The following is a 71,898-nucleotide window of genomic DNA, read 5'->3' as shown; positions in this document are numbered from 1 at the left end:
GTCAGGCCTCGGCGCGGGCCTATCCTGGTTACCGCCGGTAACCCGAGGCCTGCGGGCCTTCATACGTGGCCAACAGCAGCATCTGGACAACAGCCCTCACGGGGGGGGGGGGGGGGCAACCCATGCAGGTAACCAAACACCCCCCCACACACACACACACACACCGCGTACCACCTCCTCCCTCAACAGATGCCATGGCTTCTGTAAGGATCAGGAGGTCTTTGCAGGAGGAGCGTCGAAAAAACCCCAAGAAGTCTAGCCTGCAGGACCAGTGTAGCTTAGAGATACAGTGACTAGGAGTGGCATCACACTCCACCTTGGGCAGAATTACCTCCATATACATTGGCATTAGTTAGAGGAAAATATATACTGCTTCAGAGAGAGATAAACAGAAGCATGGCATGGAGGCTTTTGACCGTGGCTATTCATTTACAAGACAGGGACGGGACGCAATGAGTTCAAGGCCGTTTCAACAAGCATTGGTGTCACAGCAGTAAAAACGCGGGACTCCTGGTTGGCGGTTAGTTGTACAGATTTCGTATCTCTGGGGCTCGGATCCTCTGTCGAGATGCACGGCTTCCCCTGCGCTGCGCTGCAGCACTGTTTCGGTAGCCACGGCGACATCACGGCGGAGCCCACGCCGTCGGCGACCGGGGAGCCGCCCGGGGCTTGCGTGGACTCTCTGGACGCGGGAACTGTTACGGTGCAGCCTGGAGTGAGGGAGCAGCCGGGACTTGGAGAGCCGCATGCGCCCATCAGCGTTTTCCCGGACCAGGGAAAAGCTCTGAACCGAACCAACTCCAATTCCAACGGACACAGGGGAGCGCGTGCTGAAGGGGACCATGCCCCGCCCTCCTTCGTCTGCCGCCGCTTCTCCAGGTACCCCGAAAACGACTCTCAGGAGGCGAGCCCCGGCGCGGGACGAGTGTTGCCCTACATACCCCGGCCGTCCATCATCATCAGGCCGCCCAAGGTAGGCGAGACGGGAGAGAGCTCCTATCGGTCACATAATGCCACACTGCAGCACTCCAGATGGGCTGCTTTGATGAGCCAGTCTCTTGAATAATCACTGTACGGAAAGTTGATTCATGTCTCTGCCTGTTTGAACCTCAGGTATTAATGATGACGGTCATTCTGATGCCCATGAGAAATATGCACACGTATATGACCTGAAACACGTGTGATGTATCTTGTATATCCATGACTGTGAACGCAGGAGTAGTGAGTAGTAGTGGCCCAAACCGAAGAGTTTACGTATCTGTTCATTTATATCGGATTTTTTGTCCAGTGGAAATTAAATAGTAAACTTGTTTTAGGTGAACCATTCATTCATGTATTTACTCAAGCTGTTCAAGTTAAATACCTTTCGCCATGGCTCGAATGTCTTGTCCTGCTCTGTGATATTGCTCTCCACTACCACCTGTTGGGCAGACCTGGTACTACACCACAGCAGGCGTGTGCAGGGCTCTTGGACCACGTTGTGTCAGAGATTTCGGATGAAATGTAAATTTGTTCCTCTTGACGCGGCTCATTTGTTTTGTGGGGAGATATACATCAGCTAATTCCTCCCCTACGATTCATCTGAGCAAAGTTTCGCCACATAAGTCAGTGCCAGCTTTCCCCAATGCTGGCTTATATATTTCTGCTCAATGAGATCATTTGTAACCCTAAAATTAGTGTGTCATCATTCATAATTTATTTCCCCTAGAGGACTGGTTTTTGCTTTGCCAAACTCGTAAAGCTACTGGGATGTTTTAAAAGTGAATTCCCACAAGCAATTAGGTTCGAGATGTTTTCAGACTACTGGACCCTACACAAAGCTCAGGAGTATGAGGCTGAATTTGACCTGCTCCTTGTCATGCAAGTTATTGCATCCTGCAGTGTGAACACCTCCATACAGCAGAACTCTGCCCACGAAAGGAGCACCTTAGTGCATGTGAGTTTTCAAGTTAACGAGCAGAGACTGATCAAAGGCAGGTACAAGAAAGTAAGCAGACTCTGTAGATGAGCTTGGAGAAGCTGTGCTTCAGCCAATCCTTGGGATCCAGAGAAAGACGGTCTATGCCCCCAAAAAACAGGTGCTTGTCCTCTTATACTGAAGCCAGGCTGCAAATAACCAGACAGTCGAGGACACACCCACGACAGAGGGCCACAGATCGGACTTCATGTTCTAAACAGACTTCGTTCTATTTTTGTTTTCTATTTTTCCACTTCCTCCTCAACTTTCCAAAGTACTATTAGTTGTGCTCTGGTATTATTCCCCTAGCTGGGCTATTATTATTATTTTCCAGAAAACCAAGCATTATTGAAATTTGGAGTCACACCAAAGAGTACATCTGTACAAAATCCGGCACTGGGGAGTCTGCCAGAACCATGGCTAGCTGATAGTCTCAGATAACACCACATACTAACCACTCAGGAAGCCTGTTACGTGATATAATTTTGGTAGTTACCACATCATTTTAAATCCAGCATCACTGTATGTGGATAAGCATGTGGGAACAAGCAAGGCTTGGGATAAAATATTAACCCAGTCAAATTACCTTTAAAGGTCATTTTGAGGAAGCATAAACACAACCTGACCTATTACTGAAAAAAAGGAGCCACAGCATTGAAACGTCTCTAAATTAGCTGCATGTGACATCTATACTGAGGCCCTGATCTTGGTCCATATGACCCTTATTGACCAGATGAGTGTCTGGTCAATATACATCCCTTATACTGGATGTATATCCTGCCTTATAGGGGCGCTGGGTGGTTTTCATGGCCGCGGGCTGTCTGCCTCAGATAACTCTCCTAATGGTCTCCTTGGTTTAAAGCATGCTATGTTCGTCTGATCCTGTAAAGGTCTGGATAGGGGCATCGTGCTAATTAAGCCCCTGCCCAGACTTTTACAGGAGCAGACAAATGAGGTCATGGCGGGAGACTGAACCATTGAAGTGCCGCAGCAGACAGGGCTGTGTGTTTGTGTGTGAGTGTGTGTGTGTGTGTGTGTGTGTGTATACAGACCTGCCTTTCAGGAATTAAGAGGCCCTTTCTCCTTTACCAATATCCCTCTTATCAGTGTACATTCCCGTGGAGGCCTGGAATCTGTATTCACCAGTTTTCACTTCCACGCTGTGATGTCACAGTGGTCATCCCTTTAATTTAGTTATTTAATGAGATGGCTACTGTGGCCATACTGCTTGGTAGACATGCATAGACACTCTCTGGGTCTGATATCTCCAAATCTGAGCTGAATCAGCACGGGACATGTGTATAACACAGAAGCCATCTGTAACCAATGCTGTGGGAAGTATTAAGCCGCTGCTGCAGTGGATTTGAGCGTCGGCTAAATCCTGCTGAATGGCCATTATTGGCTAAAAATCGTGAGCGAGATAAGGCCACGGCACTGCTGATACTCTGCAAAGCACCCAGTCAATGCTGCCCGGGCCTAGCCAATTCATATTCTGCAGCCTAAAGCTCTGTGCCAAAGAGAAACTTGCTAGTCGACCAATACCAGTAAATGCTGCAGTGATGCCGGATGGCAGGAACTGGTGTGGTCCTGTCCCAAGAAGGACCACTGGAGAGTTAGTGTCCAGGCAAACTGTAGTTTGAGGGCCCACATGGTACAAACTCACAGAGACAGAAGAGGGCTCATGGCCTCTTGCGCCTTGACCACGCCCACAGAATTAACTAATTCAACCTCTGGCAACAATGCGCTAAGCACATCGTTCCTCTTTGGCACCACCAGACACAGAGCAAAAAAAAAAAATCATCCGAATTCTTAAGAAGGCTCTCTGGGATTCAGCCAGCCACACTATGAGGAGCTGATGAGGTTCACAGCTCACAGACTTTCAAAGCCTGTTTGTGAAGCCTGATTGGATGACACACAATGCGCGTCTAAAATTCCATGGTAAATATTTGATGACCTTGAAATCAATAGAAATATTGCATGGATTTAATGGAATCGGCACGGTGCTTTACACAAAGGAGGCAAAGATGTTCATTAAGATCAAATATCAATCATTACCTCTCTTAAAACCATTGTTTGATTGTAGCAGAAACAGCAGTAGCTGTAGCAATAGCAGTGGAAGCTCAGAATAAAATCATCTAAAATTATTCCCCGTTGAATGAAGATGTAGCAACAGAATAGCACCTGGCTACCATGGGATGTAGGAACAGGCCTGTATTGTGGAGGAGGAGAATAGCAGGGCTCTCTGCAGGTGAGCGAGATGAATCACTGCGCGTAGCTCTGCTCTGTCAGGCCTTTAGCAGCTGCTCAGCGCTGCGCTGTTGATAGAGCCAGGAGGAGCGCGGGACCATAGGCATAAATAAGACCGGGGGAATGGCAGCGGAGAGGTGGGAGGGCGGGTAATTCATTATCTTTATAAGGAGAGAGCTGGGGCAGATTTACTGCAGCAGAGTCGGAGTGCTGAGCTGGGGTAAATGAACGGAGCAGAGCGTTCATGAGGTCAGGGCTTTATGTGTCTCAGGCTCGGGCAGCGCTGCAGAGGCTTTGGGCCTGGAGAGAGGCCTCACTGAACTTAAGCACGGACGGATGTACGCGAGGGTCCCACACGGACAAGGACACGGGCCGCACACGGGCGCCAGTGTAGCCACACGCAGACGCCAGAGCAGCCCCACACAACACAGGGACACAGCCACAGATACAGACATTCACGCAGTCCACACACGCAATCCACAGATACAGTCCACAGGTGCGAACAGTAACGCACAGAGACAGACACGTTGCGCTGGAATAGTCCACAGGCACAAACACACTCAAATAAAATCCACGGTCTGCAAGTGCATCATATCTCTCACATAGCCCAAAGACATAGTCCACGGCATCTGAGTGCATTAGATTCTATAACAAACAGTAACTCATTTGGAGCTATCCTTGGAAGTCTATTCACAAGGCTGAAACATAAAAAGTCCAGTGCACAAAACAGCAACCGTAAATGACACATTATATTAGCGCTTGTGAATAAGAGATGAAAAATAACCCATCATGTTTTAAATTATAAATAAGAAATTCCTCACAGTCTATATTTATTCTCTGAAAAAACAACGTATCCGCATGTCGGCTCACGTTAACGGCAGGCCATATAGGTCTAGGCATGACCCAGTGATACAGAGAAGCCAGCGAAGCTGCTAACAGATGAGGCTGAGTAAACGCACCCAGCGAAAGCGACCTGTCACCCGAGGGCGAACTCGCCCTGAGTGGAATTGAATCTCTTGTGTCACGTAAGGGCCAAGCGTTTAGAGAGGGATCAGATGAGACGACAGATAACAAAGCTCAGAGAGCAAGGCAGACCTTTCAAAGATGCGTTTTATGCCGGGTGGAAACCTGACCCAGAGCCCCCTTTTACACCCGCCTCCGCGGGTGATACGGCTGATATTCAGGCTCACCATACTGCAGTTTGAGATTTATTTTGAGTAAAACATTCCGGCAGGCATTTCATTTCTCGCTCATTTGTTGCACTTTTGTTGTGATTTCAGGCACTCCCGAAATAAAGACGATGAGAAAGTATTTAAAAAAAAAAAGAAAAGAAAAGAAATGCGATAACTCATTGTAAATAACAGAACCTCTGTGCGGTTAGAGACGGGTGAGCAATCTGTCAGTTGCGCTTTCCATTTATTGTGCCTTAATTTGTCAGCAAACATATTTGGCACAGAACTCTGATACAGCAAGCATTGTATGGAGCTATGTGCTCGATCGTGCATGCAGTACTGTACCGCTCGAGTGCTTCCTTCCTGGTAGTAGTGACCGTCTATGTGCATCTTTGTCGCTGTATTGCGATGCTCTCGACACGCAAATTCTGGTTTGAAATACAATGCCGCAGAACATCAAGTTCGATAATGTCACCTGTTACCTTGAGGAGGCTTTAGAAAAAAAAACACTGCGAGGGGTGTTGATACTGATTAATCATAACGCAAAACTTAAAATGGGACAAGGGGACGTTCGACATGCTATCTGTGCTTAATGTGGTTAAAAGAAACCGCCATCTTAACGCTCAGGCCCAGACTTGTATCTTCTGCAAAAAGGTCAATCTTTGGTGTAACGATGGGCCAATTCTTGCACGGAGTTGCAAGAATTGGCCCAAAAATTGGAACTCTGCAACTGATATGAATTTAATTTAACAGTGATTATGCCACTGTATGTGTAGAGTGGTTTGTGATGTAGGTGTGAATAGTAGGTATAACGTCTTAATTTAAGAGTAGGTTTTTTGGGGTAGCATACAGTAACTTATCTGCTTCAGGAAACAGGAAAACCACAATGTCACAGCTGAACTGCAGACTGGCCTGACACATTTACAAGAACGTACTATCTGCTCGTAAGGCCATGGGTGTGGTTTATAGTGCACATTCAAAAACATGTCTTAACAGACATCGAAAAACAGTCTAAACTGTCCATGGTAGGACCTGCAGTTAAAAATCCATTAACTGAGTCAATAAAGTTGATGGACCTGAAGAACAATTTTCAGTATGTCACAGTTTCGTAGTGCACAATGGTGTGATCACATGACATGGTGTTCTGTCATTATACTGCATGAAATTGTAATATGTATGTTATATTATGCTACATTGATGCATTTAATCCCGCCTAAGTCATCTATGAAAACTTTAGACTGCATGCAATAAGGAGTGAATATTACAGTACTCTAATTTCGGTTTATGAATTAGCCAGAACCTTACACCGTGAACACGTTAGGTAACGTTCACTTTAGCACTACTTTCTGAGAAAGAGGAAGTCAGCACTGATCAGAGGACAGATTTGAGGGGGGTCTCACAGCACACTCCAGCATCCTGGTGACAACTCCACTTTAACTCTCTTTTGAGTGAAGCAACACGATGGTGAGTTTATTTGACATAACGACTACTTATTGATGATAAGTCACAACTAATGACTGATTGATGATATGATTTCGGTACAGTCTTGATTGTTTCCTGTTCTGGATTTCACAGCGGTTAGTAGGCTGATGTCTCTTCCAATCAAAAGTAACCCTCATCGTTTTAAGATACCAGCCATTGCAAAGCAGTGATGAATGAGGACACACTGAAATCTATAAACATATTTCCCAACCCTGTTAGTTCTGTTCTTTCTGGTTCCTTCATGTAAGATATTACCGAATTAATTTTTGATGCTCAAAGATGTACTTTGTATTAAGTAACGGTGATGAACACAGACTGTGATAATAATTAATCATATCATATACACTTTGTCAAAGGCATTCCAAGCATTTTTGAGAACAATAGCAATTTTGTACCAGGTAGATTAGCAGAAGTTATGGAATGAAACATGTCATAAAACTCCCACCTGCCATAAAAAGCACAGTATCTCTCCATGCTGACAATAAAGAGACAATATTCAAACAACCCAGCTGTTTTCACCCGGCTCTCATTGTGCAGTGTTTATGGAATGTGTATGTGCGATTCCCATTCCAGTTAAGGGAACGCTCATCACTGAATAGAACGTTGCCACAGCTGCAAAAGAACATTGTCCTCTTATCTCCTCAGAGAAGCTAACCCACAGTACCTCCTCTGAGATGATATCACAGTTCACATGAAGGCAATGAGTAGATTGAGTGCGTTTAACTCCGATGGAAAATGTGTGCGCTGGAATAACAGTGGGTCTGCCTTATGTCCTCCCCTCTTTGGTTGTAAGGATTCCCCAAACCAGGAAGGACTGTCTGAGGAGACTGACCGCAGGGAGACTGGAGATGGAGCGTTATCAGGTATGGAATTTGTCCAAGCTTTCTTTTTCTCTTGTCACTCCTCTCTTTTTTCGAGAGGGAAGTTTGTGGTTTGGGGGAGGAGTATTTTTGACACGGGAAGGCATCGTGGAAAACAAGGGTGTTGTGTTGAGGCTGCAAAAAAAACACAATGGCTTTCATGCAAGTCCACCAGGTATCAGTGCATTGGCTGTCTTTACATAATGATACAGTCATTTTGCATTTACACTACACCTGTCTGAGTTGTGTGAATCAGATTACAGAATGAACACGTTTCTGAGAAATACTACTAGTGATGGTCTGTAGCCTGCTCTTTGTGATTTCTTTTGTTTTGCGTCCCATCTGGGGTTTTTAAACTGACATATAAATGGCCTGTTATGATCCAGACTTTTTTCATTGCTAGAACGAGATGAGCAGCAAACCCTTTGCCAGCTGCCATATCAGATAAATCTCTGCTCCTGCCAAAATACTCAGCGAAACGCCGCAAATCAGTGTGTTGTCCATAATTCTGGAGACAGGCCTGCATAACTTAAAAAACAGCAGCGCTGCTGTTTCATGCTGTCTTTTAAATTGACCCAGCGCTTGGGCGACAAAATGAATGATGCGTGGTTGGTCACACGTGTCGGCAGGAGGACCAAAATGAGCTTCCGCGTGAGACTTACGCAGCTGTTCGTCAAACGCCCGGTGGGGGTGGCGGGGACGATAAAGACGCGTCAGGAGCGGATCCTTCTTGCTGCCTTTGTTTTAAGGTTGCGTGCGGACGAATAACGGCAGAATTAGCGTGCGGGAGCTGCGTGCTGAATTAGTCGGGGCGATATTACCCCATGCTGGCATGAGCACGCGGACCGCATTAAGCTTTCATCAACGCCAGTGCGCTGCACCTGGGGCGCGGGGTCCTGCCAATCGGAGACAGGCAGCCCTGCGATGGGCCTAACGGCCCTGCTCTGTTCAGTACGGAGAGGATAGCCTCCGGAGGACAGTAAATCCATCCCCAAAGGCTGACTGCTGAGAGATTGTGCTTCTAAAGACCCATAGGGCTGTCCTCTGAAAAAAATGATCAGCTGTTTATCTTACAATTACAACTTAATTCATTTGCCTGATTTGACCATAAAATGGATTCACAAGGGAAAAGATCAACAGGAAAAAAAATAACCGCAGGGAAAGTGTTAAGTTGGACATAACAGGCACACAGCAAATGATTTCCCCTTATTAACGGATGCTTTGTATATCCAACACTTATGGCATGGTTTTATTTTGTGAAATAGTTTATTGTAGTTCCTCTGCATTCAGTATTGTGGTGGTTATTCCAGCACCGTGTGACAGACTTGCACAATCTCAGATGGGCCGTTTTGTTTATTTGGCCTCATTGCATGCAACGTTCTACCTTCGTTTGGTAAGTTTCTTACCAAGTGTCTGTCAAGTGACTTAGATGTGAAAAGGGGAAAGGTGATCACTATCTTAAAATGAGGAAGGTGCTGAGACAACAACAGAGGCCCGGCGGAACCTGAAAGAGACCCCAGTCACTCTGCACACAGTTACATGCTAACTGAAAATGTGGAGTTAGCCCTTAAAGGAGGCATTTGCTTTCCAGCAGGGAAGTCAGGGAACAGTGACCTCCGACGTGAGCTATTCCATCTAGAGTGGATCAAGCTTTCCCTTTTAATGCACAGCCATGCACTTGTCTTTACTGCCACTGAATGTTCTTGGTTTTATTACTGCTCTTAACAGCATGTAGATCATAGCTCCATCTGTCAGTTACGCAAGGATGTTAATGCCATGCAGCATCCTATATTTTTATGTAGGATTAATTCATGTTTGAAAGAAGTTAGAGTACTGGTAGGGGAAAAACATGCTCTGAAATGTTCCGCTGTTGGTTGCCTTTTTTGTTGATCCCTTATCTACAGGGTGTGATCTCACCACATGCAGTTATCTCTTTCAAACTTTGTCCTTATCGCCTTCTACCAGATATCTGGGTTCAATATGCAAAATGTTCTGCAGTACTGAAGCTCAGGTTGGTAACTGTATCTGTGAATAGGCCCCGAATTCTGTCCCCTGATCATATCAGTGACGCTCTTTTACCGGCAGTGACAATGTTCTGAAACATTACATGATTAGGGTGATCTGAATTCAGTTAGCATTTACTGAGCAACCACAGAAAGAATAATGTAATATAGTGGATAATGCAATGATGCAGATTTCACTATGGAAAGAATTATGTAAGCGCAGTATCGTTGGCACTGTCAGAAACAGAATTAATAATTCAGATAACAAGTCAAATTATTTGCCAACATCTCTGCAGTAATATCAGATCTTGATCCAGGGTTTCCACCCTTCATTTCGACTCAGACGTCAACAACTTAACTGGAGCCATTGATTGGACAGGAACCTGAGTCTCCCATTGCTCCTGGTATCAACTGCCTGCTCTAAGAGAGATTACCATGGGGGAGACCTGTGTCCCCTCGCAAATACCAAAAAAACCTGTGAACATGACTTATTTAGTTTACTACATGTTATATCAACAGGTGATAAACTCCACAGTGTGGCATGAATGAACAGGTTTGGCATGAGAGTGAAAGCATAATAACTTTCCCTTGGCACAGAGGGGCGTGTGACTTTAAGAAATGGGTGATCCACAAATAAGCCTGGTTAGTCTTGCGTGGTGTTTATTTATAGGTGAATCTCACAGCGACCACAGACTGTCCATTGTGCCTTGTTTCCTGTAAATAAGTCGCCTGTATGTTTTTTTTTTTTATTTTTAAGAGCTTGTTTTCCCACTCCTGAAAGGCAATGGCATAAGACAGTGCTCACATGACCTTCATTTCACATATCTGGCTTCCTTCCAGCGTGGTCCTTGTTTTTGGAAGGCCCCTCTCTGTGTGCACCTTCCTGTTCTACAGTGGAAGTCCTGCGCGCTCAGCAGATTTCTTAGCGTCCGAGCCCATTGTTCCTGCTGTCTCAACAGAGCCTGTCCAGTCACGTTACATTGGAAATCGTCAAACCCGCTCACTGTAATGTCTTTGTTTTGTTGTGTCAATAGGAAAGTGCTGTGGATATCACTGCCCCAACATTTCAGTTTGGGTCAGAATACAGCACATAATAATAATAATAATAATAATAATAATTTAAAAAAAAAAAACCAAAGCCACTGAAATACGTATGAGTACATACAGTGGTGAAGACATAAAGAGATAAGAACTTCAATCTAGTCTGTCCCCCTCAGGAACCAAATGCGTTACAGTACAGGATTATTGATCCTCATTACAAATGGGAAATGACGCAATCGGGAATGGAGCATGAAGTGGATTATGCCTCTCCACCCACGCAATTAGATTGTCGTTTTTTTTTTTTTGCGCAATGACACTGCAGTTAATGGGTGTGTGTATGTAGGGTTGTGATTTCAGAATTAATCTCAGTTTATTTCCATTGATCGGTTTGAAAGGACTGAAAAGAACTGCCACTGCATCATCCTCGTTCTCCGCTTGGCCAGAGCTGGGCTTTGATGTCCGGGCTCTATGCTGAATATCACTACCAGTTTAATTATGTCGATAGGCGGTCGATTGCTCCCTTACAGTATGATAAATGTCAGATTCAGTAAGCATCTCTGCAGAAGCCCATCCCGCAGAAATGGGGCGTGATAGACGAGCGAGCTGTTGCTGGAGCGGACGGGGCGATCAGTCCTCCCGCTCATAGATCTAACTGAACACGAGAGACGCTAACGCTAAGTAACTTTCACCCAAATTGCCCTCTTTTAACAGGGGGCATAAATTACCCCCGTGTGGGTGACGTGAATCCACCCAACCCCTGAGAAAACCGCTAGTGATGCAAACACAAGCACTCAGCCCCAAGGACACGGTTCTTTCCCACAATGCCCCGCTCTCCCTCCTCACGTTTATGAATGACAGAATGCAGGCGGTGATAAATACGAGCCGGAGCTCTGGGACGTCCCGTGCTTTGTGTCCCTGTATGCCGATGTGACTTTGTCTGCGTAGGCTGAAGTCACTTCCAGTCACGGCTGCATCGTTTTAGCCTCTTTGACTTTATCGGATTAAAAAGCGCTTCCCCTGTTTGTAAGAGAAACCCAACTCTCCTGCGAGCTAGAGATAATGGCAGTGTGGAAGTCCTATATTTTTATTAGCTTTATTCTATCAATGCAATCATTTCTATTTCCAGACAGGTTTTACCGAAAGGGCACCAAGGGTTATCTGAGAAAGGAAATCCCGGGGAAAATGTTTCACTATTTATACCAAGATGGGGAAATCAGAATTGCGAAAGCCTGCTGTTTGGTGCATGCTCAGAATGATCAACTGAACACTTTTGCTTTAAATTTATTGAGCTGTGTTTTATTAATTTTATATTTTTGAACAGCCACATAGGTGCACATTGAGGCCAAAATATCCAAACAGTTTGTATTTTATAATATTAGTATCATGCTCTGTTTTACAGCTTGGCTGGAGCCTGAAAAGATGGGACCAATTTGCCTGGTGTTTTGCAGGGATACATTTGATAATGCTTAAATATGCCATCACATTTCTTTTATTCCTCTGTATGTAGCTCAGTATGGTGATGTCACAACTTTTGGGTGGTAAAACTAATGACAAATCCCACGTCCCTGCTGATCACGCAATTACAGCGCTGGAATAATTAGGCATTTGACTCTAAACCCACCCTCAGAGCACAGCGTGGTTAAATGCTTATGTGTTTAGCTACTGAGCAAAGTTTTGATTCGGAGAGATGAGAATTCAATCACAGCACCTTCTGGTTACGTAATGGGGGCGTTTTGAGCTCAGAAGTGCTTTCAGCTTCTACAAAGCCCGGCTCTGGGATTAATTGGAACCAGGGCCTTCCTCTTATGGAGACGAAGGAGTGCTTCCAGTGAGGTTGCCGGGGACAACTCTGAGATGATGTCATTTTTGGGCGCGGCAGAGCGGGGCCCTGTCATTGCGTTTTGGGAGAGCTGGCAGCGGCTGGGGAGGAGGCTCGGGGGGGTGTTTGTACAGGGTACGGGGACAGAAGAGGGGAATACTGAGGGGGGGGACCGCCCCGTCTGGAGCCGGGTGAGAACATTGCGGCAGGGACAGGAGGGGAAAGCGAAAGAGAACGATCCCCCATTTTACCTCTCTCTCCATCCGTTTGTCTCTCTATTTCTCTTGTGTCCTGTCTTAATGCTAGCTTTGCCTTGGAGTTGAAGTGTACCTTCATGTTGTTGTGATCTGTATTTACGCTGCACAAAAGCATTATTTCCTTCTTTGAGAGAAACAAAATGAGACAGACCGGAAGTAGCAGAAAGCTACATTAGTTTCCACTCATTCTTCATCCACAAATGAAGACATTTTTTCTACTACACACACTGAGAACAAAGAAGTAAAATTACCAGCTGTATAACTGGATCACATGTAATAAATGTAAGATTTGTAAGTCACTCTGGATGAGAACATCTGCTAACTAAATGTGATGTAATGTAATGTGATATAATCATTGGTTTTATATTAGATTGTCTACATTATTTTTTGTGTCAGGGGGTGGGGGTTGGAACCTTGCCAGGTAGGTAGTGTGTGGGTAAAAATTCTGATATGTTGTGGCTAGCGGTCTGGTTCTCAGTGCAAGTCACCTGCAAATCTTTACTTTTTAACTACAGTTGCTAGTGCTACTCTGCACATTTTTTCAGCAGCCATATCATTAATAGTTAAATTGCAGTTAGGCATCTTAAAGCCTTTCAGAAGCTGAAATGCAGGGTTCATCTGAAGTGAACTCTTTAGGATATGCAGTTATTTGCTTGGTGCGCTCCACGCAGTTAACTCTTTCCCAGAAATGGAGCGTTTTCTTTGGAGAGCCTTTCTTTGTGATCTTCCTCCTCTGCCTCATGAGATATGTCACTATCAGTGGGCCTTTGAGGTTACCATTCTCACAGGAAGACAGCGGCATTGCCGTCTGGCCGCTTCCTGTAGAGGCCGGCCGGGGGCCTGGGAGCCTCGTTTTGTCTGTGGGAACGCCGCTCGAGTGGTGATGGAACCAGCTGACTGTCCCCATGACAGACAGTCTATCACTACCACGTCACGTGGACTGTGGGTGGAAAAAACGTTGTCCTTAAAGGTCACCCTGGACCGTTCACTGAAAAACTGCTGTCCATCATAGTACCATTGTTTCATATTGTGTCATATTTATCATCTCTGACCTTGAAATTCAACAAAAGCCAGTAAATATCTGAAAATGATCCCAGGGAAAGTAGTTAGTTGGACATACCACGCCCACACCCCAAGTCAATGGCCTGGCCCTTACGAGACTCATTTCTTAATGCCTCTTGCATCCATCCTTGTACTTTCCTTTCAGCTTTATTTCCTCACAGTACAACCTGAGCTACATTTTAGCAAAGAACAGGAAGTATTTATGCTGCTTTCTTAAGTGTCAACCTGACTGAGGTCTTTTACTATGGAACATTATCAGTTACTGTCGTTCCCCATGTCTCATCAGGGTGTCATCGGTGTGCTTGGGCTTTCACACTGAGAAGCTCAAATTTCCTTAAAAAGTTTGAGCCTTTACTGAAACAGAAAACACAGAGAGATGTGCAATAACGCCAACGATGTTTATTTCCGATGTGTAACCACATTGCTGTGGCAACCAACGGATGGTACATTTCACCGCATGATGAAACCATAATGAAGCAAGTTCACTTTCCTGCATGTCTAAGATCTATAGTGTACAGTGTGTGTATATACACACATAATGCCTGATCAAAGTTACTTCCAAGATGCAGTTAACCTGGAACAGTATCAGTCTAATAACAGCACATTACATTACAAAGAAGAAGTTTGTCTAAAGTTTATAGCAGTTTTTCTTTATGGTGACAGCAATGAAACTGAGGTACAATATCCGTTGGTAGTCTTTCCCATGCTCCTTTAGGGAGTGATCTTTCCCTTACAGGGGAAGCTGATGTGTTCTTTGACAAAAATAAACCAAAGGAAAATGCTTGGTTGGATGCACCAAGCACTTATTATCAACATATTATCAAGACCATCTACTTTGGGTTGGTAAACCCAACCAAAGTTCGGTTTTTGTGTGCTTTTTTTACAGGTAGATAATCATAAATGTTAATATTAAAAGTTTGGACACGCCTGATTAAGATAATGGGGAGCATGCATTCAAAGACATTTTCACTTAAATGCTTGAAATTTGTTTCTTAGTCAAACATAAATAGTGAAGTTGGTGACTCGGTTTGAATCTTTTTCCAAAACAAATTTTTAAAAATATTTTTGGCTATTTCGAAAAATCTAAAATAAGTTTTGATTTGTTTAAGACTTTTTTGGTCACTGCACCATTCCATTTGTGTTATTTCATAGTTTTGATGTCTTCACTATTAGACTAAAATGTGGAAAACAGTAAAAATAAAGAAAAAAAAAGCTGTGTCCAAACTTTTTACTGGTACAGTATGTAAAATGATCGGTTTAATGTTAAAAACGTTTAACGTTCACTAGATCATTTTTTCTGTAAGTTTACTTATGTTAGCTTCTCTGGAAATGCTGATGTCACAATATGAGAATTTCAAAATACAGGAAAAGGCTTTCCTCAATACTTAGGCCAGTTTGCCCCAGAGTGCTGGTGTAATGTACAAATATAATGTCCCAGGGATTAATGAAAAGAAATGGACCATGCTGGTGAGGATCAACAGAGCTGATCTTTGAAAGGGACACTGGAGTGACAGGCTTTAGTGAAGCAGTGTTTTCCTGCAGTAAGGAAACTCAGGAAAAGAAACGGGTTTCCCTCTCAGACAAAGCTTCCTCGCTGTTGCTACCGAATCCCGGTTAGACGCTGATCAGCACGTATGATGTGCGGATGATGTCATGGCGATCGAAGGTGTTGCAAGTCTGTTGCCAAATCTATGCAGCTCCGAGACCCCCCCAACCAGACATACACACCCCACCCTGCACCTGTTTCCTCTACAGCGGGGGACAGGGGGGACAGGCTGACTAATTTCACTCCCGATGGGAGTGGATTGCTTCTCTTTGTGGGGATCTGAGGTTAACCGCCCCTCCCTCTGGTGCATGGAACAGTCATTTCCCCGCCGAATGAGTCAGTCTGGGGAGGATGGGGGGGGGGGGGAGTTACAGGGGTCCGTCACGCACACCCGCTCCAGACCCACCGAGGGGGTGTCCCGTGACACTTGTTCGGGGCTGATCGCTTCCTGTGACACGGGACGTGAATCCGTCGGCGCCGGGAGCGGTTGCGCAATCCGGCCTAATGCAAAACACATTGCATGGAAAAACGAGCAGGGACCCAGTAAAGCGTGACGGCGTCGTTCAGAGCACTGTGAACGCGGGCAGGCGCGTTCCCAACTTCAGTGCTGCCTTGAATACAAACGCGCCATAGGGCATCTCGCGAGGATTGCGGCCCCTTTTCCCTGCACTAAAGGGACGCACTGCTTTGCATGAGAATGGCCGCGGCTCCAATGGAGCGGAGTGCATTAGAATTCATGAGGCAGTCGGCGGGGAGGGGGATGCTTTTGGAGATGGGCTTGGGAATCCTGTGTCTCTCTTATGGGACGGGCCCGGCCCGGCCCCCCCCTCGCCCCGGCCCGCGATGTATGCCTGGCCGTTGTGGAGCTGGGCCCTTTGCCGGACCAGAAGGAGGGCAACAGTATCATTCAGAGGCCTTTACAAAGGGCCCAGTGTTTTCAGCACTGCCCTGGTTTCTATAGAAGGCAGCCCTCACTCCGATCAGCTGATCTGCAGTGCGCCTCCTCCAAGTATGACAGAACTGGACTGTCTTTCAGGTGAATTACCCATCATTCACTAATACCCTGATGCTCTCTGTCAGGATTGGAGCATGGCTAATGCATATATCTGCAAACAGTGATGTACAGTAGGACTCCGCCTAGCCTAGCCAAATATACAGGAACTGTGATAACACTGCTACATGGTTATATTGGGGCAATTACATAAACAGTTGGGCCAATTACATACATGTCAGCAATTGCTGATTACAAATTGCGGGGCCATTGTTTTAGCTTTGGTCCAATTTTAAAAAGCCAGCAGGCTGGGTAACACAAAATGTAGCCCCTTAGCCGCGGGCAGGAGTGAGAACCAACAGTGTTCCTGCAATCTGTCCTCAGGCTGCAGAGGAGGGCTGCAGGCCCCATGGGGTGCCCCTCGCCTCGCCTGACAGCTGTGTGTCAGGCCTGCCCCATTCAGCCAACCCGATACGTGTCTGGCGATGGCTGTGCACTTCAGTGAGATAAATATGCGCAGACCCCCTCTAACCGCAGAGCGGAGCACTGCTTGCCACTCCCACACCCCTTTTTTACCCAGCCAATCACGACCCCCGGTCAAATCAATCTTGGATTTTAATTGGACACGCCTGCTGCACCCTGATCAACTGCTGCTTCTGACTGATCAGACTTTGCGACTATCCAGACTATCCTGGTTCAGAGCAGAGTTGTCACAAGATGTGTTGCCACTAATAAGGATATGGCTGCTCCTAATTGCCTGACAGGGGTTGGCAAGAGAGTGCATTTGCCCCAGAACTGTGGTTGTGGCTACACCTATCTATAAATCCTGGGTGTAATGTTTCCAAACTAAATAAAATGCAATAAGAGAAAACACATGCTTAATAGGATGATCTAGTCAGTTGAAATACAAGGGAGCTTTTGGTGAATTTTGAGCGAGTATAGTCATCCGAGCTGGAAATATTTCATGTGTTGTGTATCAGAACGAATGTGCTGAAATGTGAGGGCCGCAGCACATGTAGACACAGTACCAGTGCTAACAGAGCAGAGTCAAAGAAAACCCAGCTTCAGCGCTTTTGTCCTGTAGTTGAGACCAGCATCATTAGGATCTAGATTGAGTGTGACAAACGACACATGGCGCACAAAACATTTCCATTGCACGGCCGCCGCACCTGATAACACGACAAGGCTCAATTTCTGGCAAAACCATGCGGTGCAATGTTTTATACGCTGAAACAAAACCCGATGGGCTGGATTCCTGGGGCGGTCGCCAGGCGTTTGTGCCTGTTGAATAGATGCGGCGCAGCGTCGCTCGTGCTCTAGCGCTCGCGACGCTTCTGAACTGACAGTATGGAGAAATCATTGTAGCGGGTTTACGCAGGGACACGGGTCTCTGCTCAGTCTGGTAGTGTTTAAACACAAGGTCTCAGAGGCACAGAGAAGGACTGCCCCTGCTTCTTTTTTTACATATACTCCCTCACGAACCCCTGCCTGTTCCCACGTACTTTCATTTCATTTGCTCTTCTGACCGAACGCAAACCAGACCTATCTTGTCTTTTGCTTATTTTCGCAATGGGTCTCTTCAAAGAGGCACACAGACTGTAAGCATCCAGGTAACGCAAAGGGATATATCTCTGTGTTACTGCAATGAAATTTTAACTGTTGTTCAGATTCCCTCAGAAATTGCCTGTGCATTTAATAAATGCTGTTCAGGTTATCAATCCTTTCATACTAGTATGTTATAATCATAACAGATTGTCGCTGTGTTTGCATTTTATTGTGTTAGTTTAATGAATACAAATTTTTCTTAATTCAAATGGTAATTTTCTTTATTCATATCTTAATTGCACCATCTTAATGAGCTTATGATAATTATAATAGCACCCATTAGATACAACCGTCCCAGGGCTTATTTGGCCAAATAATCCGGTTTTAAAATATCTACGAGCCCAGGTGGCCCTAATTATCATCGTTTAATTGGGTGCTTAATTAACAGTGTAATGGAACCGCACTGCCAGCTGTTTTTTTAACATAGATTTAATAATTCATCTAAACCTATATGTTAATATATTTAGCCGATTTCTTGTGGAAAAGGCCACAGGGTGACGTTACTGCAAAAATAACATTACTATCATACTGTGTGTGGGGGGATCGTAATTGTCCTACTTTAAAATGAACTAAGACCACAAAACCGGCGGAACAGCCATTATTTGGCTCGAGAGGGTTCTTCCCTTCAGGTCTAACAGAGTTTTATATTTCTTATCTATCACAGCATGCATTTAATTGACCTGCGTTAATGTTGTTAAAAAATGCAGTATTAGTTGTAGCTAACCATTCTTCATGAAACAACATCCATAACTGCAGAAGACCGGCATGAGGTCACTTTTGCTTGTTTACGGTACACGCCGCACAATTACAATATAGAGTTATTTAACAGCCGATGCAAAATCAATATAATATGCTTTTGAATCATGGCGTGTTTTAAATCTAGATGCTCTTTCGGGCTGTTGGGTATTCACACTCGCAGTCTCCTCCTATTCTTCTCGGCTCCGCCACGCCCAGAGGACCCGCACAAGGTCTCTGCCGAAACCCTCCCCCGGTAATGAATAAAAACCCTGTTAGAGGGGGAGGGCCCTGCTACGTGACTCAGGCTGTGGGTCATAGTGGCTATCCTTCCCCAGCCAGTTAATTTACATTTCGCGCTGGTCACATCAGCGACTGAACTCCGTCCCAAAGAGAGAAAATAAGCGCATTTGCGGACACACCTCGGCTAAGAAGTAGCCGGAGCTTGAACTAAATGGTGCGGAAGCCGCTCTTAGGCTCCGTTTTGTGAAACAGGCGATTGAGAGAAGCAACAGCGGCGAGGCGAGTTTAAGGTACGGATTTCTTTCCATTTCCCTTGTTTTGTGGACTCAGCTGAGATCAGGAGTCTGTTGTGTTTAGTACCGTATGTAGTTGTAATAATGACAGAAACAATGTACCGGATTACAGAGAGAAAATGATAAGTAGGAGTGACGGGTAAAAGAGAAACTTTGAGTACACTTTCCACGTAAATGGTTACCTCATGAGGGAGATGCTTCAAAGAGGTATTCTGAGGCAATCGGCGTCGCGCATAATCGGTGGTACGCCTGTCCGACGCATCTCTAACACGTATCGATTATTGGCGACTTTTCACTCATTTTGTCAATCATGACTTTTCCGAAGTTGCAGAAATTGGCATTAGTTTTTAATGATAAGCTGTTTCTGCTGATGCAGTGTGAGCAAGGCTCGTATAATCACCGGGTTTTTGTTCTCATGTTTAATAAATATGGGAATGAAAGTGTTTCTTAAACGCTTTAAACACATATTAAGTTGTCTTGGTGTTACTTGTGTTGTGGTTTTGGAGTTTTGTAGGCTAATGTGGAGTTTAAGGCTTGGAGGACGCTTCTCGTGGGCTTTCCCTGGTCAGTGACTAAAAGCCACATGGAGCTCCGCAACTCTGTCATGAGGGGATTCAGTCAGGTCACAGAGGTGACACACCCCCTGTCATAGTCCAACCTGTGCTTGTGTGTCACTTTTATTTGTCAAGTGCGCTTGTTTCTGGATGTTTCCCCAAAAATCAAAGTTATTGTTTTATTTTCATTTAAAGTTGTGTCAGAATATCATCTCTTCAAGTTGCTTGAATATGACCAAGTATGGAGTTTACACAACACAAATGAATATTTACTGATGTATTTCCGGGAGATGATCTAGAGTGGGTTGTGAAAAACGGTACTAAGAGACACTAGGCCAAATGATGGAATAAAAGCAAACAGCCCTCTCATAATCGAGCTCAGACTGTTCTACAGTTGAGTACATATACAAACCTTAAATACCCCACCATTGCTTTGTTGTATCAATGGTTTATAAATCACCTTTCTGTCTTTGCAGCCACACAGAATAAGAGCAGCACTCAGGTCAATGTGACTCCAGTCTGATAGCATCTCCTAATGGCTACAATCAGTGTGAGAAATCCTGGCTGGCTGGGGGGTCGGGTGGGTTACCCTCTTGGGAAGTTGGGGGTGGGGGGCCATGGAAAGAGGGGGGGGGGGGGGTCAGGACAAGACACATGTGTTTGCAATTTGGTGTATGTTCTTGTACATCTGTTCCTTGATCTTTGAACCAATGGCGTGGACGCGCTCTCCTCTCCCTGTCCGTGAGTGGTCTCAGGCCGGTGGGTTTGGCGGGCGGACAGCCAATTGCTGGGCTCTCTGGGGCGTTCTCCTTGCCAGGGCTTTCCCCTCTCGTGCTCCCGGTGTCACGTACTTACGCAGACCGCTCTCCGTGGGGGCGGATGCTTGCCGCTCGACCCCCAAACCTCACCGAGGAAGAGGGGGTGACCGTCAACGGTTTTCCACAGTCGGCCTAAAGCTGAGTCGAGTGAACTTGATTGGCGCACCAGTGCTGCACGGCTAAAAAAACAACATTACTTACCTTGCATGATTTCCGAGTATTAAATTATAGCGAGTGATAGACATCGGAATTGCTACAGAAGTGCTACTCTTTTTGTGGCTTACACTTTCTGTTGTAATCTTTTCTGTTGCCAAACTCAGCATTGCAACAGCAAGCAACAAAAAAGGGAAGGTGTGTTTAGGCTGAAGGACAATCTAAGTTAGAGGATTGAAATGCCCCTTCAAGTGTAGTTGATCTAATCAAAGGAAAATGTGTTTAGGCAAACTAACCCTGTCCTTAAGGTAAATCAGCGCAGACCTTTCAGAGTAGCTCCAGGCGTCCGGTCTTCTGCCTTTCTGTTAAGTCTGTCATGTGATTGATTTTAGTTCCAGTCCGTAATAAGGACGAATGTGAATGCGCTTTGTGTGTTTGTTAACTTTCCTTTATCAAACAGCGCAGTTGGGCCTGTTTTGTCACTATCATGTTTTTTTTTTTAACTGTGACCAGCTACTGCATTTGACGGGGACAGAAGGCCAGCTAACGGGACATGTAGACTAATTTCACGGATCATTGAGTCCTCTCAGACCGGGCCAGGGGTAACACAAAGCTGCTGGTAGCACAATGCAGGAGGATTAAAACGATGAGACCGAACCAAAAAGGACATGTGGCACCAGAACCGTACAGCAGGCGGAAGGGGAGGCCGACCCGCTCCAGGCGCGGTTGAAGGACGTGCGTGCCGGGCTGATAGTGAACCGCAGTGTGCTCAGAGAGAAAGCTTTCTCTCAGCGGGCTGCCGGCCAGCACTGCAGTTTCATTAGGCGTTGCACTGGAGCCTGTACCTCAAGAGTCCTGCTTACATTTACATTTACATTTACATTTACCCTTTTGGCAGATGCTTTTTATCCAAGGCAACTTACAAGTGAGGCAGAGTTCAACACAAGCAAAAAGCCATATAAGGAGTCAACGATATTAGAAGCACAGTATTAGTAGTTTGTTTAAAAGCTGAAGCGGCCAAAGCGCGTTTCTCAAAGGCAGATGGGATACAGGAAGTGATGCAAGGCGGGGTCCCCCCCCAGGGAGCCGGGACAGGCACCCAGCCGGCATTCCCTTTTGAGGGTCGGCGGGGAGGAAAACCGTGCACAGTCGCATTGGTAACCGTATTGATCCGATTCTACACGCTGTCCCGCCAGCAAAGAGGAGTCTCTGTGCCCTCAGTGGCTGTGTTCCATCCCTGTTTGTCTCAGTCAGATGCTAAAAAACTCATTCCCTGGGTTCCCTCGCTGAGGGGGGGGGGGGGGGGGGCTCTCACAGTCCCTCAGAGCGTTTCTCTCTCTCCCTTTCTCTTTCTCTCTGACCAGCCCCGCCTCCTGTGCTAGCTCACACTCACAGCTCTATTGTGTTAGTTCTAATACCGGCTCCCGTGCTTTGATAGTCATCCCAGACCTGCCTCAGTTTCCTGCCTCTTGCTCTTGCCAGGTCCATGTTCCAAGAGACACATATTCAAAGATCTTTTTCATGCTGTCATCACTTAATCTACACATTAGTGAGCCCTTGATGTAAAACACATTTTCTAACATTTCAAAGGAAGCACTTTGATTTTGTAATGAGTCACTGATGCGATTTTGAAAGGGGGTGACTACTACACGTGGTATTTTATTTTATTACTGAAAGCTTTGGACAAACTAAGGAGAAACATTCACATACTTTAATTTTAGCCTTCAGGGCTCTTCACACTGATGTCAGTAGCCAGATAATGAATTCTCACGTGCAGTTGCATGGAGTTGCGTCACCTCCAAACAAACATGTTTAGAATACTATAGTGGTCATTGTAGACGTGACTCCAAGATGTCTCTGGTTACATCACCATAACCTTTATGAACACAAATGGGTTGCAGTAGATCCGTACGGTATGTCATGTGATTTGACATTAACTGCCTCTTTTTTTCCAATGGCGCAGTGGCAGAGCAGATTAAATTGTGCATTTGCTCACTCAGGATCACATTGTCCCAGGTGGCCGGGATTCTAATGCATGCACGGAGCATTATGGTTTATCCTGCCAATAAACAGACCTAAAACCTCCTCACTCGCATAAATCTTCCTTGTATTGGCCCTACAGAGCTGCTGACAATGGACACATGTACGTTCAGTTAGTACTATAGACCTGAGAAATGAAACGTTTCCTTCAGGATAATGCAGAGTGGGTAACTAGCATTTTCGGGCTAACACCGAAAACCATTTGAAGAGAAAAAAAAATTCCCCTAAAAATACAGCTGGAGGACCTCCAAGGCCTCAGCTAAGTCTAACTGAAATCCTTTTCTGATTAATTTGCCCAAGAATTTAATCAACTGTTACAATTTTTTGGTTTCTTGCGCAATAGCTTTTCTTCATTTTATCCTCCCTTGAGCTGGTAGTGTTGTGTAAGAGCAATCAAAAAGTACCCCTTGGTTAAATTCTTAACTTAATTAAGGGTGTGCCATGTTGTGGTTAGGTTGACTAGAGGCTCAGTCTGCTCGACTGAGAGCTCTAATCTGCTGTACCTGGAGAACAGAGGGCACTGTGACCTTTGTCCTTCATTTCTGACCCCTCCCCTCATGCTGTCGGGGTGACACGTGGTGACAGGAGCACCAGTGTGCGGACGTAGGGGTGGGAGAGTCCTCCTCTTAAGCAGTGGAGAGATAGGGCCATCTTAGTAACAACACACAGGGGTCTTAAAGACTAGCCCCAAGGCTCAGTGGTAGTTTGTCTCTTATCTTGTTGCTGGATTTTCCCAGCAGCAGACTGCATCTCTGTGCCTCCATTGATTTTCTTTACCTGGTCAACAGCTTAGATTTGAAAAACCCATTACCTGGACACCCCCCCCCAAGCTGAAAGTCTAAGTGCATTGTATCCCCCCCCCTCCCCTTCTCTCCACTTAAAGAAGGCTTAGAAGATGGACCCTAATGTGATAAGAGTCTTGGCCCGATAACGTGGACGCGATTATGATTGAAGCTGAGATATTTGATGCTTTTCATTATCTGAAAGCAGCAGCCACCCGTCAGAGGAGAGTTTCGTTTTTAGGTCGAATGAAAATGCGGCTGTTGTTGAATGAGGAGCAGAGTGGATTCCTTTTAGCTCCCTCTTTTGTCATAGAAGACCAACATTGTTACACCGTGTATTACTGCGGACTTGCTGGTGCTGTGAACAGTCTTCCACATCTTGTTACTTTCAGATGTCTAAAGTCTGATTCACCCATGATTTGTCAGTTTGGCAGCTCAAAGTGAAATAATGACCAAACTTTTGTCCTCTGAATCTCTTCAAATTCTAGACAGGGCAGACCACATCATTGTGAGATTGCCTCAATACCTTGTGTTTGGGGTTGCTTTCTGCGTCACCTCGTTCTCTCCGTGACCCTGTGACCGGGGTAGGTTTGCTGCCCCAGGGGTCACTCGTCCCCCTGTGCCGCCACCTGGCTTTGGACAGCCGGTCATTGGGGCAGCATCAGGTCAGTCCGTGTTTCTCCCATGTCAGCGGTGATGAAAAATACAGCAGCAGCAGTCGGGTTTTTTAACAGCTCGTCAGCAAAGGGGAGTCTTAGTAATCCCTCTTAATAGGCCAGGGGGCCAGTGGGAGATTTAACTCCAGGGGGCTTCAAGCCTGTCACCTGTTGCTGTGTCTCAGCTGGGAAGAAAAAATGTGTAACAACCTTAATGATCTTAATAATATGAAAATGCAGTATATGTAGCAAGAATGCACAAACACATTGTCATCATGTCAGTGTTGACAATACAGAGCATTGAAGGTTTGATCTTGACCACTTTATTACTTCATATTAAAAGCTGAGTAGATCTGATTAGTTGTTTGTATGCCGTATTAGTAGCTGAGTACTTATCCTCTTTAAACAAATTAGGACATCATAGAGACTTTCTTAACCAGCCGTCAGTGTGTAGGCATTGTTGGTGTTCGGTAGTAATGTCTTGTGATTGACAAGCTCTGCCAACTGGAAAGGTCCTTGACAGTCAGAGTTGTCCAGAGTTTTCAGTTTCGTGTCAGTTGGCGCCTGATTCACACCTGGCATACCGGGTGACCTCATGTGTAGGCCTATGACTTCAGTTAAGGGCTGAGGGGATTGTGAATAGCAGAAGCCTGTCAGAGCTTGCAGTGGCTAGCCCAGGTCTACGAGTGCTTACCCCTTGCATGATCGAGTCAAACACATTCCTTCACCACACCACTTCCATGCAGTAGGCCCGGCTGCGAGGACCCAAAGCTGCCCAGACACTGCCTGCATTGTTTCAGGGCGCGGGTGTGTAGGTGGACAGCTGCGGACCTCCAGCCCCCCTGCTCTTGACAGGTGCCCGCCAATTTTGAAAGGGGCACAGGTCGAGAGGAAGGCAACCATCTGACCTCAGTCCAGGCTCACCCGTGGCCAGCCCTTGTTCGGAACAGCTCTGGTTGGGCGACGTTTTCCAAGTTGCCCTGGTGATTCTCTCTGATGGCCGCTCTCAAGGCCTTCCAGCTGGGCCTGCTTTGAATGGAACCACAGAGAGCCCGGCTCTCCTTCGTTAGTGGAATTAAAGGCTTTATCAGAGATGCTGAGGCCACTCAAGTGTGTTATGTTGGATGGCTTCCATTCACCCCTTTTGCAAGCCATAAATACATGCACAGTGTTAGTCATAAATACACGGACAGTATATGCCAGTGCGTTTTGGGCCTGGTCAATCTCTGAAGAGTCTTCATTATGAAACCACCTGCAAGACCTGCCGTCACCAAAGCTTGAGTTGATTAAAGGGTGTGACAAAATTGTTCTCAGTTGTTTGTTCTGAAGCTTCTTCCTAGGTGTGTCCGTTATAATTTAACCGTGCCCGACCTGTAACCTTTCTCACTGTGCGAAACCTTCCTGTCATATGTGTTTGCTGAAGTACTGCTGTTTTTGTAGTTTTGCATATGGGCGGAGGCAGCCGTAGATTGGTGTTGCTGTGGAAAAAGCTAAGATAAGCTTTCTAACATAATCTAAGATAAGCTTTCACATGACGTTCTGTGAAACGAAGTGATATGATAGGGCGCGTTGTCGAGGGAACGTTGTTTGAGCGTTCTGCGCTTGGGAGACGTGTATATTTGCGCTGCTGTTTGAAGGCGGATGTGAAATGGTTTGCATTTCAAAGTTGCCGTTATCATTAGCATTTGATAGAGTGAGCGATAATAACACTGTTTTTTTTTTTCTTGTTCAAAGTTTGAATTCACAAAACAGGAATTGTAATTTAACAGCTGTGGTCTGAGGCGGGGGAGTGACACCGCTGTGTGCGCCATTGAGAGTGTTATCCTGGTGCGTAGTCTCTCTCTCTCTCTATCTCTGCAGATGGTGCATGTTCTCGGGGCGTGACACAGGCCACCGTGGCCTGACTCCCCTTTCAATGGGCTCCATTCAGCATATAATCGGTGTGGCTCAAACCTGTGACAGCCACGCTCCCCCCCCCCTTAAGAGATAACCGCATCCCACTGACAGAGCGCAGGGCAGGAACACAGCAGTACAGAGCCAGGAGGCCAGATGTGCTTTCTGAACTACCTCGTTGCTTTTTTTTTTATCATGCAAAACTCATTTCCTTGAAATTGTAAGTGGTACATCTCAGAGTCAAAAGCAGACCTCTAAAAATAGCATGAACTACGTCTTGGTCGCAGAATATGTTAATTTTAGAATTTTTTATTGCTTTTTTGTTTGAAAAGTAACATTTGGAAAAGCTGTGTCTGTTAAGTTCGATCTGTGGTACGAACCGTTATGAAAGCCGCAGGAAAGGTACAGTTATGATTTTGTAACGGATTGCACTCCAGGAAACACACTGAAAGTCAGAATGAAGAAAGTGCTCTGGACTGATAACGCAGACCTACAGCTCAACCTGTGGGCTGACCCAGATGAGCCAATGGCTGAAGATGTGCAGGAGTCAGAGGGTAGGACATTCTGCTGGGGGATACCACCCTGTTTGTTTGTCTGTTGTCTTTTTGTGGTGCAGTCTTGCACTGTGGAAGAGACCTTTGTTTGCAGCGGTGCTTTACACCACATTTCAGATTTTCACATTTGTGTCATTTTCTTGTATACTTAAAACCCGATACATACACCTGTTCTATCTGATAAAAAAAAACCCAGGGAAATCATTTGTTTGGACCCACTTTTCCTTTCCAAATCAGCCACCTAAAGGATGATTTGCTTGTGTGTGCGCTCTGACATCTCCAATTGAACGATCTCCCTGGTGTCCACTTTCAATCAATGCCACTAGACCTCCGATTTAAAGCTCTTATTATATATACTTGTTCAATGACTATGGTGGATGACTGTTACTTTTCAAAGAACGGCCTTCGGTGCCCAGTAATTGAGGTGCATTTAAAATAGCAGGAAGGACAGAAACGTGTGGTCTGTGCCAGCCCTAGTCTCACAACAAATACCTATTCCAGATGTAACGGCTGAGTGCACTTTACTGCAGCCTTAATGACAGCATGTCAGGGCTGGAGCCAGCGATATTATGCAATGTCCTGGTGTGAGACACTCCTCAGGCCCAGACTGGTCACAGACAGGCCTGCTCAGTCATTTCCTACAAAGCAGGAAAGCAGGGCTCTTAATGTCAGGCTAAAGCTGAAGTGATGTAGGTAGGAATTAGATTCAGTACCCCTCTCCCGGAAAGGCAGACTGCTTTACAGTGCTACTGTAACCCGAGCCCTTTTCAGCAGTGAATTGTGGGACCTGGCGAAGGTTGTTCTTGGCTAGTTCTTCTCCTGAGATGAAGGTCGGTAAGCTGCGCACTGCCCGTTTTGACAGCCTTGCTGAAGTCTTCCGGCTGAGCTGGTTTCCTGTGAACATGTGGCGGTCTTGCTGCTGGAAGGAATCCTCTCGCAAACTAAGGCTTGCAAAATGGTCAGTTTTATTTCTCTTTTGCTGAGCTTTCGGGTCCCCCACGACCCTTATCAGAACCTGACAGACCGTGAGTATTGTGCAAGCCTCAATGCGTGAGACTATTCTTACTCAAGTTCATAGTATTGTTGTACTCTCAGGTACCTGAGTTTAGACTCCTCTGTCTTTCTCACAGTTACACTGGCACAACGTGTTTGTAACATAGAGAGAATGTTATGTGTTAACCGCTGGGCCAGTTTTCAGTCCCGGAGCCCCTCGTGGACGGTCTGTGCGAAATCCAACGCCCCCATGAACCCCCCGCGGAGTCCCGAGGGAGCTTCAGAAAACAAACGGTGACCCGTACGGTGACTCCTCGTTTATTTTGTAGACTCGTTTAGTAACCGCCCCGCTCGGAGGGAAGACCCAGATTCTAGGGGTCCTGCCCACTCCCAGGGGGCGGTGAGCGCTGTTCGGGCCCCCGGCTCCAGGGTATCCCCCGCCCTGTCCTGGCGACGGAGGGATGATTGCTTCCCGCTACGTCAGTCCCCAGGGTGGCCATCCGCTGGGTCACATGACCCTCTGACCTCGCAGGGCGAGCCCGTTCACACAGCAACCGTGCAGCATGAAAACAAACACAACATTCTATGTATGTCAGAAAAAGAACAAAGTATGCTTATATTTATATTTTATACTGTATACTATATACTTTATACTTATATTTATATAAATATAAATCTCACTCTACTTATTATTAACCCCAAATTCCCAACCAAATTCAATACAAATGTGTCTCTCTTAGTCTGTCTGACTGATCTTGCAGTTACATTTATATGTAGTCATTTAGCAGACACTTTTATCCAGGACAACTTACAAAAGCACATTGAGTGGGGTTAGGCAATTAGCTGCCCAGATACAGAAACATTAATGCTATCATTTAAATGCGGTGCCATTGTGGGGAAACATTGCCTCAATGGGATTAAGTACTTTCAAAGGGTGTACAGACTTAAACTATTACTCTACAATCTCTCAAAGAGAGTACAACCTTAAAACTATTACTCTGCAACCTCACAGTTAAACTCTACACCTGAGTGCCACAGGTTTGAATCTTCATAGCGCGTTTACAGCTGAGCTTAAGCCACTGCGAAAGCTTAAGGTGCCTCCAGGCTTTTATCTTAAATCTTCCACTGTAGTTTATTACCAGTGTATCCTGTTATATCCTGTGCCTGCAATGACCTCCTAAGTCACCCATAGCAAAGGTGAGTGAACGACCTGGCCTGGATGCATAAGAGTAAGCCAATACCTCAGCCTTTACTGTGGCATTGTGCTGCCTGCCTCCCTCCATTCAGCCGGGTAATTAACTCCGTGTCGTTGACCTAGTTGGACAGTGGAACGTGTAAAGCAGACCTGCGCTGGACCGTAAGGAGCGCCCAGGAGATAACCTGCGTGCAGTCGTTTAACACGCCACCTTCAGGCAGCTGGAATGGCTGTTTGATTACAGTGGGGAGGGGAAAACTCCGTGCCTGAAAGCCTGCAGGTCGCAGGTCTTAACCGGAGTTGAGCTGGGAGAGGCTTAGGTCGCTCAAAGCTGGACCTTCTCAGCAAAGAGCTCCTGTAATCACTGGGACCCTGCTTTGCGAGTATCCCACTCTTCCTCTACTCTTTTTAATCCCTGTTGTTTTAGGATGGGACACTCGCTCCCTGGCATGTTTTGTGCTTGTAATTACAGAACCAACACCTGCGTATATAAACATTACTCTGTGTGAAGGAAACGGCGGTTTATGGATGCTTTATGATGCTGGGCTGCAACATTCAGCCGGGTTTGCTTGTTTGAAGTTCCTCCAAATTTGACTAGATGATAAACCCCATAGTCCTTTGCATGTCTGGAATCTGAAATTCCAGCACTGTTTTCTTCCCCGTGAACAGTTTGCATTTTTACGACCTCACACCTACGTTTATTTTGGGACGGGTGGTGGCATCTTTATAGCCGATATTTCCTCACAACATCCTTCCTCTTTTAAATAATATGTCGATGTCACCGAACCTGGGGTCTCTGTGGAGCTGGGTTCACAGGAATGCCACGCAACACCGAATGGTAGCTTTCATGTATAATGCAGAGCGATTCAGGGCTCCGCGGATTCGGCATCCCGGGTAACTGGGAACCCCCGAGCAGATGAAGAGCCTCCGTTTCTGTGTGGTGTTTCGGCACAGTGTAGAGGGATCTGGCACGCTGTGAGCAAAGCCATTCAGCGCTTTCATTTTTAATTAGGCTCCCCTGCTGGCTTTCAGTGCTGGATGAATCCTTCATGAACAGGCCTTTTCTTATGGAGCTGGTAAAGGGGGAGTATATACTTGTGTGTGTGTGTGTGTGTGTGTGTGTGTGTCGCACTTCTGTGTGTGTGTGTGTCTGTCTGTGTGTGTGTGGATGAGGGGTGTGTCTGTGTCTGTGTGCATATGTGTGTGCGTGTGTGTGTGGGTGAGGGGTGTGCGTGCGTGTGTGTGTGCGCGTGTGTGTGTGTGTGTGTTCGTGTGTGTGTGTCTGTGTATATATTGGGGGTGGGGAAGATGCTCTCCCAGATTGCCTCACTCCCCTGTGCATAAACTGTTTACAATGAGAATGGCAGGAGGTCGGGAGGGGGGCTCTGATTGGCTGCCAGCTGCTCTCCTCTGTCTCTGTCTGTGCCTAATGAGATGGGCACCTAACTGCAGGAGCAGAGGGGCAGACGCTCCCCTCTGCTCTGCCCCTCGCCCCCTCGGAGTCGCCCCGCTCCAGGCCCCGGCCCTCCCAGCGCTCCACGCTGGCCCCCGCTGGTCTAAGGTAGTCGTTAAAGTACTCTCAGCCATTTTGGCTACATCGTGCAGCCGCAGTGTGATTTTGAGGTTTTTATCCCGACTGTTTTGTTTCTTTTGGGAAGGGGAAAAAGTGTTTCTGTGTGCAATTTGCCGCCCGCCGATTTTCCTCCTTCCCGCCAAACAGGAAGCCCTAATTTTCGGGGAATGAATCCACGTCCCTTCGGGAGGGGTCTTGGGTAATCAGCGGTCCCGCCGGTATTGGCGCACGCCGATTACACCCCTACACTGTTTCCATGCTTGTTGTTTTCAGGCGGTTACTGAAAGTGGAGCGGCTTGTTCGAATGTTGCCAGTCACCTTTGCTCTGTCCTTTGGGTCCCTGTTTTCCACACAGCTCCTGTTGACACCTTTCAAAAGAACGCTGGGGATGGCCATGGTTGGAGGAAGTTCTGAAACTGCACAGTTCCCCATTGGGGGCCCGGTCGCCTCCAGCGCCAAAATGGGCCATAACCGGCCTGCAGAACCCGAGGTCACGTGACACAAAGACGTCCAGCGGCCTGCCCTGTCGTGATTTTAACGATCGCTCCTTTCTCGTACAGTCCATCGCCGCGCCGAACATCCTCTGCTCGAAAGGCTGGCCGCCGATCAAAACGTGAATGCTCCCCTTTGTGATGAAGTGCTGTGCCAGCACTGCCCGCCGCGGCCAATCGCGAGGCCTCTCGGAGGGCGGCCTTTTGTGCCGGCAGCTCTCTGGCTCGGCCAGGCCTAATGGAGCGTGCGGGGTTACAGCGGACTCGGACAGCCCGTCTCCGCGGCACGCTGGCCGCCGACGAAGCGGCTTTGTTTTGATTAAAACCTGACTGCAGGGAGGAAACAATCAGATGTGGGGGCTGGCCGAGTCGGCCATGACAGGGAGTTTTTAACCTCACGGTTCTTCTGTGGTTTACTTGAACAAAAGCAGACCTCCGCAAACAAGAGTAAGCAGACATTTTTAGGCCTCGTTGAAATTGGTTTGTGACTCCTGCCTGCCGGCGGCTTGTTTTTAAAGGGGTCAGCGTTCTGAAACCGATACTTTTTAATACTGATTTAACCTTGGGGTCAGCCAGAAGCCTCAGGGTGTGTTTATGTGTGTTTGTGTGAGTATGTGTGTGTGTGTGTGTGTGAGAATATGTTTGTGGCAGGGGTCGCTATGGTCACTCACCGCAGACCAGGCCATGGCTGTGTACAGCTCTCCCACTGTGGCGTCCCACCACAGGCCTGAGCTCCTTTCTCCCCTGTCCTGCGGGGTGCTAATGGGCAAACCCAAAACAAACAGGCTGGCGGGACGATTTCCTCTGAGGGAAGAGCGGGTTACCCCCGTTGTGGTTTCCTTCTGGGGGCGTTTGTTTTCGGAGCTGTCTCCCGCCCGGGTGAGCGGGGTTGTGGGATGGTACCTCGCGCCTCTTTGGCCGGTCGGGGGGGGGGGGGCGGGAGGGGGGCGGGGAGGGGTGAGGGAAAGGCTGCTTCCCCTGAGACAGGGTCTCATCCCAACTCCCAACCCAAAAAACGCACCTCAGGAAGCTGCTGGTTGATGTATAGACAGTCTCATCTCTAATCTTGTGTATCTTCAACACTTTAGTTTGGACAGAGGCCCTCACCCATAGTGAGAGATGGTCATTATAAGGGAAGCGGGTCTCTTCCATTCATGCTGGGGAAATTCCATATTTCCATATACAGACAGACATATGCAGAGTAGACTGACTTGCATTATACGCACTTGTCCATTTAAACAGCTGGATGCTTCCGCAAGCAGGTTAACATCCTTGCTCCGCAGCGGTGTCCTAATTAGGATTTGAACCTGCAGACATCTGTTTTCGGGCCGTGTGCCCACACCACGCTGCTTTTGTCTTGCCTCTTGTTTAGATCTGTTCATGATTTACACAGAGCACAGTGCCAGCGCACAGTCATTTAGCTGGGATCAAAGAAATGTAACTGTTTACAGGCACCATTGAACTCACTAGTAATCTGATGTAAAAGAGTTGGTGAGACTTTCTAAAGGCCATAAACCTTAGCCTTTAAGGGTTTTTTAATGGCGGCTTGGAGATGACGAGGGAATATAATCCTGGAAAGGTGTTTATGTTGTTCTAGGGGCTCTGCACGGAGGAATTTTATTGGTCGGGGTGCTGATATTTGTGGGGGCGTATGGGAAGTATCCAGCCGGAACACCGACCCCGGGGTGTCCTAGAACCCCTCTTAAACCAGACATCTCATCCTAATGAGCAGGACCTTTTACCTTCCCGTAAACCCTCAGACAACAGAGCAGGATGGAGAAGTCTGGCTACACATCTGTGCATTCATTAAAAGAATATTGCAAAAAAATCTCTTGGCTCGTGAGAGGCGCATATCAGGAAGCAACACTGTTACTTGGAATCGCCACTTCCAAGTCAGCTGAGGCAGAAGAGTATTGTTAATCATCGCAGTGGAAATGTGTGGTATTCGCAAAGTACACATGTGCTTTTAGAACAACATGTGAAGCAAAACAAAGCTTTTGCGTGTGCACGTACCAGAGAGCAGGCTTTTCTGGGCCGAGAGCTGTAAATCATTAAAAGGACCCTCCCTGCTCAGAACCCCTGGTCCTCTGTGTTCTCAGACAGCAGTGTCTGATCAGACTGTCTGGCTGGTACACAGTGAGCCAGGCCTAATTAGACAGGAGGGCAGAGGCGTGCACCTAACACCAAGGGGTATCTTCCTCCCCCCTGCTCACGGGTCGTCCCATTCCCAGAGGGGGGGTTGGTCTGTGAGGCTGGACCACTTTGAACCCCTCTGGGACACTTCCTGTTCTCCTGTGTACTAGAGAACTAGTGCTGGCCGTCGCACACTCTTTCACACTCTCTCTGTCTTCATGCTGTGAGAGGGCTTAGGGGAAGAGCAGCGCATGCTCCATGTTGTGGAGCTCCTCCTTGTGGTACATTCCGGGACTGGACCCCTCCTTTCACCTTCTGTTGAGGCCCGAGGCCTGATGAGTGATATAGACCTCACCCGCGGTCGAAGTGTGAAGTTTTCTAAGTTGGGAGTGGCACTCTCATTTAAGCTTTGTGTGTGTGTGTGTGTGTGTGTGTGTGTGTGTGTGTGTGTGTGTACGCACGTGCACGTGTGTGGTGTCCTGTAAAGACTCGTGTTAGCTGTGTGTGTGATTTCCCTGGGCATTCTACTGTCTACAATAATAACCTCACTTCAACAGGCAACAACTGCAACTTCCAAGTGTTTTTCCCGATTTTGATGAATAAGCCTCAGAAAAGTCATACAGGGGCGGATTTTGTAATGTGGATTAATGTGATTCAGCCCTAACATTCCGGTGATCTCAGACTCAGTCATCCTGATTTCAGAACCCGCTGCTGTCCTGGCTTATCATGAGCTCATGTGGTTTTGAGCGTGGTGGATTACAGAGCTCAAAGGAATTTGCTCAGGTGCAGACAGAAGTGCACTGAAGTACCTGACGATGTGTTAAACATTTGACACAATTGCTTGGAATTGTCTTGGTGATACGGCACCCAGGCAGCATAAAATAGTTCAGATGGAAAAGAAGGCCACAGACCCTTCTCTTGACAGAACTGGAGAACCGCATTTTTAACATAGACTTCACAGCACTGTTTAGGAATATTGAGGGCAGTCGCGCACAGTTACATAGTTACGTAGGAGTGCTTTGGGTCCTGAACTGTATGTTTGGAAGGTCGCAGATTTCCCACCTGGGAAACAGGGTGGTGTTCTGCCAAATTACACAGGGAAAATGAGCTGCGATTGGTGGGCTCTGGTTTAATTATCAGCCTCCTTCCTGTATCTGAGCTCTTGGCAGTACTGCGTAGGTGCAAAAATGTTCTGACAGTTTGATGTGTGATCATGGTGGAGACCAATGCCTGGCTTTTGCAGCCTGGCCTGTCTCAATTTCCTGACATCTTGGCTATACCAGGCAACTACTAAGTTGAAATGACTATATATTCCTGCAGTACATTGTGTTATGCAATATCATCTTTTTACTTTCTACTGTGTTTTCTGTTGCTTTTCCTACATGAGGCAGGTCCAGAGGCAGCGAAAGCTTAACTCTTTCACGATAGTTCACAGTGCAGTCGGAGGTTTGTTTGATAAGCATTTCTGTCTTTTGTATCACTGAATGTCTGGAACGTCGGATTTCACAGCGGCTGGAGTTTCAGAAAGAGTGTATAGCCCCCTCTAGTGGCGCAGGCAAGACGGCAATGATTTGTTTTGGCGTTCTAGTTGTTTTTGTCTGTTGACGCTGCAGTCAGTCATACAATGAAATGGAATTGAGGAGGGCTTGATATGGCTTAATGTTTTCCTTATAAATGATTTATGTTTTTCAATATAAATAGTCAATCAATACAACGATCCCGTTTTCTCTGGAAAGATATGTTGATGTTGTTGGTTTCGCAGAAGACCTGTGTCATTTACCATGTATATTGCAGCTGTAGAGGAAGTGTATTGTTAATAAATCCACCTTCTAGGGAACCCAATTTGCGCACAGTTTCCCTGCCAAATCAAATATAATTATTTCTTGCGTATACGAAACTGATACTGTTATCATTTAATGCTGAATACTAAATTGAAAACGGATGTGTTCTTCACTTGTACGTTTGGCAGGAGCTTAGAGACATTACCTGAGAGTCATCCACGTGCTTTGCGTTCATAGGAGGGTCAGTCATATCCGCATTCAAATATGTGTATTTGAATGTAAATCAGTTTATTAACATCTTTTTTGATGCTAAGCTTTCTTTGTAAAACGTTTTTTTTTCTCACCACTACCTGTTTGGGTCAAACGTCAGAATGTGGCATGCCTTGTTTTATCCTTGGTTATCTGCCTGGATATTGACCGTGTTCTAGTTTCATACCAGACTGTAGTAGAATAGAATGTAGTCCCTAACATCTGTTTTTGGGGCTTGCAAACGAGCCAATTTGCACTCCTGTTAAAGTAGCACACGCTCAAGCCGTCTAATGTCCATGCTTATGCTATTTGTTTTCGGAATTAGCCCCGTTTATATGGACATGACGAACGTGTGCTGTTACCCCAGGAATATTTATTGCGCATCGCCTATTTTCCCGTTGAACTTTGCGAAAGTTTCAGACACGTATCCATTTAAGGAAAGGTGGCACGCATTATCCAGATGTTTAAACATTAGCCAGAGTACAGTACGTAGGCGCCCGAGGGGAGTGGGGTTGTTAGGTAATAAAGCGTATTTCCAAGGACAGCGTGTACGGCGAAGCTTTAGTTCTGCCTGACGCTCCAAGCGCATCGGGTCGCGACGGAGCTGCTCTGTCGTACACGCTTTTTGCGCGCATCACGACCGATTTTTTCCCGTTTACTCTTCTCTGAACCAGCAGTAAAGATGGCAACGATGCTGCGGTACCGCGTTTTTCCCTTAATGCAAGGTAAGCAAGAGAGCATTTCTTAGAGATTCTTGGTGATGAGAAAAAATAAACAAGGAGCGTGAATGTCCGTCAGCTATTGCGCACCGGAGGCTGCAACTAACGCGTGATTTACTGTGTAAGATCATGAGAAATGTGGTATTATATTGAAATAGCACACTAGAAAACTTCGTCACTTACACAGTTGTTCGGGAAAAAATGTTCTTTTCAGAGCGTAACTCTGCAAAGCATTTAAGTCAAGCGCAACATCTGCACGAGTGTATTTATCAGGGAGAGTTTTAATCATCTTTTCATATGATGACAAATGGAAGTTTTTACTGGAACTCAGGAATGCTGGGATCACGGGTGTTCCCCTGTAAGTCAGAGCCGTAGTTCAATACCACGTAACTTGCAGGGGGGTTTTGTTGTGCAGAATTCACCCGAAGCGTTGGCAGCGCAGAGCGACACATTGTTCAATGACTTCCGTGAATGGGATTCACGTGTACGAGTTTTATTACAGCTTTGTTGTAGCACTTTAAAAACAATGTAAACAGAAATCTCTGGCTGTGCACAAGTTAACGTCTCTGTTTTTACTGCCTCTTTTATTTAGTTTCGATATAGATTTGAACTGAAATAAATATACAGAGGAAATGTATAGTGTTTCAACATTGGTTTTCAAATCCTATGCATTCAGTGAAGTTGCTGCTGTGCAGTTATGTTAAATGAATGCAGGTGATTCAGTCTGAAAAGTGCAATGCTGTGGTGCCTAAAGCCTGCCTAAATTCCGCATGGTAATTGATCCAGTTTTGCGATTGAGAGCTCAGATGGAACCGAAATCTGAGACGTATACAGCAGTTCAGTACCAGGCTTGGCTCCCACTGATCCAGGTAGCCCTCTTACTGATTTCATCTTGCAGCTTCCATTCACTATCAGTTGTCCTGTTGTCAGTGTGATTTTAGAAATGATTTTTCAGCAGCACTGACCTCCCAACTTCCCACTTCAGCAAGGGCGATGTCATTATATTGTTAGGATAGGACAGCTCTCATTTTACACATGGTCCGTAGCTACAACTGAATGCCTACTGGAGTAATTCAAATGACGTATCCTGTTATGGGTGCTGTGGTAGTGCTACTGTGTGGGAATCAAACCTGCAACCCATCACGAGCCCAGCTCCTTAAAGCCACAGTTCCCTCCCCCAGCTGAAGCAGCACTCTCTCTCTCTCCTCAGGTCCGTACGGGGACAGGGACGAAGCGGAGCCAGGCGAGGGGCTGTCAGGCCACCGCAGCATCATGGCGGAGCCGGACTACATCGACGAGCACTGCGACGAGCTCATCAAGCCCAAGAAGCTCGTCAACCCCGTGAAGTCGTCCCGCAACCACCAGGACCTGCACCGCGAGCTGCTGATGAACCAAAAATGGTACACCGCCACGCCCTCGTGCTCCCTCTACTGCCGCTCGTTAGCATGTGACAGCATGTGACTGAAAATAACAATACCAGTGCCAGCTTTAAAGTGCACTTCCTCAACCATTAATGACGGTTTATAATGTCATAACTGTGCAGAGGACGAGCCAATTCTTGCTTGAAGTGATTTGTTTTGATTGAAAGCCTTAGTGACCCTCACAGTGACCTACATAAACAGCTAACAGCAAATGGCTAACAACAAACTTCCTGTGTTGCAAGTGCTCCATGCAACTGTGTTTGTGAGCTTTAGAAGTGGACTGGCACACAGTTGCTGTCGGGACAGGGCTAGGTTGCTGTGTGTGGCTTGGGGTTTTTGGAATGAGTTTACTGCAAGTGATGAATGGAGCAACTGAAGAACTAATCTATAGAAAGAAATCTTTCAGGGAAGGTAGCCAGAGTCAATCCTACCTGAGGTGTTGAGGTCAGCCGGTCTACTGGGGAACCACTTAAATCACTGGAGAAACAAGAGGGGTCAACACGATTGGTTGGAGGCCATCATTCTTCCCACCAATTGGTTGGGCTCTTTCAGTGTTGCCGTGGGTAGAACTGGGAATCCCTGGCAAGTGTAGCGGAATGATTACATAATGCATGTGTTATTTATTCAGACCCCCCCTCTACATCCCCTGACTCTCTGACCAGGAAAAGGTATGTCTTTGATCTCAACCTGAACACAGCTGCTGCCCCTTATGTAACAATCTCAGGGACATCGCATGACTGGCTCACAGATGTGCATACCTGCGCATATAATGCTGTCCTTTAGGAGACACTGTGCATTTGTCTCTGAAATGGTATGGTGTATGATATAAAGATACAGTATGGAGACTGTTGTCATTCATATATATCAAGTGACTACAGGTTTTGTCCCATGACACAGATTTATAGCTTTGGAGTGATGTCATGCCATTTACTCAGCAATTTTATTTTATAGGTATTTATAGTGTCAATATCGATCATATGTGAAAGTGTTGCCCTTATTGTAAGCTGTGCTTCTGTTCATAGAGCCCCTGCTGTTATTGAACTGTGATTATTAAATATTCTCCTGGATTATCTCCATGCAAAAGTCAGCTCATAGTGTACATACATCATACAGTAATACAGTGAAAAAATCCCTGAAAGAGACAAACACAAGGATTATCTCTATGACATTAAACATAGTAATGATTTAATATTCACGGGTGCCAGCGTGTGGTGTTTATGGTTACAAAACAGCAGGTACTGATTTGATTAATGGTTTATGATTGGTGCTGTTGCAGCACTCCTGAGCTCGGTTGCTAAGGAGAATAGCAGAGTACCCAGGCCTACAGAGAGATGTCATGCCACCCCGGACAAAGGAATCTGCAAAGTGAATAGATTACACAGAACAATTGAAAACGATGGCCGAGGGATGAAACGTTGCGTAAGAGAGCTTATATCGCTTCTCTGAATCTCGCCCTCTGCCTCCGCAGTGCCCTGTATAATCTTCACGCACATGAAAAACGAAATCGCTTATGAAATTACAGATGGCTGGGGGGCATAGGGGATGGGGAAGGGGGGGGGGGGGGGGGGGTGATTAATACAGGGAGCCTCTTATGTAATGGTGTGTGTGTGTTTACTCTCTTTAGCGTGCGGTGCGTGTGACTCCCTGAAGTAGTGTCGTTTGCGGTTGCTGTTCAGTTATTTGTGGTGATCGCGGGACACGAGGTGTGGGGCACGTCTGCAGGGATCTCTCAGCCTTTCCCTGTACTGTGAACCAGGGCAGGGTACAGTTTTCACAGGACCCTGTGTGATATGTTGTGTGGGCTGCCTGCAGCTCTTCTACACACACACACACACACACACACACAGGCCAGCCGCGGGCACCACGCAATTATATCCACACACATACACTAGATAAACATACAGAAGATCACTTTTATTGTTTAGAAAACATAATAAATGAAATGTGAAACTGAACAAATTATTGCACTCCGTGAACTGTAAACAATATTAGTTCTCCAGTACCGATTTCTTTTTAGTGCCAGAAGGATATTTTCCTTTCGATGCCATGATTCATCGTCTCGCTCTCTGGAATTGTTTGCGTACTTCATGTCGCCGTGTCCCATAATTCCTCCCTGTCTTTATAATAGTGTACCTTACTTTGGCTGGCTAGCTTGCGTAACAATGTCATTCACTGCTGTTATGTTCATGTAGGCTATACTAATGTGTGGTGTCAGGGGATCTATTTTGAAGTGAAACAAAAATGTGCCACTTTATACATGTGAAATATGAACAACATACATCATGACTGTGTCGGGGGACTCAGGGGAGATTCAATAACTTTTAGCCCATAACTGGCCCAGGGGTGTTTTGTACATAGCTGGTGATTAATCATAGTTATGACTGGGAGAGTTGATCCTAGGTCAGATGTTAACAGCAGAAAGTAAGAGCATGTTGGTACCTTAGGAGAGGCCCCTTGTTTTTTTATTTGCTTTTGTAGGAATTTCCCTGCTGCAAAAAGTAAATGAAATACAATTCCATGTAAGTTTTGTAATTGATTAAAACAGTTGTTAAGAGCACCCCCTAGTGGCTGCATGGCCTTCTGCAGCCACTTACATACACACACTGGGAACTGGCCCTGCTGTGAGCGGAGGATGTTTTCTTTATGCAGCCAGCAGTGATTTGGGTTTCTGTTTCAGAAGAGATTGAACTGCTCTGTGGCTTGCCAATGAGTGCTGAAATGACCCTCTAACTGGCTTTAAACTCTGAATGAAATGAGCAAGCGTCTTAGTCCTTCACAGCAGGGGTGTCAGACGCAATTTTTGGCAACCCGTTGGTTCACGCTGGTTCTCGTTCCAACCAGTCATAATCATCCTGGTTCAGTTTGTGCAACTGGATCATGATTAAAAGCCTCGCAATAGAATGGCTCTGTCGTCATACACTCAAAACATGATCAAATGTTCACTGCATTTTGAGTACGGTGCCGGTCTGAATAGCGTAGCAAACTCTGCTGTACTGGGGTCAGCGGCGCACACGCCATTACAGTTACAGCTATTTGTTTCTCCCACATCCTTTCAGATGTCCACTGACCTCAGAAAAGCTGGAGGAATGTTATCACACATGACCCCCAATGAGGGAACAGGGGTTGCGCAATCCCTACCGGAGCAAAGTCACCGCACACAAAGGCTGATTGTTCATTCAGTTATCTAACGCTGTGACCTTTCCCATACCTCTGCCCTGTGGTAGCAGCGATGTAATGTAGTGTGTGACATATGCACAAGTTCCCATGACACTCGTGAATATTGCCTCGGGTGGTTGGTTCAACACATAACTCAGATGCCAGGGAAAAGAGATTTCCGTTGAACCGGTGCCTAACTGCCGCATTGCGTAACGCTGTACAAACGGCAATGTCTGACTCAGTCTTGGCGTGAAATGAATATTGGAGAAAGCTGCTCACTCTTAAAGCTTTATCAGAGGGACACAGAGTTTGTCAGAATGTTCCCAGTTGGGATGCTGGAAACTCTCTTCTTATAAATTGGCCTCGAGTCTGTAACCACAGCGGCCGTCTTTGACAGTGCTGATGAAGAGCAAGCATTCGTAATGAGTCACTGTTTTGTACTGGGGGGGGGGGGGGGGGGGGGGGCAGGAGATTGGTTTTTGGCGTGACTCCACCGTCTTGACAGGGTTGACCTTTCATAGTGATTCAGAGCAGCGCAGCAGAGGAGAGGCCAGACCCCTGTTGACCCTCCCACCCTCGCAGAGGGGTCGCCACGGGAGATGGGCCGAACATCTTGGCCCGGGGGCCTCGTCCGGGGAATGTGTGAAGCGAACAGACCGTGAACGGACAGGGGCCTGAAAAGTTCACGTTATGTAACCTGCTGCTGAGACGGATGAAGGCAGACTGGGAGTATATCTTTGCATGATTTGATGAGTGTAGGTCAAATTGATGCTCTCCTTTAATCGTTTGGCTCCTTGACGCTGGCAGCGGAGGCAGTGTCTTGGCAGGATTGGCAAAGGAGAAAGCTGCCTTTTTACCCAGACTCCCTTGCGCACTGGTCTGGGCACAGCTCAGCACAAGGCATCTGGTACGTGCTGCTGAAAGGTGCTCCAGAGTTACAGCCCCCCCCTGGCATTTGCCCACCTGATACCATTTTTAAAAAGCAGACTCTACTCTCCCAACAGCATTAGCCCAATGCTACAGACAATCAGACAGAGAAACATTCAGCAAACCCAAGATCTGCTCCTTTTTACTGTGTGTTTGAGCACATGCTTGTGACTAAATTGCTGTGGTGACACCAGCTGATTATTTATAGGTTCACTGTTTTTATCATTTGCTTGGTTGTACGATGGGAGGAAAATTATGAATGACCTTGCAGAACAGTCAACATACTCAGTTCTTCAGACAATCAGACTTTGGACTCTGGGTAGCAGGGTTGACTGATGAGCTGAAATAAAAGAGGAATAAAGCTTATGATTAATGATAATAAAGCCTAATGCAAGATACCCTGCGTTGTCAATTAAAAGATTTTTTTGAAATTCACTATTTGTGTGCTGTATATCTAAGTGGAGCTTGAAACTAATTTCAGTTTCTGTACGAAGTTGATAAATATTTGATAAGGAACCCCAGGGAAAGTGTTTATTTGGACGCCCTGAGAACACTCCAGTGGCCCTTACGAGGCTAATTTGTACATGCATAGGAAGGCCAACCAGACACGTTCCCTGGGGTTATCTCCCTTAGGAGAACCTTTGGTGTCCTGTAAGCACCTGAATGACGCTGACCGGTACATTCTGCCGTCTCTCCTCAGCGGCCTGTCACCCCAGAACAAGCCGGAGCTGCAGAAGGTGATGGAGAAGAGGAAGAGGGACCAGGTGCTGAAGCAGCAGAAGGAGGAGCAGGAGGCCCACAAGAAGAGGTCGGACCTGGAGATCGAGCTTATGAAGAGGCAGCAGAAGCTGGAGCAGGTAAGGACTGAACCGAGATGCCAGCGTTGCTGTTCCCACTGGGGAAGTAGCAGGTCACACCAACAGATATCTTGATTAAGGGAGATCCCACATCAGAGAAGCCTTGTATTTCCATAGGGCAACTACTGCAACATTGAAGCAAGTGCTGTAGGTGGTATCATGGCAGTCTCTCCATAAATGGAGTCACCCAAACACAACTGCTGACCTTGGTTACGTAGCTGTCTTCTTAAGCTTTTGTGTTGTCAGTTCATAGCAATTTCATTAGTATGAAAGATTTTACTTCATAGTGTCAATCATTTGACCCTGTGCAGAGAAACAGGGTCGGTCAAAGAAAACGTTGAAAAAAAGTTATTGTAGTTTTGTTAATTGATGTTTAACTGTTTGATTTAACTTGTTTGATTGATTTGTGTGTGTGTGTGTCTGTGTGTGTGTGTGTGTGTGTGTGTGCGTGCGTGCGTGCGTGTGTGTGTGTCTGTGTGTTTTCTCTCCAGCTTGAACTGGAACAGCAGAAGTGTTTGGAGGAGCAGGAGAACACGCCGGAGTTCGTCAAAATGAAGGGCAACCTTAGGAGGACGAAGCAAGAGGCGGAGCCACAGGGGCACGCCCCTTAGAGAAGGGGCGGGCGGGGTCCACGGCACATGTCACCGTGACGACCGCAGTCATGGGGAAGGGGGGGTGTGTTCCTGGTGGTCCCAGTCCTCTGTCCTTTGAAGCAGCGCAATGACTGACTGTAGACCCACCCCAGCCATTCAGATGCTTACCAGTATACACCATTGTGCACTGGTGTTGAGCTGTATACATCAGTGCGCACCAGTATTGACCAGTATACACCAGTATGCATCACCCTCAAGGGAAAGCTTGCCATTGGTCCAGGGGAGACAGACTTCAGACACAGTCCTTCGCCTTGATGAAAGTTGCTGAAATTTTTTTTGTGGAACCACAGAAGGCTACTTACACTTCCCATGTTACGAATTACGGATGGAAACTCGGACACTGGATGAACTCTTTGAAGCCGCACCGAAAAACTTCTGCAAGCCAAAACTAGCGTTTACTTTGTGCATTTCTTTTTTTTTCTGTTTCTTACCTCTTTTTTTTTTTTTGCATATGCAGCAGCGGTGTTTGGGCTGTTAAGGTTCTCTGCTGTTGTGGCGTTATGTAAGCTGGTACCCTGCACGGCCTCCGTCTGTAACACACAGAAGAGGAAGCGTTTGGCAGGCTGATTCGCTCTGCTTGCTCTTTGTTTGGTATACATTTCTGCCTCAGCGATACCTGATTCAAACAATACTAGACCTTTTAGGTGTGAGCGTGTACTTTCCTTTATATATATTTTGTGTTGTTTTTTGATAAAAAAAGATGAATAAATATATGTAGGGTTCTCCTTGCCAGTATTTTTCTTTTCTCTGTTTTGTTTAATCTTCCTTCATCTCCGCTTGAAGAGATGATGTAAGGATTTGAAGAGGTGATTTTTGGAGAATAACTGTGGGTGTGGTACTCACTGATTCATAGGGAATCCGGCCACAAACCAGACACACTCTGTCCTGTTCTACACAAACGCAAAACAGGAAAACACCAGGTTCCCTTAAATAAAGAGGATTTTACAGTGTTGTCTGTTGTACCATCTTCTGCACTGCTGTTTTTTTTAAACAAAGTCGTGGTATCCAATCAAATGTTAGAGACACTGTCATTAGACTTTAAATTGTCATACCTGACAAGATACCCCTTCAACAGGATGTGTGTATAGGATTGAAAGATCTATTTGTACATGATCCTCTAGGAGACTTAAATAACAACCGATGCCAACTGTATGAGCGTATTTAAAAAACGCAGAAGCGTTTCAGCTGTTTGACACTATTAGACATACGCGTCATTAAGGGTTTTCTCACCAAGGAGCAGTGAGCAACACCTTGTGACCCATTTCTCAGTCCTGACACCAGCTTTGAAAACCCCCATGCCCTACACTGGTGTTGCTGCTGCGGGGGCTCCTATGTGCGCTGCAAAAACGCCGGTGGAAAGTCTGGGTTGCGTGTGGGCACAGAGGGCATGGCCTTCGACTGACACAGGAAGTACGCGAACGGCACGGTATGAACATATGATCCGCCAAACATGCTGAGTCGACCTTTGAGGTAAATGAACGTGTTTCCTGTAGGCATTTGCGTCATAGCCTACGGATGGTTTCTCATGAATCTGGCTGTCACAGTTAAGGACTCCATACGTCCCTTGAGGATTTGTTTTGAGATGGCTGCACATCAAGGGTGCAAGAAAACAGTCTATACCTGGCTGGTTGAAGTCACTGTTCCTAAAGGCAGAGATTGAGAATATCGCTTGTGTCCAAATCACGCCTTAAACGGACTCATATTTAGAGTTTATTTCTCTATGCAATAAAATTCTCCGCACCAGCACTTGCTTTTTTAAATTTCCCAATACCAGTAAATTGGCTGCTGGGTTCATTGCATATTATATATATAGCTAGACTTTAATGTCTTTCAGATAGTTATGAGTCTGACTGCACTCATTGTGCCAGCATTGATGTGTCTGCTCTGTTTATATTTGATGATGGAACTCACAGGAATATTCGCAAAACTAGACGTTCACCGCAGATTCATAATTGCCTTCAAGCGATACTCAGGAACAATTTCCTGTTTGGGTTTACACACCTGTGTTATGATAATCTGGAACAGGGGTAAAGGTCGGAGAAATGGAGATCAATGCTAACGCTGTTTGCTGAGCAGCACCTGAGGAAAGGCTTTCATACCGAATGAGCTGCGTGCGTTTTTCCACCGTACAAGTGGTGGCTGTGGAGTCACCCAGCATTAGATAGCCTGCAGAATGGTGCTCCATACCTCCCTGGGTCCCCATCTCCAACATTTACAGATAATGTTCTAGTGAACGATTTTTTGACTCCAAGAGTTCTTCCGAAAAACCACTTTTCAGTTTTCAACCTTAGGACTTAAGTAGCGCTTTTTTAAAATTTATAAATGAATGAATGAATGTACTGCCTTAGTTTATTTCACACATCACAGCCATAGTCTCGTAAAACACAGGGCAGAATATTACAAAGGCATGCAACCAACAGGTTAAACCTGCACACACAGCCATATGAGCAGAAGTTACAGTTACACTTGAAACGTTGACTGACACAAAGAGCATATTTGTACACCTTATACCTAAAAAATATAAAGTGAGGTGGCTGCTAGGTTTAAGAATCTGAGATTGAGATTCATAAAAGAAAAGATATGTTGTGGCTAGCCCTAGTTTTTGTAGTGTATAATCGCCCCACCATTGTTAAATTAACTTGAAATCTCTTCTACGTAAATGATATATATTTCAGTTTGATTTTTTTTTTCGATGTTTTTAAATATTTAATATGGACATTATACCACTAGATGGCGCAATTTGTTAGCAAAAGACCGCGACTGCAGGAAAGAAAACTTGCAGCTCGGGTAAATGGGTGGTTTCAAGCACTCAGGTCAGTGGCTCAGTTTGAGGAAAGTGCTGATCGTTAAGGGGAAGAGCAGAGAGCGGAGGCTGGCTCCGTGCTCCCGAACTTTACGTTTATACATAAACTAACTGCAAAGCATGCATTCAAAACATTTACTTTGTAATTTCCCACGTATTTTACATCACATAATTTAGCAGACGCTCTTTCCCAGAGCGACTTACAAATAAGTGCATCAATACGCTAAGGGTAGTTATCGTAAGGTATTACAAGGGGTCAGTAAGATACAAAATTAAGTGCTAGGCTAGTGTGCAGTTTTTTAAAATGAAAATAGCAAACAATAAGATAGATTGGGAGGGAGAGACACAGATAGGGAGGAATTTCAGCACATAATTTGTATTATTATTATTATTATTATTATTATTATTGTTGTTGTTGTTGTTGTTGTCGTCGTCGTCCCCCCCCCCCCCCAGATTTTGCTAAGTGAACAAACCGCCAAAAGAGAAACCAAATTAACCTATAAGTTCACTTCTTAAAGCAGGGGTTTCATTTCAGTTTCCAGTTCCCCAAATCGCCTTCAACCCTGAATCCAAAGGATATTGACCCATGGTACTTACATTACAGTTGCATTGTCTGTCAGCTGAGGGAAAACAATTGATTGGCAGTGAATAGCATGGCAGATTAAGACATGACACACAACTTTCTGTATAAATTACTTATTAGCTTTATTCCTTTTTCATACTTCTGTGGAGATAACATAAAAGTATTATTGTCTACTTGAATTATTAACAGCATAATAAACACATGAATACAATGAAAAATATAATAGTAAATAAATCATTATAGAAGTAATGAAGGACAGTTCTGTTATGGAGTACACAACCATGAGCACCATAAGAAAGAATTGCATGATATCTACATGCCATAAAGGTATATAAGCCACAAGGAACAAAAGGAAATGCCAGCAAACATAGATAACAACACTTTTTATACACTTACAATATCCTTAATGTATAGTTATTGCACAGAATGTGAAAATATAGTAGGCTGTACAAATTTAATGCACAGAAAACTGAATAGCATATATACAGAACGATATACACATCATGATATAGATCATACATAAATGTGAACAATGTGTATATCAAATATGAATATGTCGGCCAGATTAGTGCCATATATTGTATAATGCAAGGCAGGTTTTGTTTACACTTCTTATGCTATGGTCAAAACTGAAATAAATGCCACATTTGAAATAAAAATCGGACTTCACAAATAAACAATAAATGTGTATACAATACATATATAAGTGTGTGTGTGCATATATATATATATATATATATATATATATATATATATATATATAGAGAGAGAGAGAGAGAGAGAGAGAGAGAGTGTGAGTAAATATAATGTTATAATATAATGTTGCGTATGACAATAATAAATTTAAAACTTGAACTGACATTGATATGTTAACAGAAACGTTTTTCCTAGTTCTAATTAAAATCAAAATAGTTCCCACGTGAAACACACTGAAAGACATTTCTCCTTTTCTGTATTTTGTTTTGATCTCCACTTTTGTTAATTTGTGTCTCTTAATTAGTTTCAGCTGGTTTTAGACATTTTAGAAGCGCTATTCGGTTGACTGAACACTCAGCGTTTCGTTTTCGGTTACTGGTTATTAGCAGGTTGTACCCATGCTGCACATGATGGTGCCAGGGGGAAGTCCGGTCCCGGCCACGCTAAAGGCGTCGAGCAGGGGTGCTGACCTGGCGTGGGTGTGGGAAAACTGTGACCCGTGTGATGGTTCCTCACATTCTCTCAGCCCACTCAGCGGGCGGCACGATCTTGATCGACTCTCCCGTTTTCTTTAGTTGTGTGGAGGGTCCTGTCATTTGGAAAGTGTCGCACGGCGGTTCAGCCACCATTTTTTTTTCATGTTCGTAAGCGATTACATTTTGTTACGCTTAATGGTTTGCCATTCCCACGGCTACCTCCTTTGAGTTTCCTTTGCTTTAGATTACCCCTGTAAAACATAACGTTTTAAACAAACCCCCCGTTTGTCATTAATTTGCTAAAAAGTGGTCTAATAAGATGTTAGATTTATTTTCTGTAAGTTCATTTTCAGTGGCATTGTGTAAGTGACCATCTTTTCGAAGCATTTAAATGTACTCTCCTGTCTTTAGGCTCGTTTTGCCTAAATAAAGCAGATATTCATGTGACGTCAATGACCCAGTTATCCGCTTTAATTAATTAAGAGTTGAATGACTAAAAACAGCAGTCATCAATCTCTTTTTCTCTGATTCTAGAGGAAGAAAGATTTCCGAAAACGAACCTGCCTTGAAATTAGACCATTGGCTTTTTACTAAGTACATTAATTCCACTTTAGACTGGAAACACATCGAATGTGTTATTGAATGAAAAAAAAAATCGGACTTTATTCCACAATTATGAGTAAACTATCCTGATTTATGAATACTTACATACTCACTGTAGATACTGTATATTTTATGCCAAGAACTGAATCTTGGATTTGAATAAAAAAAGTTACACCTTCTTAGCATAATAGTAATGGATAGTATATAATATATTATATTACTGTAATGTAAAATAAACAACCATTTCATTTAGCCAAAACAAAGAAGGAACAGTACTAGTTCCTTAAAATGTTTGCATGCTGCATTTCAAACCATGTCATTTGTCCTGTTAAATGTCATTTGTGCTCGCTGTGCATTTAGAAATGTCTGAAACAGAACAAAACTAAACAAAACAAAATATTCAAATGACTACAAGGTTGGGCCATTGTGCATGCTGTAGAGCATTGGAGTAGAATGCCCTTCAGAGGGTCTCAGGGAGAACCCTTCAAATGAAAAATGATGGGGTGAATCAAATGCAGTGGATCATTTTCAAACGACTTTCAACATACCATTGGTGGGATGCCTCCCGTCGCTTTGGGGAGCGGCGGAGTCCCTGTCGGGGTGGGTGATGGAGGTGCTGACGCTGCTCCTCCTGATGGTGTACCTCATCCGGAGGGGTTCCGGCAGCAGCCTCAGCGCCCGCCTTTGCACGTACTTGTCCAGGGCGAAGTAGACGAGGGGGTTGACGCAGCTGTGGCTGAAGGCCAGGCAGGTGGCGAAGGAGAGCGCGCTGGCCAGCTTGACCTGGGCCTGCACGGACATGGACAGGTGGCCCGACTTCTGCAGCGTGTGCACGGTCACCAGGGCGTTGAACGGCAGCCAGGCGACCACGAAGAGGGCCAGGATCCACAGCCCGACCCGCACCGAGCGCTGCGCCTTCCTGTCGGCGCCGCCCGTCCTCTGGAAGTGGCGCCACAGCTTGACCGCCACGGCGGAGTAGCAGAAGGCGATGACAGCCAACGGCAGCAGGAAGCCCATCACCCGGACAGCCAGGCTGAAGGAGGTCCCGGAGGGGGAGGCGTCCGAGGTGCACTGCTGCTCGTCATCGGTGGCCCTGGTGACGAACCTGGGAACGCCGAGCCCCAACGACGCCACCCAGAGCGCCAGCGAGGTCAGGTGGGCGTAGTTCTTGGTCCGCACCGTCCTGGTGTCCAGAACCAGCACCACGGCCATGAACCTGTCCACGCTCATGCAGGTGAGGAAGAAGATGCTGGAGAACATGTTGACGGCGATCACGTAGGAGGTGAACTTGCACAGGAAGTCGCCAAATGGCCAGCGGCCTCCCACGGAGAAGGACCAGATCCACAGAGGCAGGGTAATGAGAAACACCGAGTCTGCCACCGCGAGGTGTGTCATAAAAATATCAATCAGCCTCCTCTTCTCACTCTTTTTCAGCATGATGTAGATGACTAATGTGTTCCCCGCTGTCCCAACAAGGAAGACGACACTGTACATGAATATTTTCAATTCTGTCAGTGGGTCTTCTGCAAATCCTGAGAGAGGGTCATCTACTACACTAGTAAAGTTACTCAGATTCATGTCATAATACTCATAACTGTTCTCATAATAAGACATAAGGTTCTCCATGTTTTGAATGGCTCACCCTGAGCGGGGCAACGCTAACAATGCCCTAGCCTGCCGCTCTTCCTCTGGTACAAATGTGACAAGAAAAAATACAGCTGTGGTTTTGCAGTGAAGTGTGCTGCACGCTGATGATAACTTCCTCATCAAAAGCTAAAAAAAAAAACAAACTGCATATCGTATTAATTTAATGGCTTCTCCTCCTGATGTTCCAACATTTTGAAAGTTAGCAGACAGGACACCACACTGGTTTAATTGTTGAAACACTTAAAACCAGTTGTCAGAGCTTATTTTTCCCTTGACGTTTTGCATTATAGTAATTTTTGCATGTCCGTTTAATTTTGCAGTTAATTGAGACTTGAATGAACACATTTCTGTTTAAAATATTTCTAACCTGAGTTAAACTTTGGACTTTTTAGGAAATGACAGAAAATGAATTATTTCTGTGTTTGTGAAGTTAAAGTTAGTCTTTTTTTCTCTTTTTCATTTGTCACTCAGAAACAGATCATGTCTTCAGTGTTGTGAAATCTGCCTCATTACATTTTGCATAATGTGTAGACCTTAAATGGAATAATATAATTACATCATATTGTCGGTTATACTGCAATGTAATGTTTTAGACATCAATGACTTGCTGAATTGGGTCCACAGGTTTCAAGAATTCGTTCAAGTTACAGTACAGAATTTCAAGAGCTACTTCCTGAGTCTCTGCACAGCAGCACAGTAGCCAGTGGAAACTTTAGGGCATTTACCCTAAAGTCTAAACACACAGGATACCCTGCAGCTATTACAAAATGTAGCAAATATGAAAGAAGCTGTTCATTTTACTTACCAATTACAATTAATTTTACCAACTTTTCCATGAGAATCCTTTACAGAATATGACTGAATTGATGTTTTGGGTGAATACAGCCATCACTAAACAATGTCATTTGTTGCACTGGTGAGGAGTTATGGGTCTTTTAACTGGGAGGATGCAGCCCCTAAAGTGCTACAAATACCCGGTTGTAAAGATAATCTATAAAACAATATATAGAAATAAAATGTATATAATATTTTTAATGGCAAGTTGTGGAAGCATCTGCTGAATAGTGCAGTAGTTGAATACAATTGTAATGAGTTCACATGCCCTTCATCGTCAGCGTTAATCAGCATGGTAAACCAGTGTTTCTTCAGTCTGTGCCACTTCCTCTTTGTTAATTTAAGTGTTTGACATGGGAAAGGTCAGCTTTTTTTGTGACATGAACAAGGGGATTGTGAGGATTTTCTCAGTTTCCACCACTGGTGCTTGATAGGCTTATAAAAGAGGTCTGTACTCGACACTTTGTGTTGGACCTTGTGCGCCAACACTTAGCACTTTAACCTGTTTCTCAGTCCCTGATACACTATTGTCACCCAAATTCATGGAAGAGTCAGTTTTTTAAAATTCTGAGTACAAAATAGGAACCATTTGAGATAGCTTATAGTGCAAAGATAACACAAATTAAAACAAACTAATGAAATGCATTTTTTGTTGCATACAAAACATGCCACCGGGATTATGTAGGAGCGGAGGAATGAGTCAGATTCAAAGTAGATGGCCATTTCCATACCAGTAATTAAATTATCACTGTTCATTTACATATGAAACAGCCTAATCCAGGATGACGTGCTGTTCACGCATTACTCATATAGACAGCTGGGTATTTATACTGTTAAGATTGTGGGTATTGCTTCAGATACACTGTCCCCAACTGGAAAGCAACCCTGCAACTATTTGGTCGCAAATCTAATTCTCTAACACCTGCTCAACATGGGCATGTTTTAATTGCTGTGTTGCAGATGTGGTGGGTGTTTTCTTGCCCCAGTGCTTCTCTTTGGGAGTTTCCGAATGCTCCTTGGTGTTTTCGGTGGTTAGGCGCTCTCTGGTGGCGTTACATGAAAGCAATGTTGTTCTCACCCTTCAGCATAGTGGGTCAGAAGGTTGCTTGCTACGCTTGTTTCTGTGGGCGCTTAGTGTTTTGGGCATGTTGTCTGTAATCTGTTTTTTGAGGGAGTTGTTTGCGGTAATAATTGACTAATTCTCTTTTGGGTCTGGCTTCCCATAATCCTCTGCAGACTGAAGCCAGGTGTAGTAGTGGGCAGTCTGGTTGAGAATTACTGAACCAAATCATTTACTTCAGTTCAGAACGAAGATCCAGCTCACTGACTAACTGATTTGCTCACTAGCTAGCACCTGTAAGATCAGTTCCTGCACCCTTTTCAGTACTTGACTATGTGCATTTTTTCAGTTCATCTAGTGATTTGGTGATAATTCGCACATCCAAAATGCGCAGTAAGAATTAGAAGAAGTTTGGCAAGTAATTTCATTATGTAACCAAGACCCACTTAATGGCTGCATAAAATCCTCTGGTGTGATGTTGTTTTATTGGTTAATCTCACTTCATTTAAAAAAAAACATATTTAAAACACTTTTCTCTCACATGTCACACATAGTGCACTATTATTAGCTGCAGGCAGGGGGGTGTTAAAAGCAAGTGTATCGTAAAATGACCTGGTTTACTATTTTAGCTCACAGCACCGACTCAGTGTGCTCAAATTGACAAAAATATTTGTTCAGTGCTCGGAGGCACGTACAGTCTTAACTTACTGGGCATACATTGTGGTTCTGCCCAGGCGGCAGCCCACCCCACCCTCACGGTTTCATCTGCAAACCGTTATATTCACTTCTGTGGTTTCCCACAGGCTGACGCAGATGTCGCTCAGTGTGCTGGGCACTTTCTGCATTCGGGCGGGCGAAACAAAGGAACAAGGCTTATAGAGTAGCAATCCGGCAGACGCAGTTTCATTGGAAAGATTTGTTAGAAAAGGTTTGCTCATCCACGGGCTGCACGGCTGCTATCCAGCAGAGCTGTGGATGGGTTGTGAGATGTGGTCTCGGACGTGAGCCAAAGGAGAGGATTGCATTTGCATTCGGCCTGACAGTGCCAGTGTAATTAATTCATGCGCGCCCGGAGAGACCTGCAGCAGGGGTTTTAGCTCCTGGATCTGCGGGAGAAAACGCTGATATTTCAAATTTCGTTACGTTCCCCTCCCCCGTGGTCTCTCTCGCTGTCCCCAGAGCTGCCTGGGCCTCTTTTAGAGAGCGATTTATTCTCCGCTTGCTGGTGTGAATAGCAATTCACAGGAGGCAGCTGGTCAGGGCACTAATGCAGATGAGTGCTGGCACCTTTTGATCAGGGGATCTAGGACCTGCCCAGCGCTCAGTAGGAGACACTGAAACATCAGCAGACTGTCAGTCTACCCCAAGATCAGGCCAGCGTTCGAGCGCTTGGTGTCAGAACATCCCATAATCACACCAGCGTTTGGGCGCTTAGTGTCAGAGCACCCCATGTTTGGGTGCCACGCAGCTTTCCCACGGATTTCTTTCGTTTCTATACTCCGATCTATTTCAAAACACCCCTCTTCGGTGAATTCCACACGACATGTTATGCAATCGATTACGTCCTGCCATATGCTTGCTGAATGTTGGCGGCAGTGTAGCATAGTGGTTAAGGAGCAGGCCTCGTAACCGCAAGGTTGCCGGTTCGATCCCTGCTGGGACACTGCTGCTGTACCCTTGGGCAAGGTACTTAACCCACAATTGCCTCAGTAAATATCCAGCTGTATAAATGGATAACATTGTAAAGAACTGTAACCTATGTAAGTCGCTTTGGATAAAAGTGTCTGCCAAATGAATAAATGTAAATGTTGAAAACCGCAATAATCTGTTTTGGAAATCTCCTCGACACTTCCCTCCATTGTCTTCCAGAGCGCTGAAGGGAAGTTACTTCTGGGATTCACGCTGGTCTCAGCCTGTTTGCTTCGCCCCCTCTGTCTTCATCTCGCCGCGTTATGGGCGGCAAAGAAGGCGCACCGCGGACGCAGACGCTCGCTGTTCTCCCGGGGGCCCTGATCCTACTCCTGCCTGTTCATTTACGCAGCCAGCCGCAGGCTCCTCGAGCTAATTAAGTCGGCCGGTCAATACGCACCGGCCCTCGCACGCCGCTGCTTTCCCGGTCGCCGTCTGTTTGCGCTCCTTATTGAACCTCATTGTCAGCGGGTTTGATGAAGTCGACCTAAAATTGACTTCTGAAAGTCTTGTGTCTTTTCCCAGAGCAGGAGAATTTCTGAGTTGTAATGTCGGATTGGACAGGGTATACAGAGCAGCTGTAATGGACGGACCATTTTGTTGGCGCTAATGTAGCTTTGAGCTCAAACAGCAAGGAGGGGTGTCCTCAGAAAATGCCATTAAATTGGAAAAAAAATTGAAATTGTACATTACTACATGATAAGGAGAGCCTTCCAAAACCTGTTGTTAATTGTTAATTGTGAATTGTTTCCATGTTTGTAGAATTGTCTATGTGAAGCAGCCCATTGGTTAACAAGCCACACCTACCTAATCACAGGCCTGTTACGTACAGGTGTGTTGCTGAAAAGCAGGGGGCTGAGGGGCTCATTTTGTTCTGTTGGCTGTTTGTTGCGATTAAAGTTTTGTTTTTTTTGAACCGTTGCTCTCTTCTGCTTATTTTTGCAAGAAGTGTGGGCCAGCTTCCCCACACTGCACAACTATTATTTTACTTGCATTTTCAATGCAAGCTTATAGTTAATGTTTCAGTATTAATACAAGGGAAATTGATTTGCTGGTATAACCAAGTGCACAGCTGAAAGGCTCTTGCATGGCATTTCTCACATTTGCTCACCCTGATTGTGCTGAAATGCACCTTGTGCTGGAACAGATTAGAGCATACAGTGTTCTGTGCTGTACCGATGTGTTAGAGACGGCATCTGTGGTTTGATGTGTCACAGTGGCTTATCTTACATTTGGTATAATCTGCACTGCTTAGTTATAACCACAAGAGTTAAAAAAAAAAAAAAACATCTCAACAGCCACTTGATGTGATTGATGCTGTATTTCATCAGAAAACGCACCCCACTGCATATCAGCGGTGATATTCTTCTGGTCTTCAACAGCATGGACGACTCCACAGTCTGCATGAGAGGGTGACTTCTATGTCATACCTCGTATCTGGTCCCAAATAGAAGCTTTGTGGCAACAGGGTAGAGTGCTTTCCTTGCAGATCACAGCTTTAATTTTAATTTGTTTTTCACTGGTGACATAGTGTGGTGGCATTGTGGGGCGTAGTGATAACGACCCAAGCTCACACCCAAAAGGTTGCAGTTTCGATTCCCCTCTCAGCACTGTACCCTTGGGCAAGGTACTTAACCCGCAATCGTCTCAGTAAATATCCAGCTGCATAAATGGATAGCATATAAAGTTGTAACCTATGTAAGTTGCTCTGGATAAGAGCGTCTGCTGAACGACAATAATGCAATGTAATATAATATCCACTGCATATTAAACTGAGCTTCAGGTGAGATGGGGAAGACACTGGTGCAGAATAAGATCCCGAAATATGAAGGAGCTCCGTCTGGTTCAATTTCCCGTGTTCTCCAAAGTGCCACTGGAAGACAAAGCGGTGAACAAACCACATTCATAATCTCTCCAATAAAGGAAATCAAAGTGGCATCGATTTCAAATACTGTCTCGAACACCTCAAAGGAAAGATTAATTTCCTGCCGGTGCGTTAAGTGCAATAATACGTCTGCGTCACGCGAGTTTGAAGTAGATCTTCGATCACAATCTGTCTCTCTCCGCCTCGACAGCACGAGTTCTGCTTCCTGTTAGAGAGCGCAAACGCAGAGTGACCTGTTGAAGCTGTGGTGCAGATGCTGGTTCCTTGTGTGCCTACTGTCGGAGAGGCCTCGTTGAACCTGCTTTATGTCATGGCTGTTTACTTCTAAAAGCCTCGTTGGGAGCAGGAAATGATGGCCGCGCCTCCAGAAATGCCGTCGTATTTGTATAAACTTCGTTATATTGATATATGGCTCACAAATAGAGACCAACTGGCTCTGCAGGCAAAGTGCTGCCGTTCGGGTCACGAGGGCTCTGTATCGTTAAAAGGGAAGTGACCGCTGGAGTGAGACCTGTCGTACGGACATTCAAGGGCAACGCACTCGACACAGCACAGGAGAGGCTCTTTGTCATTGTTCGGTCAGGTGTGAAGTCGCTTTTGAAATGATAACCAGCCTTTGTTCGTGTTTGTCACCTGGAGCTCATTCTTCACTGTTCCTCATGTCCTCTCTTGTTTACTTTATGGCCCGGTGGTGTTAGGCATCAGCAGTATTTCGGTCACGAGAGCACCTTTGAGATAACACACAGGGAAAAACCGAGAACGAAACTAAGGCCAGAAAAATCGGGCGACTTGGCTTCGCTTACCGGTGGAATAATGTGTGAGCTGCTGTTAGATGGGGGGAAAAGGTCAGAGTATTGATGCAGAGGAGGTGTGGCCAAGTGATTTTTAGGTGAGGAATGACAGCATGCTCACTCTGACGGTAGGTGTGGGGTCATGGGAACTTAATGGAGCACCAGTGTACCACTAAAAAGAAGCTTGTCAGTGTTAATGGCGCAGACCAATTATCCAAAGATATCTTGAACTGCTTATGTGGGAAACATTATTCTTGGTTTTTCTTCGAATTATATCGAAGGAATTAAGAGTGTTAGAATATTAAGAGACACAATAATGGTGTCTGTGTTATTGACCTCTGCTGATCTCTTTTGATCTTTTTCACTGAGTGATAGCCATTTAACACAGTTTAATTGCACTACCACACACGCTGGGTATTGTATTGTCTTTGTTTTTGGACAGAAGGAAGTTGGAGTCTGTAAAAAAAGAACAGTGTAAATTAATGAGTACTATGAACATGGTGTAGTTTGACTCTAATCACCTCACACAGAATGTAATTAAACAAGTGTTAATGTTTTCATTTACATACACAGCGGTGTGTCAGCAGTTGCTGAAATTCATCAAAAAACTTGAAGTACAGTGAAAAAAAAAGTAATTTTGTTTAACAAAAATTAGTAACGTTTATCTAATATTCAAAGTTAAGAACAAAGCTCACTACAGCTAGATTCAGAGTTAAACCCGACCTGAGAGTGAGGAGGCTTACTCTCTGCATGGCTGGCAGTAGACTGGAGATGGTAGAGGAGATTATGCTGCAGTTCAGCGTTGTCCTTTCCGCTCACAGATCCATATCTCCTTCCACTGAGTCTCCCAAAGGCAGGCATTATCACCAGGGACAGTCCTTCAGCAGTACTCTCCACAGAGCACATGCTGAGTGCATCATATGCTGTATTATTACAGCCACTCCCTTCCAGTTCACTCAGAGTCGCCACCAAAATCTAAAAAAACTGCTTATAAAAACACGTTGAGATCAGGCTGTACTATGGAATGGGAAATGCTGGCTTTAAAATGTACATAAGCTGTAATGAAAACATGCCACTTTAACATTTGATCCTGTACACGTTCGCTATGTTAAAACGTATTGTAAGAGGGCAAAAATTTGAAAACATTAGCGAGAATGCAGAATTCAAGCAAAGCATTTTGATTGGTTAAACGTCATTATGTTGCAAGAGACAAAACCCTCAAATTCTAGTGGCTGCCTTCTGTGTGACCTGAGGAAAAAGTGACTAATCTTACCTGTAAATTCTGAAAAGCACCGCATGTTTATTAAAAAAAAAGCTGGAAGGGAAAAAGTTCTGTAAAGATGACTCAGAATAAGCGTGATGCATGGTGTATTTATAACTTCCAAGTGTACGTTTTCATGCAAATTACTTTTTTTTACGTGTTATTCATAAGAAGTGACATGTTTTGCGCGAGACGGGAATGGCGTTTTATCAGAGCCGCTGCAAGCTGGCACGACATGGCCGTGACAGGCCTGGAGATGTAGCACCACTCTGTCAGATGAATTCCCGAGGTTGCGGGTACACTGATGAATGTGATGTCAGCGCGGCATTCTTCCTCTCCTCTACATTAGCGCGCTTGCAGTTATACTCCTGACTGGAGGCGCTCGGAGGTGCCTGAGGTTGAACGGCAGAAGAGCTGTTAGCTTCTGTGGGGTAATCACAATGTGTTCTTGTTTGTACTCACAGAACTCAAAGCAAAACAAGCAGTGATGTCCGTCAAGCTGCGTCTTGTAGGCTGATCTTAAGAGCCAATTTTTGCCAGAATAAAATGCTGCTCAGTCTTTGATCTGCTCTGTTGCTGGAGCCCACAAATTCACATCACCCCTAAATTGCTTTTATAATCTGCAGCCCAAAAGAATCTTCTGTTTTTCTTTGTTATAATCTTCACCGTGCACTCTTCCTGCAGGCTGTGTATACGGTCAATCACGATCGAGGACAGAACTAAGCCATATTCATGGTGTCAAAGATTAATGGAAAGTTTTTATCTTGTGCTGGGTCACGTTTTTTTTGACATTTGCCTTCCGATTCACATGCCACACTTGATAAGTGTAGCCCTGTAATCTAACAATCATTTATCATCGCCCTGAGTCATTTTGAAGTGATCATGATATGAATATATGCCGTTGGGTGAAGTTTAGACTCAGATTTCTCCCTTGCTACAGCTCGTGAGAACATGGTTTTTAAATGTTTTCCCTTTGTAGAGTTGTACAATAGACTTGTCTTGCTGTCACAATTACTGCACTTGCACAGGAACATTGACATGAAGCAATTGTAACCCTCTGATACGCTCGCATGCAGCCGACAACCACTTTCCACGCTGCAAACCTTCAGCGGAGCGGACGCTCATTGGAGAACAGAAGCCACTTCGCTGATGTCGTCCGAGCAACTTTCAGGAAGCTGGCAAATCATAGGGTGCCTGAGAGGAAGCCCTGGCTGACCCGCCCACCCTTGTCTCCGGTGGGAAGCCACATTGTTTCACCGTGTTGGCCATTGTCTGCTGGCGGTACAGCTGGGGTCAACCCCAGGCCTTAGGGCTCGGCTTGCTCTCAAGACAAGCGCATTCAGAAATACCGAAATGTGCTTGGCCGGTTCTGTGCTGTTCTATTCACACTGTTTTCCCTGTGAGCTGTAGCTCTTGTTTATTTAAACACACACTGTTGATTCTGTATAGATTTGTATGAATTCATGGTTATGTGCTGTATTTTCACGTGAAACTGAAACTGAAAGTCTCTTTTTTTTTGTTCAGCACGCAAACGGCTTCTTCCGGCTTGGAGCATCTCTGGAGTCCTCAGTGTGAACTGGGAGGGTGTCAAGAGCACTCCCCATTCCGAAGGCCTTTTTCTCAACGTTGTGTGGGAGAATGTGACATTTGGCTGTTGAAATCATATAATTCGCTACAGCCTTGTAACACCTCAGTGAATGCGAAGGAGAGCCTTCACCTCCCCTAGAAATAATGTTAATTGGTAGCTTGTTAATTAAAATGTTAGTTTAAATGTTAAAGGTTCCTATCAATAACAGATCACTGCATCAAGTACAACCAAAGCTATTAATTGTTGATTGTTTGTCTGTTTGTAAGCATAATTTTCTTTCTTTCTACAGGGACCAGCCCATTGGTTAACGAGCCACACCTGCCTAATTAAAGGCCTATTAAATACAGGTGTGTGGCAGAAGAGGAGGAGCTCTTTTAGTTTCTGCTGACTGTTTGTGCCAGCTGATTTTGTGTGTTGGTTTTTAAAATAAAATGTTTTTCTTTCCTGAATGGCCGCTCTTTTCTGCTCATTTTTGGGAGAAATGTTGGCCAGCTTCACCACAGAGAATGAGAGGCTTTTTTTCATTGTGGCTTTTTCAGTGTGTGGAGATTAACATATTTTTGCCTGTGTGAGCTATGGGACAGAGAATGTGATTACTGCCCCACTGCAAGGAAGGGAAGGTCTCTCCTTATTTAGACCTGATCCAAGAGTGCCCCTATAGGCGATGTTAATTTAATAATTAATAAAAGCAGGTGGAAAGGTACCACAGTGCTGATAATATGCACTTAACAAATAGCAACACGATGAAGTGAGATGCAATTTACCCAGATACCTTTGAGCTGGCCACATGCACTTGCACCATGACCAATTATTTTTCTCCTGATTTGCTACATCTCAAGCATGTGTCTCCCTCTTATCCACTAGAAGAGTTTAATTTCCCTCCCCTATCAAAAAAATCACGGGGTTGACAACCATGTAATAAAGTCTAGACGCGTAATTTCTCTGATTCGCTGGCCGGGTAGCCCTGCTTGCCGCCGCATCAGTTGGCCGCCCCGAATATGGAGAACTAATTTGTCTTTGTGTCCTAACAGTGCTCCGCAGGTCTAATTAGCCTCGTGAGTTTGCACAAGCAACCAAGGAGGAACATGGAATGGGGGGATGGGTGTGTGTGTGTGTGTGTGTGTGTGTGTGTGTGTTTTTTTTGGGGGGGGGGGGTGTGTTCAGGCCCGGCAGAGCCCCACAGAGAGCAGGGAGGTAGGGGGGGGATGGGATTTGTCGGGGAGGTACAGCTGGCGCCTTCTGGAGCCCTGGGCTCGTTGACAGAGAGTCAGCCGTGTAATTGCACGTTTGGAGAAAGTGTGTTAGCCCCACAGGGACCCCCCTTCCGCCTCCTAGCACGCTTTTAATGGGGGGCCAGATTTCAGCAAGGTGGAAGAGGGTCACTTCCTGATCCGAATTACACACAGGCAGGAAGGGGAGGTGGGGCAGTACAGTACAGTACTGTACAGTAGCAGTTGTTGCATGTCAGCAGGTTTCCTTATGCCACAGGGCGCTGTATCAGCTGCTCCGGCGCTGTGAGCGTGTGCATCCTCTCCCTGCCTCCTCCCGTTTCGCCCCACGCCTCTCTTTGAAGGAATGGGCGGGCGCGGAGCAGGAATCGCGCCGAACAAAGTCGCCGTGTTTCTCCGTGAATTATTTATAACCAAGTGCTCAGTCCTCTTTAAAAAAAATGGAGCCTGGATCGTGCGCTGCGTCGCCGGGCTTCAGCGCTCGCAGGGTTAAAAGCCTCGTCACAGTGAGCCTGTCGAGGTGTGTTTGTCCGTGCCCTAAGCATCCACGCAGCGGGCTGGTGTGGTTCCTGCTTTAAACGCGGACGGGCGGGCTGCTCGATCCTGCTCTGCGTGGAAATCTCTCCCAGGCTTCTCAGCTTCTCTCTCTCTCTCTCTCTCTCTCTCTCTCTCTCTCTCCCTCCCTCCCTTCTCTTTCTCTCTCTCTCTCTCGCTTTCTCTCCTTTGCGCTTGTGTCATGTGTGCTCGGAGATATGAAGCAGGGATCTGCGAGCTCGGGCGTGTGAGAGAGGTCCGCACAGCACCGCGTGCTCTGCACACGCTCTGAGACCCTGCCACCCGCATTTCCAGCTGCTCTGCAGGGACAGGGGGGGACAGCCCGGTGGACGCTAGAGTTGCCTGATCGCCCCCCCCACCCCTCCCGCCGAAGAGAGAGAGGGGAGGCACCATGGCCGTCCAGCTCATGCCCGACTCGGCCGTCTGTCTTCTCATGGTGAGTACGGGGGGGCTTCTCGCCCCCCCCTCTCCGCCCTAACGTGACCGCGGCCGCGCCCGTTCGCCTAGCGCCCTGGTACCTGAGCCACCTGTCAACGCCCCCGGCCGGGTCAGGTCTGCGTGCGCGCTGCTTGTGGGAGGTGATGGGGAGGTGGCAGAACCTGCAGCCGTTTAGACTCCTCATCTTTACTCTCACTTTAATCCGCGAAGTAACTTTCTATTTCTAAGTCCTCCCCCGCTGCGTATTTTTGCTGTAATCAGGATATTCTCGTGGCTCTTGCACCTTTAAGAGGTTTAACAAGCTTGCTAAGTCAGGCATTAGCTTTTGTTCCAAGATTTGTTACAGACAGATTAAATGATGATGAGTTATGCTGAAGCGCGTTTATCAGGTAGGGGAAGGTTGATCCAGGTGTAAGTTCACCCTGGGTTGTGACCATCGCCTCTGTCCTTTTAGCACATGGCTGCATACCCCGGGAAAGCACAGCCCAGGCAAGCGTTTTACTAAGAAGTGAAAGATACCTATAGTCCCCTTTTTTGTGCCAGTCTGGCTGATTCATACAGCGATCGCAGCGTCTCTGCAGGACGTGGGGTAAACCAAATCTCGACCTTTGCTGCTGGTAGAACCGAAAGTATACAGCGTGGGCGGCAGGACTTTTTCTGTTGGTATTGCTACATGTGTCTCTGCCCGTGCGCTAGTTCTGTACCCGCACGCAGCGGAGGAGCTCGTCGGGACGGCGTGGAGCATCACCAGGGCTTGCGCCCCGGTGCCGGGGAGAGCGCTGCATCACTGCCCCACCTGTGCACTACACCTGTCAGGGATGGTTGTTGCCATGGTGATAGGGGCAGGAGAGTGGGGGGTCTACAGAACTCCTCTGTAGCAGACGGGGGGGGGGGATCCAAAGAGGACAGACAGCGTGTATTAGGTAGTCGCGTGCGACCTTACTCGCTGCCACTGGGCTGTGATGGACAGCTTTCTCCGGCTCAGAACCCACCCTTATCTCCCACACACCCACCCTCCTGTCAGCGCTGTTTCAGAGTGCACAGAGGAGCAGGTTTATTTCGTGGGGGGGGGCAACGGCTATCTCCTCTCGCTCTCTTTCCAGGCCGATCCACTCCAGGGCGCTCCTAAATGTGATGAGTGGCAGAAACTCGGCAGAACTTTCACAACTGCTGACAGGACAGGAGTAGCCGCTGTTGTGGAGGGACCTGTCAGTAAAATTACCATCACCACGTCGAACCAGTCGAAACTGGTTAAAGTCTCTGGAATTTCCAAGTCGTTCGTTTTGCCCTGCGTAATCAAACTAGCTGAAACCTGCGATTTTCACCTGTGTTTTACAGACTAGAGCTCCTCTTAATTCGTCACGGCTTTTTAACCAGTTCCTCCAAAAAATCATTATTGCATCTTAAGATATTGTCAGATCTCAAGTCGACGGTGAGTTGTTTCACGAATAAAACACCAGAAGGTGCATTAGGTACTCAACAGTCAGATTCTGGTGATCGTGTTTAAATTGTAACCGAAACGGCAATATTAATTTGAATTTCTTCGGCTTTAGTTTGCTGATGAATATTTATGATTGGATGCTGCTGTGTGCATGAATATTTCAGGTGAAGTGGTAATTTTCTTCCGCATTTATCATGTTGACATCTGTTCATAGGAAATAGCACTGCTCACACTGATAAAAGTTGCAACAGTACAAATTAAAATGAATCTAATGGTAATTAACAATAGTCACAATGATAACAAAAAGGTGATAGGTAATGTATAATGTATATACTCTATATTCAGATCATACCTTGCATTACAAGACTACTTGCAAACCTTTTAGCTGCTACACAAATTAAAAATTCCTTTTTTATTTCCTCTTCTTCCCTTTTGTAAATACTGGCATCTGTTGATTAATTTGTGCCAAGTTCACGGAAAACTGGAGGGCCTGATGCTCATTAGTCATTTGTATAATCAGTGAGCTCTTAAACCAACAGAAGGGTTTTCCCTATTTATCTCTGTGTGTCACTGGAATATCTGACACAAAATGCCTATGACGGAAATGTCCTGTTACTGCATAAGTCTTTATTTTAGTGTCGATTGTTTCTGAGTGACGTCTGTAATGCTGCCGTTTGAAGGTCCTATTTAAACCCCATGCTCATATTCACTGTAGGAATCGTTCTAGTACACTGAATTCCACACCTGCTGGGCCATATTTGCATTGAACGCGATGCAAATTCCACAATCAGAAGCCATGAAAATTCACTAGATGTTATCGTTATTGGAAGAATGGAAATTACAGGATGCAAAACGCATGGGATTTTGTGGTGTGATTGAGAAGCAAGCCTTACGGTCACAGGTAGCTTTGTTGCGCTGCCAACCACAAACGCATAACGCTGTTATTGTCTATCATTCCACTTTTTTAAACAGTGCTGTAAAGTAATTGCTATTTTCATTTGCTGTACCTTCAGATAGCCTCGCTCTGCGTATGCCAACACAGAGCTGACAGGTCGTATCTCTGGGGGTATGGTCACCCCCCCCCTTTTCCCTTGCCCCCCACCCTGGCCAGGGTCCAGAGACCAGCTAATGACACGATCACCCACAAGAGGAGCTGGGCTGCTGGGTCCCTGCTGGGCATCCTGGCCTCCCGCCAGCTCGCTCACCATAGTTACCGGAACATTCCCCCCTGCCTTCCCATCAGTCCTCGCAGTGCTACAGATGCTGCTGTTTTTAGAATCACCCTGGCGCTGGAGGAAGCGTTTTGTTTTCATTGTTTTTTGGTTTGTTTGGCTTCAAGGCTAAAAGAGCTATCTCTCGAGCCGGCAGCGTTGAGATAAAGCAATTATTTTCCGCTGTGATCACTCACACAGTGGCAGAACAGTGCAATTTCAATCTATCAGGTGCTAGGTGCTAAGTTAAAGGAAAATAATGTTTTACGTAAGGGAAATGTGTTCATGTTCCAATTAGAATACAGTACTCCACTAATGCATTTTTGAATACATTACTCCAATGCTGTACCTGAATACCATAACTATTGTGTAAATGTTTTTTTCTCAATTTATGTATAGAGAACATTGTTACATCGTCTACATGTTATAAGTCATGGTACTAAATGACATACCTGTTGGTAGATAGATGTCTCTTTGTTAGATAGGTCTCTTTGCTTTTTAAAACCACAGCTGGATATTCAGTGTGCAATTTCGGTATTGTTTTTATGTTCCATAAAATGCAGCCGTTTTGCCTGCTGGTACCACATCTGAGAGGTTAGAGTCAGTTGTTGTAATCTTATCTTTGAGGAGATCATCCTGGCAGCTGAGCTAATGAGTTTAAAAAACATCTAACCGTTAGATTGCATCTGCTTGCATAACTGGGCTGATGCGTATCAGGGGGTTTACAACAACATGGACTTCTGTATTGAAAAACCTGTCTTTAAGACTGCACAGTGATGCGCAATGCACATTTCACATTTTCATGCTGTACAGTCCGTTTTCTGATGACACGTGTCTCTCTTCATGCTGTATGATCAAGATTTTGGTTATTATATAATCGCAGTCATAATTATGTAATATAACTCTCATTATACAGTATACAGTGTAGATGCACTACTGATATGCTTCACTTGCTTTCAAGTGGAAACTTTTTTTCTGTTGTTTTTGCCCTTTAAATGCATTCTCCTATATATTAAACTGTATATACATACATAATGAGCTGTAGTGATGGAGGCAGCCATCCAGAGAGCCATGCGGTGTTGTATATAAATAACCGTGTCCTGTTGGGACAGGCTGCCAGCGTTAGCCGTAGCAGGGCCGTACGCGCGGAGTGTTAAGAGGATTACTGGGAGGCGAGGCAGGATTCCCGCTCCCTCCCCGGGGAGCACCGGCTCCTTCCACACAAAGGTGGAGAGGAGCGGGGGCTCCTTAAACAGCCAGCACAGGGAGAGGCTGGCTGTCTCCTCCATCAGCAGCCGTTTCATCTCATCTCCCGTCAAAAATCAACAGCCAGCGTCAGGAAAAGGGTCTGTGTGACTCAACACGAGACGGAAACGATGCGACTAGCGTGTGGCTCTGAGCCTTTGCAAATTGCACGGATCACCTTTAATCCTGTGATGTGAGCGCTTACTGTAATTTTGCTGTGGTGTCGTGCACCAGCAGGTCTCATTAGCTGGCATAGTTTCTCCTTTTTTTTTTCGCTGCAAAATCTCACAGTCAGCCCTTGATCCAATGGATGTCAGTCAGCGGGCTCAGTCCGCAGTGGGTTTCTCTGCTCCCTTATGCTGGCGCAAAGCCCCGCAGTTCCAACATGTATGAATTTTAATGTTTCGTCATCATGGGACAGACTGCAATGCAGAAACGGAGCTGAAGGAGCCATGCATATTAGCAGCATGAGACTGAACAGGGAAAGCAGAGTGAGTTCATATCCAATGCCTGTGAGTGGATGTTTAATATAGGATTCAGCAGAATGTTTACTCTGTGAATGTCAGTCTACTGCTTGGGAGTCAGCGGCGGGTTATTAAACTGAACTAGAGGAAGCACAGATCCTACCTTTAAATTGGTCTTTGCTCTCAATCTGTGCTAATTTGTGTGCACGGCAATCAAGTGTAAGAACACTGGATAACAAGCAATGGACCAAATGTGCATGGGCAGGTAATTCCCTTTGTCCAGCATCGCATAGGAATGTTCTTTTGCATCTTGCCACCTTAGAGTATTTAAAGGATTAGCCATGTTCAGATTGGTAAAACAAATTAAGTCACCGCAAAGAAAGTGCTTTTGTATGAGGTACATTATCCCACAACTGCACATCACACAAGCTTTGAGGACAGTATGCAGCAAAGGCCAGTGAACCCCATTACTCCATTCAGAAAACTGAGCATTTCCGTCAGAACTGAGTGTGTGCTGAATAATTGGTCTTTGCTCCATCAACATGCCCACATTATGGGCAGAGATAACCAAGAGCAAACCAATCCACATGGTCTAAATCTTCTATGCAAACACTGTGCTATATCATGATGTGAAAAAAGTCCACTGTCATGAGATGCAAAATGGAATTATCTGCTGGCTGGTACACACAATTTGATTGTAAGTCACGCAAAGCAAATGACCATAATGAGGGGGGTTGTTGATAAAAGGGATCAGTGTTGAAGGTTAACATTCCAGGCAAAGAGAGAGCTGCCTGGAGCCCGTTCTCTTCGGTTGGCCCATATCTGCGTGGCTTGGACCAGCACGATGATGTCAGGCCAAATCCATCTTGCTGTGCTATTTTCAACGCATCATCATGACGACATGCCGCTAATAGCGGGTCCGCGTGGCCGTGTTTCTTAATCACCGCCCTTGATTCTATTACCCAAGCTGGTGCGATCCTGCAGCACGCCCAAGGATGACATCATTGAAAATGATGCCTCTGTTTGCCGTCAGTCGTAATGCCCACAAACAGCGCGCCTCTTGCGTAACCTTATTTCCTTTGCATTTAGGAGGAAGTAAATTCATTTACCTCTCTATCAATGATGAAAAACAGATGACTACAGTTCATGAACTCTGGGCTTCAGTGCCAACGCTTTACTGTAATGCTGTTGTTTCTGGATGTCCTGACGCTATGATGTGCATGTCCCTCTGTCACGACACACACCTTGGCCAACTGTGACTTACCATGAAGCTCACAGCCAATAAGCAGTGGCAAGGTGTTGCTGGTGATGGATAGGATTTGTATTCCTTTGTGAGCGCCTCTTCCTTGTAACCAGTCTTTTTTTTTCCCTCTCCGGGTGGAGGAAGAAGAGGCGAGACGAGCCCCCAGGGGACGGGTCCCTGATATTTCCCAGCATGACATCAGCGCTTGATTACAGCCCCGGCTCCTGAGAGCGGGGGACGCTGATCAGATAACAGGCAGCAGAGCCAGGGGTTTGATTTATTACTGCAGTCTGGACCGCTCTCTGCAGTCATACTCCACAGACTGCCACGTCCTGACCCGCTCTGTCACTGGTAATAATAATCATAGCTCTCCACTCGGGGCTGCCTTCGGTCACCTGTCATCCTTTCGTCTGCTCTGATGGAGCTGCTGACCCGGGTCGAGGAGAGACAATATCTGGGCCATGATCGGGGTGGGGTTGTTGATTTGGGGGGGGGGGGGGGGATTGTGGGGGATTTGGGGGTGGTGGTGGGATGGGTGGCGAGTGAGAGAGCTGGTGTTGCTACACTGCATCTCCTGTATCCTCACGGCTCCGAGAGTCTCAGAAACATGGGCGTCCGTGGAGTGTGTGGGTTAATCTGTCAGGAGGCTAAGCCCCCTGTCTGCTCTGCAGGGTAACGGCAGCAGGGTCTCCCGGTGGGTCCGGGCTGTTTGGTAATGACCTGCAGAGAGAAGCGGTGCGGGGTAGCATTACCTCTCTCTTCCCCCCTCCCTCCCCCTCTGTCCAGAGAGTCGTTTATGCCATTCGTGGGGGCTCCACACCCACACACACTTCCTGTGATGTGTGCTCAATTTGCATAATTATACCCCTCCACACAAAGCTGGGGAAACACAGAGAGAGAAAATGTAAGGATTGTGTTTTGTAAAAATACACACGAGGACATACACACACCGCATGTAAATTCATAGCATTTCTATTCAAGGCATTGCCTTGCTCAATGCTTTGTTATACATTAAGGTAATGCGCTGGCAGAACTGGCGCACTGTTTAAAATTTAAACGTGTTGGGCTTGCTGGTTGTGGCATAAGCTTGAGTGGAAATGTCGATGTCATTCTCTTCTCTCTACCATCACCCATTTCTGTGTGCAAACCGACCCCGGACCTCTTTATGGTGAACACCGCTTGAAGTAATGAGCAGATAAATTGGCTGCCCGTTGCCTGGTCATTATTTATATATTTATATGGATTTTTTTTTCGCTGCCTGCTCCATGCTAATCCATATAGTGTGCAGATCTTCACTGGCGGAGCAGGAAATGGACGCCCTCTTCTTAGATTTCTGCACTTCTTAGGTTTTACTTCCCCGGAATACTAATTATAACAGATGTTCTGCTTAGGACCACAGAGCTGCAGTGACCTCAAAATCAGGCAGAGGGATGATTGGTTCAAAGCATTGCTAGGGGCAGCCAAACACACCCCTTTCCTCTGTATCCATGGCGTTCCGACAACTTTCTCAGTTAACTGAGGAACGTTTTTTTGTAATGGCATTTTTAATCTCATATCCCATATGAGTGTGCCTGTTGCATTCATCTGTTCTCGGGCGACTCCTCTACTGAGTTATTGCATCAGTATTTCATCTCTGTCTTCCTCTTGGAGACAGAAATATTCTTGAGAAATCCCGATTCATCATTACAGAAGGCTTGGAGAAGTCTGAAAGCTCGTCGAGACGAAGGCAAGCTCGCTCAGAGATATACTGCCGGTTTACTGAGATGCACAGGCCCACAGTGCACCGGCACACAACAGAGCGCTGGGGAAATTTAACGAGCGAGCTGCAGGAAGCTGCTCCTTACACTCGGCGAGCCACGCTCATCCCTCGCAGCGAGCGCAGGGCTCCGGCACACCAGGGCCCCGGCGGATCCCTGCCGGCCGATAGCTTCACACAGATGTCAGGAGGGCACCCGGCAGAGGGCGCGCAGCGCGCGGCGCGCAGCGGAACTCATTTCTACGCTAAGCCGCTTAGCCCAGCCTCCGCGTTTTCCGAAAACCCGGGGCCGGAGATAACAAACAAACACACACACACAAGCAACGGCTCACAAATCTGGCAGCAACGGTGACACCAGATCACCTAATTAAGCTCTTTATAAGATGTGTTAGGCGCTGGGCGGAGCGTAACAATGAGCCTTCCGACTGCTCTCAGTAAGGGCAGGTGGATTTATTTAAGACCCTCATCTCTGCACCACATTCAGATTCTCCCCTTTACCACAGTAGCAGGTTCTACATTAACATCTTCCCTCATCAAATATTATTCACACCAGATGTGAGGCTTTATACAGTAATATGCTCTGATGCATTGGATGGTACAGTACTAGTCAAAGGTTTGGATGCACCTGATTAAGGTAATGGAAAAGATGCTTTCAAAGACATTTTGATCTGAAGACTTATGCTTAAATGCTTGAAATTTGTTTCTTAGACAAATATGAATAGTGAAGTTGATGCCTATGTATGAATTTCTTTCCAAAAAATGTTTAAAATTTAAAATATATTTTTTTGACTATTTTGAAAAATCTAAAATATAAGATAGTTTTGATTTGTTTCACTGCATATTGTCGTTATTTCATAGTTTTGAAGTCTTTACTGTTATTCTAAAATATTGATAGTAGTAAAAATAAAGAAAGAAAAGTGTGTCCAAACTTTTGACTGGTACTGAATATGGTCATTTTTCTTGGTAGGACTCACATTTTCATGTTAATTTGTATACAGTCTGCACCCCGACACAACAGAGACGTTGCTGTGAGATTCATGGTTCACTTGCTGCTGCCATGTAAGATTATCAATTGAGAAGGTGCTCGAAGAGGATGCTAATTAAAAACATGCTAATGAGTCATATCTGACCCCTACATGCAACAGCAGGCGGTGGGTAGCTGGTGGAATCAGGTGTGCCATCCTACACAGATCCGGGTGTCAGTTCCTTACATTACATTACATGCATTTAGCAGATGCTCTTATCCAGAGCAACTTCCAGCACAATAGAACAGAAGTGTATCCATTCAAGTTAAATGAGCAACAATGTCAGACCAGGCTAACAAACCTCCCAGACCAGCAAGTGTGAGCATAACAGTAGTTTGTGAAGGCAGCATTCAAAACAACAGCAAAATCCAGTGGCATAGCACCACACTGCCACCACGGCTTCAACCGAGACAGTTTAGGATGAGCTAATGCGGGGGATACACTGACAGTTTATGCTGAGTAACTGCGCTAAAACAGAACAATCTGAATTCCAAACAGCGTGCATGCTGGGATTGCACCCAGACGCGCAGCCAGGCTAAACCTCACCGCGTTTGCGTTTGCTCAGTCAGACAGCGGGAGCTAGATCTGTAACTGAGGCACTCTGTGCCAATTGTGTTACCTTTTGTAAAAAAAAAAAACAAAACAAAATGACCCATTTAAATTCCAACCCCGCTTCTCTCTACTTTAAACGACAACAGAAACTCTCATTCATCTGTCTATCAGCCAGAGAAGAGTAAGTTAAAAACTGCTGCTAAGAACTGTTTCCCTGTAACAGAGTGTTCTGCAGTACTGAAGTGCTGGTACGCGCGATAAGCATCTCAACCATGGCTTTGCGAGCCGTTGGAGGTGTGTTTTGTTTGTGTCATCAGTTTGTAAGTTAAGACCACTCAAACTTGATTGCTCCTTCAGATTCAGTATTCAGTATTATCCATTTTGTCCTCATTCTGTATATTGTTTTAGCGCCTAGCTGTCTGTGCCACTTACAAAAACAGGCAGGTTGCGCTGCTAGAAGCATTCCACAGTTATATATATATAGGGTCTGCCCTGTATGCGGGAAACCTGGAGATGCCACTCAATCTTTTATCTGACAATAAAACAAAGTGGATGAATCATCCAGCTCCAGAATCAGTGACATTTGTCTTAATAAACCTTGCCTTAATGAACTGTTTTTCTGTTATGTCCCTAAATTTCATTTATTTTCACTGCTCTCCTTTCACTCTCATGGCCAGTGGCGTCGTTAGGTCCGATCATTCGGGGCTATAGCCCCAAATATTTTAAGCCTAGCCTTGAATATTTTCGCCCTGAAAAAGGAGGCGCTTATAGCAAAACAACAGACAGACTGCGTAACAGCGGAAATTGACTTGCAGCGTCCGAAGGCGTGATAATATTTATTTATTATGAAGGTAGATATAACCTCCCCAACCTACCGATGCCGATCTCCCTTCAAAAAAAAAAAAAAAAAGAATGACAAGCCCCAGGCAAACTTGACTTAGCCCCTGATCTTTTCAGTAGCTAGAAACGCCCCTTCTCATGGCTGCTGTCAGCTGGGTGAGGTCAGGCCTCATGGTGAAGCTACGCCTCAGTGGCACCTTTATGTGGAGGACCAGAGCGAGTCCAAATGGACGCACACGTGGCCAGCGATGACAGCTTACCTTTTCCAGGGCCATCTGTGCCCGAGACACAGCAGATGTATGGGATGGTGGATGTTGGTCTGTCACTTGCTCTCTGTGGTGATCTAACAGCGTGTGTGTGTGTGTGTGTGTGTGTGTGTGTGTGTGTGTGTGTGTGTGTGTGTGTGTGTGTGTGTCTGTGTGTGTGTGTGTGTGTGTGTGTGTGTGTGTGTGTATGTGTGTGTGTGTGTGTGTGTGTCTGTGTGTGTGTGTGTCTGTGTGTGTGTGTGTGTGTGTGTGTCTGTGTGTGTAGGTGTGTGCATGCGAGTGTGTACGTGTGTGTGTGTGTATGTGTGTGTGTGTGTGTGTGTGTGTGCGTACAGTACAAAGCAGAAATAATCCTATGGGACTTCTCTGGCTCCCATCTGGCGCTCGTTAACAGAGACCGCGGATCTTTCATTATTGTGATGAGCAGCCGCATTAAGCATCCCCTTGAAAGAAGCCGTACATAAACCCTCAGATGGCAGGGAACATTCTCAGCGTTATCAGCTGCTTTATCAGTGCTGTGCCTAAGAGCAAAGAGATACGGAACAATCACAGTTGTCGAAAAAGCACACATACACAAACTCCTTGTTAAGAAATCACTCCTACATAACTGAGAAGCGTATAGCATGAAATGCACTCGCTGTCTGTGCTCTTTCCTCTATATTATGTGTGCAGCTGAGCTGTACAGACAGCGCAGACTCTGGCTCAGATATCAATGTGCCTGTTATATTCACAGTCCCACTCAGCAGGGGCTGCGATTGTACGTGCAGAGCCTGCTGTCTGTCAGGATTACCCCTCTTCCAGGCAAC

The 71,898-nt window shown here is 45.8% G+C and overlaps 2 protein-coding genes across 3 annotated transcripts; one reads left to right on the top strand and one right to left on the bottom strand.

The window, feature by feature from the left end:
- Positions 1 to 19,079: 19,079 nt before the first annotated feature.
- LOC118772096 (protein FAM107B-like) lies at positions 19,080 to 43,550 on the top strand. 2 transcript variants are annotated; one of them, XM_036520356.1, is made up of 4 exons: positions 19,080 to 19,310; positions 37,108 to 37,297; positions 42,102 to 42,258; positions 42,750 to 43,550. In XM_036520356.1, the coding sequence occupies exons 2-4, from the start codon at positions 37,170 to 37,172 to the stop codon at positions 42,867 to 42,869; spliced, it is 405 nt and encodes a 134-aa protein (XP_036376249.1). In that variant the 5' UTR covers positions 19,080 to 19,310; positions 37,108 to 37,169; the 3' UTR covers positions 42,870 to 43,550. The 2 variants fall into 2 exon arrangements, with proteins under 2 accessions (XP_036376249.1, XP_036376248.1); XM_036520355.1 differs by lacking the exon at positions 19,080 to 19,310 and adding an exon at positions 35,762 to 35,903.
- Positions 43,551 to 47,099: 3,549 nt separating this feature from the next.
- LOC118772172 (G-protein coupled receptor 15-like) lies at positions 47,100 to 49,753 on the bottom strand. Its single transcript, XM_036520467.1, has 2 exons — positions 48,621 to 49,753; positions 47,100 to 47,720 (listed from the first exon to the last, which is right to left on the bottom strand). The coding sequence occupies exons 1-2, from the start codon at positions 49,696 to 49,698 to the stop codon at positions 47,710 to 47,712; spliced, it is 1,089 nt and encodes a 362-aa protein (XP_036376360.1). The 5' UTR covers positions 49,699 to 49,753; the 3' UTR covers positions 47,100 to 47,709.
- Between the last annotated feature and the right edge of the window lie 22,145 nt (positions 49,754 to 71,898).

The sequence above is a fragment of the Megalops cyprinoides genome, chromosome 25 (assembly GCF_013368585.1).
Source record: "Megalops cyprinoides isolate fMegCyp1 chromosome 25, fMegCyp1.pri, whole genome shotgun sequence".
Taxonomy (NCBI): domain Eukaryota; kingdom Metazoa; phylum Chordata; class Actinopteri; order Elopiformes; family Megalopidae; genus Megalops; species Megalops cyprinoides.
Note: the sequence above shows the minus strand (reverse complement) of the source record. Positions and strands in the feature narration are given on the sequence as shown.

Bases quoted from the DNA above. Each gene is read 5' to 3' on its own strand.
- LOC118772096 (XM_036520355.1), top strand. From the start codon at position 35,861: ATGGCAACGATGCTGCGGTACCGCGTTTTTCCCTTAATGCAAG. The intron at 35,904-37,107 runs GTAAGCAAGAGA...CTCTCTCCTCAG, and splicing joins CGTTTTTCCCTTAATGCAAG to GTCCGTACGGGGACAGGGAC. The intron at 37,298-42,101 runs GTACACCGCCAC...GTCTCTCCTCAG, and splicing joins CTGCTGATGAACCAAAAATG to CGGCCTGTCACCCCAGAACA.
- LOC118772172 (XM_036520467.1), bottom strand. From the start codon at position 49,698: ATGGAGAACCTTATGTCTTATTATGAGAACAGTTATGAGTATTATGAC.